We start from the raw sequence: 71,499 nt of genomic DNA, 5'->3' as shown, positions 1-71,499 counted from the left end.
GTAACTAACTATGACTTTTTGCCTAGCACTTAATATCACTTAAAATCCATCTTTTGTAGTCAATAAATTTGTTTTAATGCTTATCTTTACCAGTGAGTTTCTATGAAGTGTGTGGCAAATCTGCTCAGGTTTTGCAAAGTCTGGTGTATGTCCATTTTCCATTGATCAAGTGGTGAACCAATTAATAATTTTGCACTGCTCATCTTGAGCAGTGCAAAATGGTATATTCCTGGGGTACAGTGCTGCGAGCTGGTGGGGGATTTGGCTCTGATGCCTTTCTCTGTGTGATTCATGAGTGGCTCTGGGAGCATTCATGCAATTCTAGCTGGGTGTGGAGTTTCCACATGCTGTTGTGCTGAGTGATAACAGCACCTGGAGGGGTTTGCTGCTGGTCACTAGCAAGGTATTGTGAGAAACATCCCAGGCTGGAGAGAGTTCAGGGGGCACAGCGGTCTCACAGTCCCAGGCTGCACGCCGAAGATCCTTTCACTGTGGGTTTCCGGGCTGGACCATGGTAGGAGAAAAACACTTATTGGCTAACCCGGTGGTGCATAATCTAGGTCTGCAATGAATGCATTGCTTGCCCTACGTGGCTGTACATTGTCCTGCTGGACAGTTCTGTCCAGCCCCCATGGAGAATGCCATCCTCTGCAGCGCATGACCTCACATGCACTGTACGTGTCTGCATTTTGCAAAAATGTGACCCATTACCAAGACCAGACAGCTCCTTTCAGCGTCTCTTCTGCTTCTCAGTTTTTCACTCCCAGTACAAATCAGCAAGGCACTCAAATTACCACTATTTAGATAGTTTTTATTCATTTTATAGCCCTATTCATCTTATAGCCCAGTCATACTAGATAGGATCTGTAAAACACTGATGGGGTTTCATTTTAGATGCCCCACTGTTTTTTTCAGCCATTTTCAAAGAAGTTCTCTATTTCCCTCTGGGGAACTGGCTCCCCTAGAAGCATTGTGTTGGACACCTCTGGTAATAATTCGGTTGCTCAAGAAAAGATTTCACAAATCTTGCTCATTAGGGAACTCTTTAGGGATCTTCTCCCCCTAGGCCACTGGTCAGATGGTGGCCTGGGTGGAAACTGTTCCATGGTGATGTAGGGCCCCTGCACTCTATAAACTTTCCTGGTTTATCAAAGGAATGTTCACAATCGAGAACCAGATTATAGTCTGCACCATCCCGGGAGCTCAAGGCAAATGGCTGTCTCAAGAATCTCATCACAACAACTTCCTGTTGTGGCAAGCAGTTAAATAAAGGATTTTTCTCTCTTCTCCTAAGATTGCCTTTGGATCTGGTCACCACTGAAAGTGACAACAGAATCTCTGTGGCATAGTGGTAATGCCAGAGATGAACAAAAAAGTGCCCCAAAAAATCCTAATTGAAGCAAGGATCTCCCAGATCAAGAAATTGTGTTACTTACTTATTTATTGTGTGTCACTCTCTAAACACTCAACAAGTATGATCCCTGTTCAAAGCATCTGGCAACAAAAAGAATCTAATGACCAAAACCAACTACATTTAGGCAAAAGAGCGAGACTGGTTGACTGACTAAGCAGCTGCTGGTTGGGTACAGGAGAATGAGATCTAAATCAGTGAGTTATTGAGTAGTTATTAGAAGTGTCAAGACCCTGTCACTCATGGTTTGTCAGACTCCTACAGATGTCAATTCAGCTCTTTCCTTGGGACCTTCTACGCCACGGCCCTCTCAAGCACTCATGTGTTGAGCACCTGAAGCTCTGAGCCTGGAACCTGGGGGATGTACCCTCCTTATGTGTGGCTACTACAGAGAGCTCATGGACTGTCTGCTCATGCCTAGGAAACCATCCTCTAATCTGGGCATTTCAAGAGATTCTGAGATCTTGGTCCTTGAAAGGACCAAAAACCCCTGTTTGTTTCAGGACCAGGAATATACTGGAGTTCCTTCGAGATGGGTTTTGACTGGGTATGAGCTCTTGCTTCCTGAACATCTAAGTTTCAGTGTTAGGAGCAATGTGGCCTATTTCTTCCCATTCTGGTTGGGTTGGTTGGTTGGTGCATCTTCACATTCCTTTGTTCTTTAAAGTTGTGTCCTGCAAACCAGGAGATCACTAAAACAATTTGATGCCACAGTCCACCACCAAAATCTACTTTTTGATTATTGTGGGATAGGCTTCTACATCCTTCATCTCTCCCCTCTTCCCCCCACCCCACGGCCTTCCCACCACCACCTTTTCGTTGGTTAATAAATGTAGGATAAAGTTTCCTGTCTGGAGATTTGTGAAATATTAACTATGCGTATTAATCAGAATTTATAGTGTTGTTTTTTTCTGGGCCATGGTCATTGACTGAGAGCTAGAGATGTAACCAGTATTTTGAACAGAATCCTTGCTGGCATTTCACTGAGAAGCTGGAAAAAGAGGAAGAACCTAGTCAAAATGGATCAGAGAGCACCAGGTACCCACTTCAGAGCAGGTACTATTATGGGTAGGAAAGGAAACTTTACCTTTCAAAGTCATTTGATTCATAACTGAGCTATAATTAATCATGTTAATTTTAAATACTTTAGAAAAATATTGCAATTATGGGATGCCATCCCAAATAAGAGAGGCTAAATGCCTTCCAGATTCCAACTGCTTTGTCACTGTGTATGTCTGGATTAAGCTAATGCATTTCCTTCTCTGAGAAATGGATGTTGCTAATCTCACTGATATAGTAACTTCATATTAGATCATGTTACAGATTCTAAATCAGATTACACCAAAATCAGATTAGTCTCTGGTTTTTAAACAAAGGAGCTGAATGTCTGTATTTCTGAATTTGTTGTGTTACAGCTCTTGTCTGATTTTTCTACCCAAGAGAAAACAGAACAGGAGTACTTGTGGCACCTTAGAGACTAACAAATTTATTTGAGCATAAGCTTTCATGGGTTACAGCCCACTACATCAGATGCATAGAACGGAACATATAGTAAGGAGATATAAATACACATACAGAGAACATGAAAAGGTGGGAGTTGTCATACCAACTCTAAGAGGCTAATTAATGAAGAGAAAAAGGTTTTGCAGTGATAATCAAGATAGGCCATTACAGACAGTTTGACAAGAGGTGTGAGAATACTTAACATGGGGAAATAGATTCAATGTGTGTAATGGCTCAGCCATTTCCCAGTCTCTATTCAAGCCTAAATTGATGGTGTCTAATTACATATTAATTCAAGTTCAGCAGTTTCTCATTGGAGTCTGTTTTTGAAGCTTTTCTGTTGCAAAATTGCCACCTTTAAGTCTGTTACTGAGTGGCCAGAGAGGTTGAAGTGCTCTCTTGCTGGTTTTTGAATGTTATGATTCCTGATGTCAGATTTGTGTCCATTTATTCTTTGGCCAAACCAGACAGTCTCTATGCAAATGTACATGGCAGAGAGGCATTGCTGGCACATGATGGCATATATACATTGGTAGATGTGCAGGTGAACAAGCCCCTGATGGAATGGCTGATGTGATTAGGTCCTATGATGATGTCACTTGAATAGATATGTGGACAGAGTTGGCATCGGGCTTTGTTGCAAGGATAGGTTCCTGGGTTAGTGTTTTTTTTCTCTGGTGTGTGGTTGCTGGTGAGTATTTGCTTCAGGTTAGGGGGCTGTCTGTAAGTGAGGACAGGTCTGTCTCCCAAGATCTGTGAGAGTGAGGGATCATCTTTCAGGATAGGTTGTAGATCTTTGATGCTGCACTGGAGAGGTTTTAGTTGGGGACTGAAGGTGATGGCTAGTGGCGTTCTGTTATTTTCTTTGTTGGGCCTGTCTTGTAGGTGACTTCTGGGTACTCTTCTGGCTCTGTCAATCTGTTTATTTTTTCACTTCAGCAGGTGGGTATTATAGTTTTAAGAATGCTTGATAGACATCTTGTAGGTGCTTGTCTCTGTCTGAGGGATTGGAGCAAATGCAGTTGTATCTTAGAGCTTGGCTGTAGACAATGGATTGTGTGGTGTGTCCTGGGTGGAAGCTGGTGGCATGTAGGTAAGTATAGTGGTCTGTAGATCTCTGGTATAGGGTGGTGTTTGTGACCATCGCTTATTAGCACAGTAGTGCCCAGGAAATGGACCGCTTGTGTGGATTGGTCTAGACTGAGGTTGATGGTGGGATGGAAATTGTTGAAATCATGGTGGAATTCCTCAAGGGCTTCTTTTCCATGGGTCCAGATGATGAAGATGTCATCAGTGTAGCACAAGTAGAGTAGGGGTGTTAGGGGACGAGAGCTAAGAAAGCGTTGTTCTAAATCAGCCATAAAAATGTTGGCATACTGTGAGGCCATGCAGGTACCCATAGCAGTGCCGCTGACTTGAAGGTGTAAATTGTCCCCAAATGTGAAATAGTTGTGGGTGAGGACAAAGTCACAAAGTTCAGCATTGCATGTATCCCCGTACAAAATTTTAGTAGAGTAGCTTTTCCATATGAAGTGGATAGTGGATTAAAGTCACAGTTTGGGAGAGAGGTATTCAAAATACTCTGCCACTATAACAACATCTAATGTAGCTAAAAGTTTCATTCACCTTCTGAGCACACTGTCATAAATATTTTGTGTAATGTACTGTTTGCCCTCCAGGTCTGCTTTATACTCATCAACACTTGTGACAATCTGCCATCCTAGGCAAAACTTCAGTATGCCCCTCCCCCTCTCACTCACCCGTAGAACAGAAGTTTTCAACCAAGAAGAAATGTTCCCCCAAAAAATCTGTGGGGGGGGGGTACATCAAGCCTTCTGACGGTTCAATGGTTATGATAGAAAAGGGGGGAGGAAGCAGGGACCAGGTTGCAGTGCCATTCACTCAGGTTTGGCCCTGCCACCTCTATATCACACACTATTTCTACACTGAATATATATTATTATTTTATAGATCTGGACAGTCACATTAATTTTTTGTGCAATTAATATTTTTATCCTCTTGTCAGCATTTCAGTGCATTTTGTACTGTAGAACTATATTGGATCTGTAAAATCACAGTTGGAGTCAGGCTCCTTGCTGCCAGTAACTTACAGAAAATGAGTAACAAGGAGAAATAGCTATATTTTAAAAAACTAAACTCAATCAGGTTTATTGGTGTTTGAATTAACCATACATCATAGCAGGTATTTTATGTACAAAGAAATAATTTTACCACATGGTGGAGCTTTCTGCTTACTCTACAGGATCAGAGACTGTCAGATAGCAAAACAAGTTGTTCATTTCTCAGAATTGTTTATGTAGCTGACAGATTTGTACTCCAAGGACCTTCCCAAAATCCTCTAGTAAAAAGAGAAAAGTCAGGACCTGATAAAAATGTAGAATTGACTATGGAGACATACACATCTGTGCCTTAATGAGAAAGCTGGATGGCTTTTAAACCAGCAAATATTTACATGGATAAAATGCTCTTTAGAAAATCTATCCATGTATTTATTTATTAATTACTGCTGCCGATCACAGTAATATCTAAGTGCCAATCCTTCACAATCAATGGAGTAGAATCATAGCCAGAGCTGATTGTCATAGTCAGGGGTCCCCAACGCGGTGCCCACGGGCACCATGGTGCCTGCGGGGGCATCTAAATGCGCCCGCTTCCTGGCCGGCGGTGGAGCATCCGCCGAAATGCCGCCAAATTTCTGCAGCATTTCAGCGGTGACGCCTCTCAATGACGCCGCTTGCAGCTGACAAGCGGTGTCATCGAGAGGCGTCGCCACCTGCAGCTGACAAGCGGCATCATCAAGAGGTGTCACGCCGCAGAAATTCGTCGGTGACGCCTCTCGATGATGCCGCTTGCCGCCAACAAGTGACGTCATCGCCAGGCATTGCCGCCGAAATGCTGTAGAAATTCAGCGGCATTTCAGCGGATGCTCCACCGCCGCCACGGTCCTTCATCTGGCGCCCGCCAGATGAAAAGGTTGGGGACCACTGCTCATAGTGAAATGACTAATCAGCCCACACTTGGATGGGGCAACATTTTTAGCCAAATCTTTTTTTTAATTCCAAAAAATTCAAATTCACCAAACAGTTTAATTGTAAACAAAAAAGCCACAAAAAATTCAGAAAATGTCTTAGATGTTTGTTTTGAAATTTTGATTCAAAATAACTTTTCATTTTGAAATTTCCTTGAAAAATTTATTTTTTTAATTTAAAAGGTCAAAACATAATAAAAAAATCAGTTTACACAATATTTCAAATTTAATTTTAAAAATGTAACTTTTTTTAAAATTTCAATTTTTTCTTTTAAGTCAAACCAAAATGATTTTTTGAGTTTTCAGAACTTCAGTATTCACACTGCTCTACCTACTGTACATAGCCCTGACAGCTATGTAGAAAAATTAATAAAAATCTAAAAAAAAACAAAAATCCCAAGTGGAGACGGTTGATTTCTACCCCTGCAGATCATTGGTGTCTTTACTATGGTAGATTTAACAGAAGATTCTGCAAAAACAGATTGTTTTTTTTTTTTTTAAATGTGACCCAATTGTGGCACGTATCATGTCTTAAATAACTAACTCACTTCGTCTGAATAGGGTGCCTTAACTCTGATCAGGAGAGACCACCTCCAATAATTCCTTAGCTTTTCTGTTGATACTGGTAACAAGGCCACATTTATGATATGGACATTTGCATCCTGTGACAAAGAATCTGACTGTCAATTTATTTAATATAAATTAGCATATTCCAATGCCTTTCAAGCAGCTGGATCAAATCTGATACTGTGGCATAGAGAGGGAAGGCTCTGTAGAATATTACCTGTCCTCTCAGCCATCCAACCCATTCATACATACACATTAATTTTTAAAAATAAAAGTTACATAGATCTTTCACCATGGTAGCTCCTTAAGACATATTACACAAAATCATACCTTAAGAAAAGCCTCCTCTTCTTCACGACTCAGTTTGCACAGCACCTGATCATATCACTGCAACAGATGCAGATACATTGAAAAATAAATTGCTAATTCATCTTCATTAACAAAGAAGTCCTTCCAAAGTGGATGCGGAGGCAGAATATGTGGCATTTGCACAGATTTAGGGAATATTTGTGTTTGTAATGACAGAAGATTCATTGCATGATAAAGGAGCTAAAAGTCCAAAGGGAAATCATTTAAATGGCAAAAATAAGACTTAGAGGGCCAACTTTAACTTTTTTTTTTGTAGATTTGCTCATTGACATACGGTAATCTCATTGCCTCAGTGCAGGGGTTCTCAAACTGAGGGTCGTGACCACTTAGGGGGTCATGAGGTTATTACGTGGGGGTCACAAGCTGTCCTCCTCCACCCCCAAACCCGACTTTGCCTCCAGCATTTATAAGAGTGTTGAATATAAAAAAAAGTATTTTTAATTTATATGGGGGGGGTCGCCCTCAGGGGCTTGCTGTGTGGAAGGGGTCACCAGTATGAAGGTTTGAGAATTACTGCCTTAGTGCTACGGGTGGCATTCCTACAGGGCAATGAGTGCTAGTCACAAGGGAACAAATTACATACACACCACTACATGCTTTACAGTTGTAGTCCATCTTTTAGCTTCTTTGTTTAAGGGAACAATGTGTTCTAGTTTAGAATGCAAATTTCAGGGCTTGTCTACAGACACAAACTGCACTGATTGAATTAAATCAGTTGCTAAATTGATTCATAGTTAAATTATATGGGCACCTTAAACTGCTTACCAAATTAACCTACATCAGAATTAGCTACTCTTAAATCAATTGAAGGTTATCCACACAAGAGGGTTGCACCGATTTAACTAAATGAAGTTAGAATTTGATTGAATTAAATCAGTACAATTTGTGTGTAGATTAGACCTAGGTTTTATTTAAAAAGGAGGCTCCAGAGGGGGAGATGTCTTAGCAGTCTTAACAAGAATAGTGAAGCTGTTTTAAACAATGTACATGGAAGCTACCATAATGATGGAAGCCAAGAACGCCAGAATTGCATGAGGGCAGCAGAAGCACGAAATGATAACCATAAACAAAAAATGAAACTGACCAGTCTAGTTTTATAACTCAGCTGGTCAGAGAAACTTTGAAGGAGCCATATTGCATAAAAATATACAGTTCTGTCAAAATCAAAAAGCTTCAGAAAATCAGGTCAATTTTGCTGGAATTTTGGTTTAATTTTTTTTAACTGTTCTAAGAACATCCACACATTCACTTTCAATATTTTGGGAATTGAATATTTTGATTTCTTGTTTTGAATTTTTATTTTGCTTTATACTAATAATACAAAATAAAATAAAGTCTAAATTGATTTAATCAAAATAAAACATTTTGAATCACCCAAAATTATTATTATTTTAAATTTTCCTTTGTGGAGAATTGTAAAGTTTTAGGGTTTTGTTTTGTTTTTTTCGTTTTTGCTCCGATTTGGAATGAAGCCAGATTTTGACATTTCAAAATCCTTTGCGAAATAGAACTTTTGTCCTCTGCACAGCTCTTCTCAACATATGTGAAGAGCAAAATGTTAACTAAAGCACCTAGAGTGGGGACCATTACGAATGTTTCACTTACTAATATATCATTCTAAAATAGGGAATTATCACAAATACAGTAAATATAATCAACAGTAAAAGAGAAGTTAGTAAGTGTGCCCATTGTACTTTAGGAGGAAAAGAAGCATGTATTTAATGTGGATAATCCATAGGGCTAGACGTATGGAGATACTGAGTCCCATGGTATTTCCAACTTAGTCTCTGAATTGCGTGTGTGACCTTGGGTATGTCACTTAACTGCTCTGTGTTTCAATTTGCATGTCTGTGTAATCTGGATAATAACAGTTAAGTTAGGAGTGCATTAAGGCTTTCCTTAGTATTCATAAAGTACTTGAGATCCCCAGGTGAAAGGAGCTATTTGAAGCACAAAGTATTATTATTTTAAAATGTTTAGGTTTTTTAAGTCCACGCTTGACACGTTGTTTTTATTAGTTCTTTTTTTATAATGGTTGTACCAATGGCATAATTGCATAATAAACACACTTTACAAGAGATGGATAAGGACAAAGTGAAACATAAAAAGACTGATAATAAATTATTACACTTGGACAGCCTTCTTCACTGCTGTCTAAAGAACAGTACATACAAGTTCAAAGCAAAGTGTAGATCTGATCCTAATCCATTGAAATCAGTGGCAAACCTTGCATTGACTTCAATGAGATCAGGGACAGGCTCTAGAGTTCACATTCTAGTAGAGAAAACTATTGTGAGTGGCAAAATTGTATTGAGAACTCCATGAATTTCAATCTACTGCATTCCCAGTTATCCATTCTACCAAGAGGTTGGGTCTTCCATCCTGCAGCGGGGACATGAGATAGCCACATGGATGTCTCAAGATCCAAAATGAAATTGCATGAATCTCTGAACATTCTTGCAAAGGGCTGGACTCTGCTATTCACCTCCTCCAGTGCTTCCCCCAGTTGACTCAATATTTAACTTACTGTAGATATCTGCATATAGTGTGTATAGCACCCCCTCTTTATGCTGAAAAATCAACCAGAAGAACCCTCCAAAGTTAGGGCTGTAAAACTGTAGCTTAAGTTTTTCAGCCAGCTGGCCTCCCACCAGAAAACTCATCGTGCTAAGCATAGGGTGTTGTTTGTGGTCATCCACTTGCATACCAATCTGTCACCCTCCATGCTGCTTTCTTTACTGTGAGTGCACATGGTCTAAGAAGGCAGAAGGATTTTCCATCTGTGTCCAGGGCTTGTTGGTGATGGCCGCATAATCATTCATATTTTATGAATTCAGGTGTTTCAGAAATGACCATGCGTGGTGGGCCATTGCTAAACAGGGAAGAGTCCAGAATGGTATGGTATGAAGTACAAATATTGTGGCAGCTTAGATACGAGTAGAGATAGTGATGCTGGATTGCATGACTAGGCCAGTCTACTGCTACCAGAAGGGAGAAGGAGGCAAAGAGGCAACTCCCTTTTAATCCTTGTTGCTGTTGGAGAAAGGATAGAACTAGAGTCTCTATTTACACTGATTAATTGAGTCTACATTAGGGATTTGTACTGGCGAGCTATATCAGTATAGTATACCACTGGCTAAAAAACAGCTGTGAAGATAAGGCCTTACATAAGTTTCAGCTCTCCTTAATAGGGCGCTATATGACTTATTCAGGCTTTTACTGATGAAAGAAGTTCTATGGTAAAATAACAGAGATGCACAGGATTGTATTTATGAGACTTGCATTGATTTTAATACACAGCCTTGAAAATTTATTCCTCACGGAAGGCAATAGTCCATGCAAAATTACAAGTTTATTTTCTCCTGCCCAAATCTGACCTGTACTCTCATTTACCCCATTGCAGGGTTTTGTAGCAAATGCAATTCATCCCCATTTCAGCCATCTTGGCTTTCTGGCTAAGATCATGTATATTCTCAGTTTATCATCTGCTGTATCCTTCATTGGGAGACTTTTGCAAGGGGAATGGAGTGAATTTAGTGAGCTCTTAGATACATGGAAGCCAGGAAAAGAAAACACCTATCTTCAACACAAGACTAGAAAAAAACATTTGCATTACATATGTATCCCTTTTAAAATGTGTCCTCTGCATTTTAAAGGTCTTGCTTAGTGAATTCCATGATTATTTAATCATAAATGCAGACTTGTATATTGAAGTTGTATCACCACTAATTTTCCCTATGCAAAATCTATTTTGGATAGATGAAACTTATTGCTAACCCTTGTTACTGCTGTTATTTGTAGCACAGATCTCCCATAATAACTTCTTTTAAATAAATACGATGTTAAGTTAGGATTAAATACTGTGCTGTACCTTGAAAGGTAAAATGGGAATGAATTAATTTGAAGTTCTTCCAAGGACAAAAATGTTGTTATGCATCACTGTAATGTGCCTTCTGTTCAGATCAATCAAATCACATCCATTTGGACTACTCCGAAGTGAGATATAATTGTGTCTTTTCCTTTTGAGAATTATAAAAAAAAAAAATGAGAAAATCTGTTATGTTGAAAAGTTAAAGGTGTGCTAATGGATTATCAAATGTCTCATTCAACCTTAGTGGAAATGTTTTCATTGGGATAACTCAATTTAATGCAACATAATATTATTTGATGATACATTTTGAAGTCCATATAATGAGGTTTAAAAGCAAAGAATGAAAGTCCCTTTGGAGCAGTCTGCTAACAGTGATAGTTGGAAATAGCCATAACCTTCTAACTTTTTGGCTGCACGATGCGATAATAATATCATTCTGGAGCTGGGTGGTATAGTGATAGATGCTTCATTTTTATCCATTCTACCAAGTGACAGTTATTGAAAACTGACCATTGAACTGCTTTCCATGTCGGTTGCTATCTATCTGCGTTGGTGCTGTTGGAGATTGTAATTACATTTTGCTTCATTTCCTATATAATTTATGTGAAAAATCCTTCAATGGCAGGGAAGTACAAAGCCCAGACAATGAGAACATGACACTGTGTAAGATTTAAGGTGGTTGTTTGGAACTGAAGATAGAAATTGGCCGTGACTCAGGCAATTTCAAGGTCATCCAGTGCAGATAGAGCCCAAGCAATGCAGCAGTTTTGTGACTGGGGAAGCTAAAAATGTTTTGCTACTTCTATAAACATTGATCTTCTGTCATTTGTCTCAGAAATTTAGGTGTGTCCTACGGGGAGAGTAATTAGAGATTATTAATATTGTTGTCTAGTTACCAGGACATTTAGAGACTAGGATACATAATATATAGAGTGATTAAAATGGTTTTAGTTCCAGAGTTTAACATTTTGTTATAGTTTTGTTTAACCTCTCATAATTTTTTCCTTTTGGCTGTTTCTTGATGGTGCTAGCCATTTTTTAAAAATTAACAAATATTTTCGTACCAAATGATTATTGGCTGGCTTTCTTTTTAGGAATTGTTTCTTCCTAAATCTTCATCCTTCCAGCTTCTCTCAGCACTACTCAGGTGTAAGATGTTACAGTCTAGTGATAATAAACTGGGTTAATTTCTCTAAGAAAAAAACAAACCTCTCTTCAGCGGATGCTTTAAAAATTGTTCAGCATTTTTCTTCAGAAAATATAAATTCTGTCTACTAATGACATTGCTGTTGATTTCCATAATGGCGTGTGAATAGTAGAGGGAGGCAATCTGCAATATATATCCATAATCTGTGTTTGGAGACCACCTAGCACCATGGAGTCCTAATCCATAGCTGGACTCCTAGGCTTTACCCACAATGCACATAATGAATAATAATAATAGCACTGTATACAATAAATAATGCTGGGCTAGATTTCCCCTCCTGAATAGCTGGTGGTGGATAACACCTCATTTGTAGAGAAATCATTTAATTGTCTTAATTCATTGCTGAAGGCCTTTTTAAATGGTGGTGCACTCTCCCTATACTGAATTTTAGTGCTGTGAAAATGAACTGACTTGCTGCTAAAAACAAGGAACATTGAATGTGCGTACTGTGCAAAGGCCCCTCTGCATGTCTGCTCAAGCCCATGGCTCCTGACCTGAAGGACACTTTCTTAGCGTGTCCAGATCAGAATTTCTCAGTGAAGCCAAAATATTGTATGAGTTTGACACAATTCCTTGTTAAGATGTTGTGCTACATTAGGTGTGAATAACTTCCAACACGATATAATAGAATACTGCCCATCATGTTAGAAATTAGAGACATGATTGAATCAGCCCTCTTCCCCCAGGTCTGAATACCCCCAGATTTGTAGTGTTTGAAATCTGGAACTAGAATTTGCAAAAGCTCACTATGTATATAGTAGTTTAATCCAAAGGCATAGGTCTGAACACCTCAGACCCTTGAGATGTATGAAGCTTGAACCTAAATTTTGTGGGTTGGGCCCATCTCTATTTAAAAGTTACTAAAGGAGAAAGCTGGTAAAATCTGCAAGAATTATTTTCTTATTCTTTGAATGCATCTATTTTTCTTAGTTTCTCTTTTAAGACACCCAGTGTCTCCTTAAGTAATACTTACCAAGGAAATAGTTTTTCACTTGATTAGCCAGGCATATAGAACATTCATTTCTAAAACCTTTTTCAAAATATTCATTACAGACTCTTTAAAATTAAGCCCTTGTACTTCATATTTAACGTTTCTTATCAATATTTCAGGACACTAGGATTCCGAGTCATCTTGCAACTGGAATAATTGGAATGCAAATGATATCATTTCATTTCAGAGCTGAAGTTGATTCTGCACATATTATTGTTGAACATGATAAAGACACACTCCCCGAACACAGTGTTTCAGATTTATTGCAGAGCAGAGAGCATCCTCTATTGAATTAACCTAGATGATCATCATCATTCATGGGCCTGCCAGACTTTCTGTTGCAATTTACTACTTTCATTTTGTTGCATTTGATTGTGCTGTCATTATGTCATTTATTACATTGCAGACATGTAACTGTACTTGGTCTCAGTACTGGATGATTTCCATCATCCCTGTTACACATGTGGTGGCTTTGCAAAAATATAATATCAGAAAACATTTTGAAATCCAAAGCACTGCAGAGTAAAATGAAATAGCTCCTACTCGAATACACTGAACTTCTATATAGGGCCTCTCAGACAAGGATCTCAAAGTGGCTTACAAATATTAATTAATTAAACCCTAAACTTCATAACAGCCCTGTGTGGGATAAAGTATTATGCCCATTTTACAGATGAAGTGAAATGATTTGCCCATAGTTCAACAGTGAAGCAGTGGTACAACATGGGTTAGAAACCAAGTCCCTAATTTAGCATGATGTACCACATGAATAAACCCCCTGGGTCTGTGCAGAGGCCCATTGACATCAATGAGGCTCCACACCGTGCAGGGGTCCACCCCACTGTATTCTTGAGAAAGCACATAGCAAATGTTTACATTATGAGCAGTATAGTAGCACAGCTATGGCGCAGTAAGTGTGCTGCTGTAGCACCGTAGTGTAGATGCATCTAACACCAACAGAAGGGGTTTTCCCATCCCTGATAGGTAACCTACCTCCCTGAGCTGCAGTGGCCAGGTCGACAGAAACATTCTTCCGCTGAGCTAGTCGTGTCTACATCCGAGGTTAGGTTGGCACAACTACAGCACAGATAGGATAAAAACTGACTTGAACTGAACCACAACCAAACTTTCTGATGCTCAAACAAGTCTGGGTTACCTTCACCCCTCCCACATTATCCTTCATTTCTGCAGGTCTTTACACTTCCTGGAGCTGGTCAGAAATGGGAAAAGACAACACTGTTAATTTCACGAGAGTCTGTCCTCACAAGATTTCTAGGGCAACTCTGCAAAGTCAAGACAGTCAAAGAGTCAGAAAAGCATCTAAATGTTTGGCTGCTTTTCCCAACTACTGAATTTCTTAAGGTTTTTCCCCCTCACTAATATGCTGATTATTTTTTTTCACTGCATCCTATGTCTGCCTTGTAATGATTCATGTTAGCTAGAAAATAATTTGATTAACATGCTTTCAATGAAGTCCCTGGTGAAATTAATATGTTTGTAATATACTTAACACATTGACGTGCTCTGAAGGACAGCCAGACTGGAATCAGGCAGGGTGGAATCTTATACTAAGTACCGCTTCTCTAATGGCAACAGTAGACTGCCTGAGGCAATGATGAATCAAGCTTTCTTATAGTTCATAGTTGCTCCTCTTCCCACCACAGCAGATGGTGCTGTAAGTCACAGAGCCCAGATTCTAACCTGTGGGGCCAAAGCTAGGGCGGATTCAGAGAAAGGTACTCACTTCCACTGAAACCCAGGCCAAGTCAAAGTCTTTTCATTGTTAGCACAAGATGCAAGACTCCACTCTTTCTGCATGTCTTCTCCTCACAGCTAGGTTGTGGAATGGGCACAGCTGCATGCCCCAGAGAAATAAATTACCTGCATTACTTCTTTTTAAGTAAGTGGCTTTGTGATTGAGAGGGAGTGCTTGAAAACTGCAACTTCTTAAATGAGGGACTTGATGTCTTTATGGCATAAACTCACTTAGGGATAGACCCTGGTCTAACATCAAAGCCCTGCTCCAGTAGTCAGGCAGACTGTGCCCTCATGACAGATCAACAGTACACCCGCATGTGTAAGGAGTTGGCAGGGCACCCCTACTTAAACAGAAGAAATAATCTCACCGCACTGGTTATTTATGGTACACAGCTGTGCTGATTGCAAAGAGTTGTTTGTGGTCAGCTAACACACCTCACTGGAGGCACTGCGTTACATCATTGTAATTTGGTCCAGCTGTCCCAATCAGCACAGTTTGTTAGGGATGACGGCTCTGACTACTGCTTGCTGGTGTCACACAATCTGTAGAGGGGATTATTTGCAATAGCAGCCCCATTTGGTGCAGCCTGTGTCTCCGTTTGCAGTTCTGTTAGTGGGACAGTGCTTACCATCAGGAGGACTACTGCCCAGTTTCTCCAGTGTGTGTGACGTGTGCGTATGCTCCCTTACTACTTGTGTACACAGAGCTTAGTCTTCGATTATAGGCTCTAAAATGCTCACATAAGTGGGGTCCTGACTTAGCCTATGGTGTTTTTCTCAATCTGATACACTTCTAAATTCTCATTATGGTATGTGACACCACAGAATTGTGTACAGTGATAGTCATGCAATTCATAAAAATAATCCCCTTCTGATATGTGTTGGTGATCTTGGAAATTCATTTAACTAATCAGGAGCCTTTTAAACTGAAGTTCAGATTTTATGCATGATCTGAATGCAATGTGGTAAATTAATGGGACTATTTCCAAGACCATATCTCTCATTCATATCAGCAGGAAGTATGCGCATATGGCAATGGGAGAATAAAACCATTATTATTAAAGCTCTATTTAAATCATTTGTATGAGGATAATTCAGTGAGATTTTGGTCCAATCAATCAGTTTACCATCTCAATGCAAAGTTAGTAGATTTAGAAACCTCATTGCTGTTCTCATTTCCATCCATGAAACTCCACTGACTTCTTTGGGGTTGCACAGGTGTAAATGAGAAAAGAATTTGTCCCATAGAGCTTATTGAATATAGGATGCTGCAATATTCATTTTTCATAAAAATCAGAGCATCAGAATATTCCTAGTTTAATTCATTGTAGAACTAATTTGATGAAATACATCAAAAACAACTGAAAGAACTTAAAGAAATTCCACCAAAAGTTGTCATATTATCAGTTCAAAAGGTTAATTTTATTTCTATAAATCCTGTAACATATTTTGCTGTCTTCCTTGGTGAAATTAACCTTGCCTAAAATAAGAAAACATTGACCACTAAAGTTGATGGATACCGACTAGAGCAATCAAAAACTAGCAGGTAAAATTCATAAGAATTTTTGCAAAAACATTTTCTCATCTTTTTGTTGAAATTAAAAATTTCAATACAAAATTTTGTTGACATTTCTCTTTCTTTGAAATTTCTACCAGGTGTAAACTAGCCCCATCATATCAACCCAGACCCATCTCAGATAAGTGGACCAAGTTATAAAGAAGATGGACCAATGACAATTTACATCAGCTGAGAATCTGCTCCCAATTTCATACCAGAATTCCTGTCATATTTATAACACATAAGATCACCCTATAATGTTTGCACCTCAGAGCAAACTTTCTTTCTTTCATGATCAACTGTATTGTCTCCTAATCTTAGCCTCAACCTGCCCTGAAAGTGAGGGACCCCCAAATTGTGTCTGAGTTTTTCAGTGAGTTCTTATATTGGCCACAGTAAATAAATACATAAATAACGTTTGCTTTGAGTATAACCTGGGTGCTGCAGAGCATAAAGTACTTAGCATGTCTCAGGATGCTGCTCAATAAAAATGCACAAGGTGCTCGTTTTCCAAGCTTTTGAAATATATAGAAAAGTGTGGACATACCACAGGGACAGAGCCACATATGAACTTAGAAGGCTAGATAGACGCAAACCCTGATTTTATGGAGCTCTTGGGGGACATCTGTAACCTTTGTGAAATTGCAGGTTGAAATAACCAGGAGGTTCACAGGGTTGAAGCTCCTGGTTAAGTATAGAAACTTCACAGGGAGTTAAGGGCTTAATTTCAGTCCTATGGATCTCCCTAAAACTGAAGCTCCACAGGTCTATGCAAACTCAAGGAACATAACCTTCTGTTAACCTGGAATTTCAGCTAATAAGAGTTCAGAAAATCAAGGTGGTGTTGTATGTATTTTTAAATATATGAAAGTTGCTGCATGACAAATAAGTCTTCCTATCATGCACAGATAGCAGCAATTATGTGCATGTGTTAAAGGGTTAAAGTGCTCTTTGAACTCCGAGGATTATAAAATAGTAAAACACCAATTAGAATCAAGTATATAATCACTGTAATATTCACAAGAATGAGAATGAGTCAAAATGCATTTTTGGCTGAAATACAGTATGTGGGAATTGGTAGTTGGATTTTCTGGCTGTTAACCTGCCGGGTAAAAAAGTTAGCGAAGGATTCTGCACCCAGCTCTGAATTAATAGTTCTGTTTTTAAAAACAGAATCACAAGAATGGTGGACAACGGTTGAGTGCCACCAATTTGTCCCGTGAGTGCTTTGCGCCTGCTTTCCAGTCTCTCAGAGAGCGCACTTTTCATCCCAGGGTAAAAGACAATTTCACAATTCATGACTCTTATTGTTCATTTTTGTTTGTGCTTTTAGCATTGAGTAGTAACTTCAAATGAATGTCGGTAATCTAACTCCAGCACTAGCAGCATTAGAGTTATGCTATGCTAAATTGTCTCCTTGTTTTAAGATTAGACTTCAAAGGTTTTTTTTTTTTTGGTAATGAAAGGGAAACTAATATCCTTTCTTGACAAGTTAGGAAACATTAGCCAATTAAATCTGTTTATAAAACTCCCCTGCATCATTAGTGCTACCATTCTCTCAAGCTCTGTTTTTCATTAGCTCAGCAGCATACTGTTGCTGGCATAGAAAAGGACACAGTTTTCTTCATGGAATGAAAAAACCCTCATGAACTAATATTAAACCTTAATCTTCCTTGTGTAATTCCCTAAAGTGTAATCTAGGGCTTCTGGGAGCCCAGCTTAAGGTGAACGTTGGAAGTCTTGCCAGGAACAGCAGCACAGAATGAGGGTTTGGGCCGTTTCTCTGCTATCTGTTAGTCATCACTCGTCTGGAGTAGAAGGATGTGAGGCAGCTAGGTACCATGAATAAAACAGCTGCCCTTTCAGTCAAACATCTCCAGCGACATCTGAAGGTGTGGAGATATAAAGGGCCCCAGGCCTTCAACCAGAATTGCGGTAAGTGAAGTGTAGTAGCAGAATCCTTTTGTGGGGAAGGGTAGTTTCTGGACAGAGGAGAGATCCAGCAAAATTTTACCTCTATTGACTGAACATGCCCTGGTGGGAGTGTTAATGTTTTAGCTTAGCCTGGAGTTTGCAGCCATTGGTCTTGCTTTTCAGCTGCTAGTAGAGTCACAGCATGTAGCTTCCTGAGATTGCTGAAAACTACATCACTCAGCATCACTACTCTGTCTACTACTGAGAAACAAAGTCAATGTATCACAGTACTCCTCATCCTTCCTTCCCCGTCCCCTCCCTACTCTCTGTCAGCCTGATTTAGTGTGTCACTTTGACTAGTTAGACTGATAGCTCATTGAGGTGGAGAACATGTCCTTCTCTGAGGTGCCTACGTTAGGTTCTATTGTAGTATCTTACCAATGAGTAGGTTGGTTTCAGGATATAAACTCTTTCTTGAGAATGAAAACTACGTGCAGCAATAAGGTCACAAAACTTTCTACTACTCCAGAGGTGAGCAAGCTATGGCCTGCGGACCACATCTGGCCCGCAGGACCATCCTGCCTGGCCCCTGAGCTCCTGACCGAGGAAGCTAGCCCCTGGCCCCTCTCCCGCAGCCTCACCGCGCTGCCAGCTCTGTGGCCTGCTGCTCCTGCCGGGCAGCACGGGCAGCGGGACTGGCTGTGGTGGGGCTGTGAGCTTCTGCTGCTCTGAGCAGCATGGTAAGGGGGTGGGGGTTGGATAAGGGGCAGGAGGTCCCCGGGGGCAGTCAGGGGACAGGGAGCAGGGGGGTTGAATAGGGGGTGGGGTCCTTGGAGGGGTCAGTCAGGGGACAAAGAGCAGGGGAGGTTGAATGGGTCAGGAGTTCTGAGGGGGGCAGGACGTGGGAGGGGGTGGCTAGGGGGTGGATAGGGGGCAGGGGCCAGGCTGTTTGGGGATGCACAGCCTTCCCTACCCGGCCCTCCATACTGTTTCGCAACGCCGATGTGGCCCTTGGGCCAAAAAGTTTGTCCACCCCTGTACTATTCTCTAGCTATAGCCTGCGACTTCGCCGTCCAGGATTTTTGTGTTGGCTCCCCAGCAGCAAGTGTGTCTCAGGAAACTCAAAGACCATGTGACATTGTAAAAGCAGCGTTGCACCTGCTACTCTATAGCACACTTCCCTGTTTTAGATCCCTTTCTAAATGTCCTGCTTTCTCAGCACATTTGAGTTTAATGGTTGGGTTTATTGCAGTTCATGCATATTAGCCCCCGTGCTGGGCATTTCCTATCCTCATGCAAGTTGCCACGTCACTGGCATTGTTTCCTGCTTTCCGTGTTTCTGTCCTTGTCCATTTTAATTTCTGTGAACTTCTCCCTGGCTGCTTTAACTGTTGTACAAAACGTCATATGCTCTGTGCCTTTCTCTAGGCCAGGGATTGGCAACCTTTGGCACGCAGCCCATCAGGGTAAGCCCCTGGTGAACTAGGATGGTTTGTTTACCTGCAGCATCCACAAGCTTGGCCGATCGTGGCTCCCACTGGCCGCGGTTCGCTGCTCCCAGCCAATGGGGGCTGCAGGAAGAGGTGGCCCAGCCCACACCGCTTCTCACAGCCCCCATTGGCCTGGAACAGCGAAGTGCAGCCAGTGGGAGCCGCGATTGGCTGAACCTGCGGACGCTGCAGGTAAACAAACCGTCCTGGCCCGCCGGGGGCTTACCCTGATGGGCCACGTGCCAAAGGTCGCCAGTCCCTGCTCTGGGCTTTCTGTTTGTACACATATTCACCTTTCTAAAGTCAGATTCATCTCCCTTAGTCGTTCATGGACATTCTTATTGTTACACCCCAGATCAGTCTGGTCTTTAACAAGTGAGTCTGGTTTAATATTCTATATTCACAGGATTGATTTTTTAGTTATAAGCCTGTGAAAAACACCTCTCTAGAGGACACGGTGATCCACAAACCTTTCAATTGTTTCTGCAAAGCTTTCCTCTCTTTCCTTACCACCGTCTGTATGAGATGCATTGCATACATCTTGCACTTTCGTCCTTGCCACTAGCAGCAGAGCAATATTTTGCTCATCCTCCCATTTGGTGGCACCCGTGGCTTTCATAAACCTTGAAGCATTTCCAGACACATTCCGCATTTCTGTTGATTCTCAGGCCTGGTGGGGGAGTTACTTGCAGTTGCACAGGCTCTGTAGCAGCCACTTCAATATTACCCCTCCCACTGGGGCTTCTAATATTCTGTTGTAACTCCTGCCTGCTTAGTGTGGCGCTCTGTCCTGCTCTAGTGGCACCTAGCCCAGCTAGAGATTGATGAGTCCGCCACAGGCTTAGGTAAGGTCCATGTGGCTTTTAGTTCATGCAGTAGAGACTCAGACACTAAGCTTCAGAGGTCCCACTTTCGATCCTGCCTACCAGGGTCTGTCAGCATTACACTGTGCCTTCCACCGCTGGTGCCATGTAGTATCTTACTGACAAGCAAGCCAATTTCAAGATATGTCCTTTTCTGAGAACAGAAACTAAGTACGGCAATACGGTAACAAAACTTCCTACTATTCTCTGGCTGTAGCCTGTGACTGCCCTGTCCTGGACTCCTTTGTTTTTTGCTCCCCAGCAGGAAGTAGCTTCTCTGTTTCTTGGAGAACTTACCCTACAGCACGCTGTTAACCAACAATTTTTTACAAAATGCCGTTTGCTGCAATGGTCTAATGGACTGAGCATAGGGATGTGAATAGAGAACCTGGCATCTATTCACCATTTCTCTGCCACTAGCTTCTTTGCTCTCTCCTACAAATCTCAGGGTATGTCTACATTACCCGCCAGATTGGCGGGCAGCAATTGATCCAGTGGGGGTCGATTTATCGTGTCTAGTCTAGATGCGATAAATCGACCCTTGAGCGCTCTCCTGTTGACTCTGGTACTCCACCTCTGCGAGAGGCGCAGGCGGAGTTGACAGGAGCAGTTAACTCACCGCGGTGAAGGCACCATGGTAAGTCAATCTAAGTACGTCGACTTCAGCTATGTTATTCACATAGCTGAAGTTGCGTAACTTAGATCAATTTCCCCCCCACCCACCAGTGTAGACCAGGCCTCAGTGTTTGAGAGATGCTTTAAAAGTAGAATTAGCTTTATGAGTCTGAGACACACCCAGGGCCAGTTTTAGGAGCAGTTGAGCAGGGTAGTTATCCTGGGTACCAGTTTCCACTGGGCGCTGCCATATCGCTGTGCTGCTGAGCTTTTTTCCCCTCCTTTGCTCCACTGATTCACTGGCTGTTTTGTTATGTTTTGTTTTTCGCTGAGCCACTTGGGAGACTGGCACTTTTTGCACTGACTGGCAAAACAGCTAGGGCAGCTCCTGGCTATACCACACATCCTGCTGAAGTAAACTCCTCGGCTGTACTAAACTCCCAGACTTGAGTCAGCTCCTCAAAGCTAGAGCAAGACCCTGGCTAGTCTGAGCTGCTAAACAGCCTTGACACTCTCAGGGCGGGAGCAGGTTCCTGGTTAAACCAATGTTGCCAACTCTCACAATTTTTCACAAGTGATAGGATTTCAAACTGGGCTGGCACCTGTCTCGTGATGATGTGAGAAGCTCCAGCCCTGTTGTGAAGTTCAGCCCTGCCAGAAGCCAACAGAGTATCTCTTCACCACTTGCCATTCTCATGATGGAGGGGGCGGGGGGCTGGCTTAGGGCAGCTCCTCCCATCCTGTGAGCAATGGAGATGGGATGGCATCTCTGCTTCTCCACCTTGCAGCACCCGGCCTGGGAAGGGGTGGGTGAAGAGCCCCTGGAGCTGCCCCCTATCCTGGGAAGGAAGAGAGGGGAGCCTGCTGCAGTCCCGCAGGTCTGGGAAGTTGGGGGAGGAGTTGAAGAATCCCAGGAGGACCAGAAGTGAAACTGGGGCAGGTGCTGTGTGGGGACAAAACTGATGGGAGGACTCAGGGACATGATAAATTGTTGGGCAGGGGACAAGCAGATGTGGGGGTGAGAGTTCCTGCAGCAAGGGCCAAAATCACGTTACCCAGTAGATGTTAGAGAGTGGGTTACACTAATTTTCTCTCTCTCTCTCACACACACACACACTCACACACCTGGGCAGGAGAAGTTCAAAAATCAAAAGACAGATCAAAAACACAATATTATTTAAATATATATAATGATTTTAGGGGGGCCAATCACATGATTTGGTGAAGGGACTCATGTCTCTTTGATCTCTTGAGGGTGGCAATACCGTTAAGCCGTGGTTCCAAGCGGCAGTGAATTTCTCTAGGCTGAAACAAGCTTTTCTAATCTTAGTCTTACCCACTAATGGGTTCTGGCCATCAGCTCCTTCTACCTAACCCAAAAAGGAGTCTCCCAAGCAGCTAGCAGCAAAAGTCACAGTTTTACCCAACTCCAAGAAAATGCCGCTAGCACACTACTCCACTGTAAAGGTGTCTAAATTGCTATTATTTCTGAATAAGGGCAATCGGAAAGAGGAAAGGAGCTACCCTGCAGCACAAATCCTGTAGTTGGTTTCTATTTTCCTATTCCTGTTTGGGCCATACTGAAGATTTAAAATGTAAAAACCATCCATTTACCAGCAGTCTGGGCCTCCACTCGCCTTGTGCGGCTGTTCTATCCCACTGACTGTCAAAGTTAAAAACCCATCTTAACTACATCACCATCAGCAAAATCACCCGAGGATATGTTCTTCTGTGGGCTCTGGATCAAGTGCCAAGTAAATGGGAGGACTCCCATTAAGTGGATGGCCTTTAGATTGCACCTGAAAGGGGCTGACTGGCTAAAGCAGTGTACAAATGGCAACATATGCAAAGACAAAATAAACCTAATATCAGTATTTCTTGATAGTTGTATGAAGTAAAGTTCCTACAAATGTTTAACAGAGTTTGTTCGTTTGAAATTTTTGCTTGTGTGGTTTGATGTTAAACCTGATAGGTGTTTTTGGACATTTTAGTCATTAATGTAACTGTATGTGGAAATTTCTCTCATTTCAGAAGGTAGTTTTATTGTATTGTTCAAATTGTGCTCTGTCTTTTGCATACCTTTTTGAATGCACCTCTACTTTAAGTTAATGTGAAACAAACAGCATTTGGGTCATACATTTCAAAACCCTAATCATCAGTAGTAGTGCGGCAGCAGTTGGCTATATCAGCATACTTCACAGAGAACTGAATCACATGTGACATGAAATCAAGCATTTTAATTTCTTTTTGATGTTGTTATCTAAGGTGATCAGCTTGAAATCTATAATATCCTGCATGGAGTTTTGTGGCGGTTTAATTAAATTATGTTGGTAATGTGCTTTGCGAGAAATATAATTTCGAATATTTTAATTTTCCAAATGAGAGCAATAGATAAATATCAGAATATAGCTGGAATAAATTACACTAATGGTTTTCAAAGGCTCAGCTTGTGGAGGAAGGGGGGCTATTCAGCATAAATGAAAATGGCAGAATCTGGCTCCTAATAACTAGTCACTGACCAAGATGGGCAGGCAAATGACTAAACATAACATAGGAAATATAGTTGAACTGACTTCTTATTGCCCTTAAATCAGAAAATTAGAGGCTTATCTAGCAGCACTACAAACAAGTAGTGGCTCAGGCTCATTTGCAATAATGTTTATGAGCATAAAGGATTTCATGGGCTTTTCTGGCATTCAAAACAGTCCTCTTGTTTGTTCATTCCAGCTGGGAGGAGGTGATAACCCTTCTAATGGCAGAAAAAGGAAGTGTGTGTTTCTGTCCTGATATACCCGTGACTCTTGGCTGCTTGCTTTAACCTGATTTATGTTCTGATACATAGCTATGTAGTCAGGAGATTTTGTTGTGTTGTGAATTAGTAGCCAAACAAGCATGCCGTCCCCATGCTGGTGGATGTATGTGCAGTACACATGGCTTGATGTGTCAAAGTTCTAGCAGTCTCTGTTTTATAGATTTCATTATAGAGAATATTAAAATGTAGCATAAAGAAAGTCAATATAGACCTCTTTTTGGGGGTGTGGTGGGAGGGAAGATTATGGGAAACTAGCAAGCAAAATCCTAGTCATCCAGAGGGCTTACAGGAGGTGTGTATCAAAGACACTCAGGGCAGAGCTGGCCCCAATAAATTCACCTTATACAAAAAGTAGAAAACTGCTACTCTCTTTTATAGCTTACTCTGGTTTTTACTGCGATTTGGTGCACCCAGGTGTTGTGGACACCTAACATGCGTCATAAAAGGCAGATTAAAGGGGATGGAGTGGAGTGATTTTACAAGACTTGGCCCTGAATGTGGGCATTTAGTTACCCCATGGTGGGGATCCAGGGTGTGTGTGTGTGTTTGTGTTTGTCGCTGATTTTCATGGGAGATCTGCACAAGAAGCAACTGTGGAATTGGGCCTCATTGTGGAAGTTTTTAGAGCACAGGCACTTCTTTATCAAACCTGGTCCTTCCTTGTCAGCTACAGAGTGTGCAGTGAATTAAACCAAATTTCATTTAAATTAAACCACAAAACCTGCTGAGTAACCCAGTTACAGACAATACATTATGAAGCCTGTGACAATTTAGCATTTTGCTTACTTTGCTGTGCGCTGTGTTCCGTTTATAACAATGACCATCAAAAAGTGACATTTCTCAGCAAGCCTCAACACTGTAGATTAGTGGAGGGCAGGAACGAAAGCAGGCTCCATGCTGTACTCTGCAGCAAATCTAGTGGAGAGAACTTAATGTTCTATCTTGTCAGAGGATGCAAATAAAACTTAAGTACCATGGAACGTTGATTTATGCAACTTGAAGCCTTACACCCCATCTCGTACAGAGCTTTTATGGAGAGAAAATATCGAGTTAGGAACCAGATGTATCTTTTCCTGCGTTTTTTTTTTTTGGGGGGGGGGGGGGGTTAAGTGGAAGGGCCAAATAGTGTCAGTAAAATCTATTGATGTCAGGGCCTGTAGGTTATAGTTTTGTTCTCTTTTTATAATTTGACCCAGATCCTCTGCCAAGACTCAGCTGAGTGCAGTTCAAGGGAAAGACCATCAAGTTGCTATTTACAGCTCTCAGATCCTGTGGCTCGTTTTTCCCCCAGTCCTGATCCCAGCAGAGTTTGGCCTGGGGGCCTGTTCTACATTCCACCACTGGTAGCAATTCCTGAAGATGCTAAAGGAAAGGCCACAAAGGCGTCAGCTATGAAAGCTCTACTCAAGCTGGTGACTCTTCTGTGTCAGGGGAGTTCCCATCAGGGGAAATGCAACCAGCTTCTGCTCCTATTGCACTGCTGGAACAGCACAATGGGATTGGCGCAAAATGCCAGCATTTGGTCCTCCGTTCCCACCAATATTAGGCAAAATTGTATCAGGCTATAAATAATGGGCCCCATCCTGTTCGTGTTAAAGTCACTTTTAAATCATTTTAAATAATTTTGTAAAAATTGTAACTCTGTCAGTATAATGAATAGCACTGCTCTTCCAAGTGTATGATTGTCTGTGACAATAAATGAACTGATCATCACTGTTATGAAAATTATGCCAATACAAAAAAATTGTAAATCAGGTAACGCACAATGTCTTTGTACATGAAAAGTGCACTGTAAGAACTGAGTGCTATATAGATGAGCTGCTTTTTAAATACAGTGTAAAATGGGTAAAGGCTGTGGCTATGGATGTTTGGTTTTCAGATCTGCCTTTGCTAAAGCCTGGTTTATAAGGTCTTGATGTTCTTAAGGCAACAAGTGGGGTCCCACAGTGATCAGTTCTGGATCTGGTTCTGTTCAATATCTTCATCAATGATTTAGATAATGGTATAGAGCAGGGGTCAGTAACCTTTCAGAAGTGGTGTGCTGAGTCTTCGTTTATTAACTCTAATTTAAGGTTTCACCTGCCAGTAATACATTTTAACGTTTTTAGAAGGTCTCTTTCTATAAGTCTATAATATATAACTAAACTATTGTAGTATGTAAAGTAAATAAGGCTTTTAAAATGTTTAAGAAGCTTCATTTAAAATTAAATTAAAATGCAGAGCCCCCCCCCCCATTCCCTCCACACACACACACCCCCGGGACTGGTGGCCAGGACCAGGGCAGTGAGAGTGCCACTGAAAATCAGCTTGCGTGCTGCCTTCGGCACCCGTGCCATAGGTTGCCTACCCCTGGTATAGAGAGTGCACTTATAAAGTTTGCAGATGATACCAAGCTGGGAGGGGTTGCAAGTGCTTTGGAGGAGAGGATTAAAGTTCAAAATAATCTGGACAAACTGGAGAAATGGTCTGAAATAGGATGAAATTCAATAAGGACAAATGCAAAGTACTCCACTTAGGAAGGAACAATCTATTGCACACATACAAAATGGGAAATGGCTGCCTAGGAAGGAATACTGCAAAAAGGGATCGGGGGGTCATAGTGGACCATAAGCTAAATATGAATCAACAGTGTGACACTGTTGCAAAAAACCAAACATCATTCTGGGATGTATTAGCAGGAGTGTTTTAAGAAAGGCACAAGAAGTGATTCTTCCTCTCTACTCTGCACTGATTAGGCCTCAGCTGGAGTATTGTGTCCAGTTCTGGGTGCCACATTTCAGGAAAGATGTGGACAAATTGGAGAAAGTCCAGAGAAGAGCAACAAAAATTATTAAAGGTCTGGAAAACATGACCTATGAGGAAAGATTGAACAAATTGAGTTTATTTAGTCTAGAAAAGAGAAGGCTGACAGGGGACATAACAGTTTTCAGGTACATAAAAGGTTGTTACAAGAAGGAGGGAGAAAAATCATTATTCTTAACCTCTGAGGATAGGACAAGAAGCAATGGGCTTAAATTGCAGCAAGGGAGCTTTAAGTTGGACATTAGGAAAAACTTCCTAACTGTCAGGGTGGTTAAGCACTGGAATAAATTGCCTAGGGAAGTTGTGGAATCTCCATCCTTGGAGATTTGTAGGAGCAGGATAGACAAACACCTGTCAGGAATGGTGTAGATAATATAGTCCTGCCATGAGTACAGGGGACTGGACTAGATGACCTGTCGAGGTCCCTTCCAGTCCTATGATTCTATAAGATTGGTGGAGCTGTAAATAGTGACAGCTCAGTTACCCAGAACAAGCTGAATTACTTGGTAAATTGTGCTCATTCAAATAACACGTGCTTTAATACATCCAGATGCAAAGTCATATATCTAGGAGCAAAGAATGTAGGTCACCTTTACAGGAATGGGGGGGGGGGGCTGTATCTTGTTCAACAGTGACTCTGAAAAAGACTTAGAGGTCATAGGGACATCTAGGTCAGCTGAAGATCTGGAGGAGTGCTACGCTGTGGCACTGCAAAGCAGCTGGATCTGAGGCTGAAAATCTAACCCGCATATTCTCAGAGTATCACAGTTATAAGAAATCAGTCTAAATGTGCTACATTTGTTGCAATGCATCACTTACAATGCCTTCCATCTCTTTAAGTGCTCCTCTTCACACTCTTGATTTGTGCTGACAGAAAAAATTATTTCTAAGTCTGCAAAGCAAAGACACTGTAGACAGTCCCTCTATATTTGTTCTTCATGGTGCCTTGACACAATGGAATTAAGGTAAGGAGGAGCTGAGATTTATCTTCAGTACAATCTTCAAGCACTGAATTCTTCCCAGATACGTGTAGACAGCTTTCACGGATGGTACTCGAGGACTATACCCCTATAATCTCAGGCACTTTTCTAGAGACCTGTGTCCTTGGCTGTTAATGCTGTAACCCTGGGATCTCTTGTTGCCACATGGCAGAGGGCACCAGAGGGCATCAGGGATTCCCCTGTGTCTGGTATCCACATAGTAGTTCACCAAAGAGTATCATGAAAGGTGTCTAATGAAAGCCTGTGTCACACTGGTCTTCCTACTCCAGGGTAAAATATATGTATAGATAATATATAAGAAGTTATGTTTGTATACTGAAAATGATGTTCTTAAGGTCTGCGACTTGGGGCTAGTCACCAAAAGGTGAGAAACGGATTTCTTTCAGGCAAGAAACATTTATGTATCTGTCTATCAACATATAAATTGAGTATTATATGGTTCACAAGGGGCACCCATTTACAGTCTGAGCAAAATGCTAATCAAGTAATTGCACAGTCTCCAGGGTTGATTCTAGACAGAAAAACACAAGTGAGGGTGGGGATCCTGGTTGCAGATGCAGACAGTGGATTTTTGGACTATAACAGGACTGACAGAGCAGAACTCTGGATCTTTCCACCAGGGAGGCAAGAGGACAGTATGCTTGTTTCATGAACGGAAGACCACAGCCAAACCTGGTTGTAATAAACTGGCAGAATTTAGGGTGAACTTTTGTTCTCTATGATATGACAACGTCTTATTAGTTAAGTTTAGAGTCTAGAATGCATGCTATGATTTTGTTTTATTTGTCACCCTTTGTTGCTAATATTTCTGCTTGCTACCATTTGAATTTCTGTTCTTTGTTTAAAAAAAACCTTATACTTGCTTCCTTTACCAACAAATCTAAATACTGTGTCTTAAGCGGAGCTGTGTTCTGTGGTGAGCTGGTCCTCTTTGGGAACAGAAGATCTAGGAATTCCGTGTGTGTCCAGTGGGTCAGGACTGGGCACTCTAGAGGGATGGCTGGAGGACCTGGGGTTGCTGTGTTCCTATCGTTAACCTGCAAAGCAAAAGCAGGGCCAGTGGTGAAGGCCTGGGAGGCAGGGGTTGTGTTGCCACAGACTGGTGGTGTTGGAGATCTGACACGCAGCAAGCACAGGTAGTAGCGAGGCGCCCTGTAACTGTGGCTACCGCCAGGAAGCATCACAAATGCCGTGTCATGTTTGTATGCTATATTTACATATATGTATTGCACAAGGTGCTTGTATTAATGTATGGATTTTGTTAGGCTTGCTACTGTATCCTAGGTCTGCGCTGATATGAAATTGAATCCATTGGGTCCATGACTGATGTGATATGTGATTCCAGAGGTTAAATATAGCGCTTACTTTGAACAAATGGGCTAAATAAAAGGTGTGATCCTAGATTCCTGAGTAAAGCCCTAGTCATGACTCTGTAAGGGGAGGGGGAGACAGAATCCTCCCTCCTTCACTAGCTGGGAATTTCAGGGCATCCTTCTGCAGTCACTGCTACAGCACACAGGCCATTGTAACCGCCATGCCCACTGCACATCCACCAACCCATGTGGACCATGTTTTGGCCAATGGATCCACATACCTGTCTAGGTCTATCCCACAACCACCACTACTGTGATGGCATTAGCCATGGGCCATGTTTGGTAGTTTTCTCCCAAACCTTTTCTGAAATTGTAAGGGGGAGGGAAAAGTGCCTGCTGTTTACAGGGGCCTTGATCGGCTGGGATCCCTGGCTTTAGAAGTCAGATTAGTTATTGCTTAAGGCTTGTCAGGCTGGTGAACCATGTAATCCTCTCTCAGCTGTTTCTAACAAATGCCCTACAGACTTCTGTGCTTTGGCAGCTCTGCTCCACAACTCCCACACCCAATGGCTGCGTTAGCATGATGGGTTTTTGCAGCCTGGAGCCCAGAGGAGAGGGAGGATTCTTCAGTAGATCAGAGTCTATTTCCATTTTGCCCAAGTCTGCCCCAATGTGGAAAATTCAAGATCCATAAGTTATGTGGGAAAACGAGATCATATTTTCAGCTGTTAGTAAAGACAAAGAAAAAATGTTGACAGCTCTACTTTGCCCCAGGTCTTCTTGCAAGATGGTGAGGCAGGGACTCTGGCAGCCTGGCCAGTGCATTTGATTGTATTACTCAGATGTTAATATGAACTTGTGCTTTCATCTCAATGCAGTGATGTGGGTTCTGGCCCTTTAAGGGTATGTCTACTCTGCAATGTAAGGCCAGGGTTAGTAGAAGCCATTTGGTTAATGAAAACCAGGGCTTCAGGTGAGGCTTGAAGTCACAATTTCAGCATGTCTCTACTCAGCACTGTTCTCTGAGTACTAGGGGGTAGCCAGTTGAGCCACTGGAGCACCCTCAAGTTAGCAGATCCTGGATTTGTTAACCTAGGACTTGCGCGTCTACACGCATTTGTAACCCCAGGTTAGGAATTGCTGAATCCTGGGTCCCAATCTGAGGCTTCAGCATCTGCACTGCATTATGCAGGCCCGAGTGCAACTACCTGTACCCCAGACTTCCTGGTGGCCTCCCAAAATGTGGCTACTTTAGCCCTTTGTTCATGATGCGAAGTGGAAAAACTTGACTGTCCTCCAGACTTGACTGTCCAGAGGACACAGAAAGTCGGCCCAGGGGATTGTAGAATACTTTTAGTGGACCCCCAGAGCATGAATCCAGTGGAGCTGCATCTGCACTGCAAAGCAACAGGGCTTGAACCCTGGGTCCCAGCTTGACTCAAGCTCGGACCCTCCACTGAGACCCTGGGGTCTGAGCTGAGGGTTAGCACAATTTGTGTGTAAACAGATGGGGTGGAAGTGGTTAGACTTGAGCCTGAGTTTGAACCCTGGGCTTATTGCAGTGCAGACATACCCTAGAGATTAGTCACTATCATACTTGGCAATGGCATCTGTGCTCTGGATTTTGGACTGCAGGATGCCCAGACACACCGTGGGATGCTAGGTAGAATGCCCCAAGGATACCAGACTGAGCATCTTGTGTACTGCCACTTTAAGACTATCTATGTGTTGCCAGGTTTCAGGTCTTTCCCACTCTTAGGAGCACCAGCTGCAGGCGAGTAGTGTTCTGCTTCAGCAGGGCTCGGGAGTCATTCTGTGCTCTCTAGTTCCAGATAATGTTTGCTGTTTAAGGTGCTTCACCTGAGATCCTAAGTCTTCCTTCTAGCCTTCCAGAATGCCATCTGCTGCAGCTGGGTCTAACACAGCTTCAGGTATTGCCAGAATGACAACAGTAAGTGGGTCTGCTGCAGTGAAAACTACAAAGTCCTGCAAAAGGCACAAAAGTGTGAGGCAGCATGCCAGCATGTATGCGTACAAGGAGCCACCCCACAGGTGAGAGATTTGCTTCTGTTCCACTTCTAATGGAAATTAGAGAAAACTATTATTGATCTGGGTGAAAAGAGGCATCACCCCTCTACATTTTCTGTTACAATCTATCCAAATGATGAATAAGAACATGAAGAGAGAGAGGAAACCTTCTGCTATATTTTTCCTTAAATCCTTTTTTTTTTTTAATGTTTCTTACAGGACCAAAATCATCTCCAGAGAGGATTTATCTGAGTAATTCCAAAGGTGTCCCATTTTTCAGCAAAGCTGCAGGGAAGTTTTAGTGGGTGGCATTCCCAGCAAATGTGGGAAGCTGATATTAAATTGTGGCTTTGTTTCATGTAGCATTGCAATTCTGTTTATATTGTTTCTAAAGGAAAATCTTAATTGCTGGGGCTTTTAGACGCGCTCCCCTGTAAGCATGAGCACTGCCTGTTCTTCACTTACCGTACACAGTATGTGTTACAGACGGGGGCTGAGATCCTTAGCTCCACTGCTTAATTTGTAATGAAAGGGATGTCGGGGCTCAAGTAATTGTTTTACATTCATAACGGATGCAGCAAGCCCAGAGGTGCCAGGGCTATGAACTGTCAAGCCTAGAGGTGCCCAGGGCTCAGTCCTGGCAAGCCCTAGCACAAATGAAGCACCTCTTAGCTCAACAAATACACTAACAACATCAGAAAAAGAGAATTGCGGAAACCAGTATCTGGGTACGTGTCTCATTTTCAGGGATGTGCTACTCTTAATGCCCCTGTGACGGGGTCCCACAGTTAATCCCCAGTACTCGCAGTGTGGAGGATTGAAGGGCTAGGGCATTCTAGGCATTTGTCGTCCCCATTTTAACAAAGAGACACTGTATCCTAATCACAATCAAAGTAGAAGGTAGTGCTGCATATGGCACATACATTTGTATTAAGTGCACTTGCTGGAAATGTTTACATAGCACTTAGTTCCTGAAAAATATACTGAGTGTATGGATGGGAGAGCATGGTGTTTGAGCTGTATGATTTGAAATGTGGGGAGCTGGAGGGTTTGAATTCCTGCTGAGGGATACAGGGGTACCTCAAAATGCCTGACATAGAGTGCAAGCTGGTGCATTCCAAAGGCAAAAAAAACCTGCTCTTCAGAAGTATTTTTCTGAGAGATAAATGTCATCTCTGGCAGTGATAGTCTAGGAGTAGCCAAGGAAAGCAGTGACTCCACCTACAGCAGAGAAATCAGCCCAATCCTCCCTCCAGTTTGCTGGGCTCCTGTTATGCTGTTGTTATAAACCAGATTGCATGTGTGTCTATTCTTTGCTATAGTTCTGAATGGGAATAACTTGTTTTATGTTTGTCCCCCATGGGTGTGGGTCTCTTCAGTAACTCAGGTGATGATAATGGTGATTTAAATGCGGACAGCAACGACCCAGAGCAGATCTTCCAGAATATACAATTTCAAAAAGAGATCATGGCAAACATCCGTTGCAGACCATGGCCCATGAGACAGAAGCTGAGGGCACTCAGGTAATAAGAGTTTTCATGGACACTTTCAACCCCCCATTTATTACTGCTTTTCCAAGTCTCACAAATTTGTTAACCTAAATTAGGTGTGAGCATAGGAATGGTTTACAATTGCTAGAAAACCATGCAGCAGCTATCTTCCTACTACTCCATCATAGAGTAGTACAAGGTTGGGAATCATAGGATTTTGAAAAATAAAAAGCTTCTAAAAGTTGATTACAGCGCATTTTTGTACGTGTTCGTTGAACTTGGGATCAGGCCAGAATAGCTTTGTCTTTCTCTTTGCCCAGCATCTAAGGGGTGCTGTAGGTATCACACAGCTCTTCATTCTTTACACTTCAGCCTTGTTTTGGGCTCCAAATTCAGAATCTTTGTATTGTTGGTTAGTGGTGATCAGAGCTTTTCCTGAGCCATTTGGAATGTTAAAACTATTAAATGATTCTGCATTAGAATGCTCAGGAAAGACCACTGTGATGTCACCATATGTATTGTACATTCTGTCAAAGATACTCAGCAATATGTGATCAGCTAAATTCTGTCCTTGTGCTCTGTGAAACACTGTCAAAAACAGCACAACTTCGCACTATTCAGGAAGGCTGTGTTTGAAAGTAATGAGGCTTTATTGGATAAGGAGACAGAATTTGGCACTTCAGCTTTTAAATTATGTTTCAGATACCAAAGACTAGTACCCATGTTTGCAGATTAACGAGGTACATGTAGACTGTTGACAGCATGGAATGTAGTATCATCGTGACCATAGAGTCTAAAGCCATAAGCATTAATGGTTCCAAATTTGAAACACAGTCGAAAAGTTCATAACTTTCTCCAATATCTTATCTAAACTGCATCAGTCTTTTCACTGTGCATTTGATTTTACTTTTTTTTCCCTTTCTATGAAATCTCTCCCTTGTCACCTCACTGTGTGCTGGAATGGCACTTTACTAACAAGAAAGGTTCATCGCTCAGGCCACCTTTGCCTTGTCTTGGGAAGCAAAGGGAGACTTTTCTCACATCCCTGGAGTGGGAACCCACAATTTGCAGCTAAACACAAGCTGCCTTCATGGATGTGCAAAAATGCCCCGTTCCTGTCCTATCTGACTGCCTATGGCCCCTATTCAGCTCCCACAAAAGTAAAAATTTCCCATAACTTTAGTGTAAGTATAGAATCATAGAATATTAGGATTGGAAGAGACCTCAGGAGGTCATCTAGTCCAATCCCCTGCTCAAAGCAGGACCAACACCAATTAAATCATCCCAGACAGGGCTTTGTCAAGCTGGGCCTTAAAAACCTCTAAGGATGGAGATTCCACCACCTCCCTAGGTAACCCATTCCAGTGCTTCACCGTCCTCCTAGTGAAATAGTGTTTCCTAATATCCTAAACCTCCCCCACTGCAACTTGAGACCATTGCTCCTTGTTCTGTCATCTGCTACCACTGAGAACAACCTAGCTCCATCCTCTTTGGAATCCCACTTCAGGTAGTTGAAGGCGGCTATCAAATCCCCCTTCATTCTTCTCTTCTGCAGACTAAATAAGCCAAGTTCCCTCAGCCTCTCCTCATAAGTTATGTGCCTCAGCCCCCTAATCAGGCCCGGCTCCAAGCACCAGCGCAGCAAGCAGGTGCTTGGGGCGGCCAACAGAAAGGGGCGTCACGTCCGGCTCTTCGGCGGCAATTTGGTGGCAGGTCCCTCAGTCCCTGCCACCGAATTGCCGCTGACGAATGAAGCGGTGGCAGTAGAGCTGCCGCCGATCATGGCTTTTTTCTTTTTTTTTTGCTGCTTGGGGCGGCAAAAACACTGGAGCTGGCCCTGCCCCTAATCATTTTCACTGCCTACTGCTGGACTCTCTCCAATTTGTCCACATCCCTTCTGTAGTGGCGGGACCAAAAATGGACACAATACTCCAGGTGTGATCTGGAGTAGGATTAGGCCTGTATGCATATCTTGTCCAATACATCTGATTAAAATGGAACCAGTAGTTTAATATTAATCAATTGCTATATTGATCAACCCCATGCCTTAGACTATACTTTCAAAAGAAGTGTTGGTATCCACATAAACTGAACTAAATGAGATATTATGTTGTTTTTACTTTGAGACAATTTAGGTTACATTATTACAGAAAAATTCTAGAAACCAGAGAGCAGGCCACAGGAAAAAATGTTACTGAAGCTCTCCCTAAAGTGAAAATCTTACATTCGTTTTGCAAACTGTTGGGATCTGATCCTGTGGTTCTTTCTCAGACAAAACTCCCATTAATTTTAAATTGTTAGCAATACTCTTATTTTAAATAAATGAAGTTTTGCCTGAGTAAGGACTTCAGGATTGGGCAGGTAGTCTGTTGTGACAATATTTCCCATTACTTGGCAACTTTCATTTATGTGTGGTATGGCCCAAGTTCAGAGTGTGGTAAGATTTTTGGTTACATGAAATAAAGATTTTGTCTTCCTCTGCAGACAAGCTAAGGAGATTGTGTTGAAATATGAAGGCAGGCTCACTAGAACAAGAGGTTACCAAGCAGCTGGTGCAGAGGTACGTCTGCTTTTCATTAAAACTACAGCTCTTTCCTATAACAATTATCTGGAATTCTCATTTACAGAAGTACCTATTTTCTGTGAAACACTGCTCCCCAGTTCAAGAATTGTGTGGAAGAAAAATCCAGTTATAAGCTTCTTTTTTCTATTAAGAATTTAGTAATTACATTTTTGCAAACTAATTTGATGTATGAGGGATGGGCCTCTTTCCGGTAACATGAGTATTTTTTCTTTTCAAATACACCAGCAAATAATGAGTGTCTGCCAGAAGGTTGGTGATGGGAACAGGAGCCAGACAATGTGTATTCTATAAAGAGTGGTTTTGCTGAAGTAGGGGCCCAAGTACAGTCATTTAGAATGAGAAGTGTTTCTGCCTTTTTGTTTTCAAGGTAATGTTATGAACACTTATGGTAGAGATCCTGTGGGAAAATAGTATGTGATCTAGGGTTGCCACCTTTCTAATGGCTGGTAACCAGACTCCTGAGGCCCAGCGTTTGCCCTGCCTCTTTCCCCAGGCCCCACCCCTGCTCTGCCTCTTCCCCCAAGGTCCCACCCCTATCACTCACAGGGTCTTCACCAGCACGGCCGAGGCCACCTTGCCTGCCCCCTGTGGGCTGCCGGCTGGCTCTGGAGCTGGCGGCGGCTGCTGCTGCTGCATTGCCTCCTTCCTTCCACTTAGGGTTGCCACCTTTTCCACAGATTAAAAAAAACAGACATCAGGGCTTGTCAGATGGCATCTGGGGACACAAGCAGAAACTCTGACTGTCCGGCTGAAAACCAGACAGGTGCCAGGCAACCCTAATGTGATCATGTAATTAAAGATTGTATCATAATGCATACACAGAAGGGGGCTGAATTAAGGCTGCACAGGCAACCTCAATTCTGATATTTCCTAACTTTTGAGGGCTTGCATTTACAAACTTAATGATGTGCTTGTACTGTACTGTGGGGTGTGTGTGTAACGGAATATAAAATGCAGGATAACCAAACTAAAAAATGTAAGGCTAAATATTTATCTGTTGTTCTATTGACACATAAACAACAGTATTTTAGCTTTGTTCTTATGTCATCAGAAACAGTTGATAAAAATACAACCTTCCTGGATAGTGGAAAGTTGTGTTTTATTGGTCTGTCTGTGGGGGCGAGCCCATGCACGCACATACATTAGGCATTATGAGTGAAGTTTTGCCATTGACTTCACTGGGGTCAAGATTTCACCCGGTTTGAAAGATTTGAGCACCTAAGGACTTTGAGCACACAAACACCTGCTAAATTGCCCAGGTTGGACTTGTTTTTAGTTAATACTTGCTATATTGTAACAAAATTTTGGCTTTCACTTTATACTTCACAATGCCCTCAAAATCTGTGGGTATCTCATTTAATTATCCATGTTGTGTGTTTTCATTTGTCTCTGTTCTGAATACATCTATATATTTCAGAAGTTCGTTACCAGTAATTATTGTGTTTGGCATAATAGCATTAGCTTGCTGGCTATGAATTAGGGAAACTAGAAAGTCCTTTTTTTTTGGTAAAGGGTTAAATTCAACAGCAGAAGTGAGAGAGATGAATTGTTCTTTAAACTAGGGAGACAGGTTTAGACAGTTTTTTCCAGAAGAATATTGACTGATGACCCATTTGGCAAATCATGAAATACACAATAGGAGCATTACACCACCAGAATAAGCATTCACTGGTTGAATATCCTGAGAGTAGGATACTTAATTAGCAACTTGTAAGGGTTTACTAACCCTTCCATAGGTTTTGCACCCATCAGCGTAGCCATATTTAAAAAAAAAAAAAAGCTGGCAAATGGTATGTAGTATTATTTTCTAGCAATTAGATTAAATCACTTCTAAAGTATTGTTCATTATGATTAAAACTAATAGATCAATGTTTGTTCATATAAAAATTATCCAGAGTCTTGACTATGAAGATGAAAATTATTATTCCTTTTTATTCAGGTGATCAGTATGCAGGACTAGAAGTTATTTTTTTATCAATGCTACTCGAAGCTTTTTCAGATTGACATCCAGATATATATAATTTATATACCTGCAGTGCAACCTGTACAAGTTGCTTGATCCCTTTTCCAGCCTTATGAATGCTGCCTTCCAAATAAAGTAGCAACTTTGGTGCAGTTCATAGCATCTGTTAATTCTTGCAATAACACCTTAATGGCATCATAAAAATTAATTAACTTTGACCATGTAGATTGATGCATTTATTAATTAAAATGTAAATCTGCTTCTGCTTTGGCTTTAGCAGATTAGACATTTGTAATATGTTGATATTGCCATTTGCTAATATATATATATATTCAAAATAACTAGATCTACTGTAAATTTGTGTTTAAAAATGGCTAATGTACATAAATGTTGTTGCCATCCTGAAATTCAGTAATGAACAGAATATACAATATTTCTCTACTTTTGATGAAACAGAAGCAGATAGCATAAGAAAATGTCTATGAAATTATCTTGAATTACCTGATAAAATACTGTACTTGCATATAGTCAATTTACAATAGTTAGTAAAGTTTCTATTCATGAATTAAATAAGAAAAGTTAATATAATGTTTTGTGAGTAGAGGTTACTGGCATGAAATAATCTGAGTGCATATTTAAGGTAATATTTTTATTTCAAGGACTTTCAAAATTTGTCCTCAGTTGCGCACACAGTCACCTGTGCATTCTCATTTGCACATGCAAATGTCATTGTGTGTGAAAAATCTGTCTGTCTATGAAAATAATTAGGCGCACACAAATTAGAGGCTAAGTTGAGGTCCCTTTGAAAAGGTGTCCAAAGCGCTCAAAGTAAATCCTCAAGCATAGAGTTGGGACCACGTGATTATGCTGCAGTTCAGTATTAATGATCACTGTCTCTAAGAAGAATTAGGACTTGACTCAGAGTTACTTGCTCTTATACATTTGAAATTAGGTGTTATGTATTAATTCAATAAGAAATCTGGTTTCTTATTCAGTAGGATTCCTTAATAAAATACATAAACACTGTGATAAACGCTGGCTTAATCTGGTAACAATTTCTGATTCTGTTTAAAATTCTTTGCGCTCATAAATTCATCTACTCTTGCCTTCTCTCTCTGATGCATTCTTTACTTCGCTTAAATATTCATTTTCCTTGTCACAGGTTTAGTTTACTCTTATCTTTCTTATTTCTTGTCTAAGGGTCATAGGGTGCCCTCAGTCACTTCTGTGCAACTGCCCTTGAGTTTATCCCTGAGGTTGTTCTGTAGATGGAACTTGAGCTTGAGAGAGAGAGCAATGTTTGCATCTCCCCAAAAGGAGGGTCTCCACAGAGTAGGCAGAGGGGGAAAATAAGGCATGATCCCCTACATCAAAGCAAAATAAATCTTTCTTGTCAGGGCCAGCTCCAGCTTTTTTGCCGCCCCAAGCAGCAGATGTAAGTGTAACAATTCTTACCAGCAGTGAACTTTGAATCTTGAGCACTGAAGCCCAGACCTCTACCATTTGAGCTAAAGGATTAACTGCATTAGCTGAAAGCAGAGGTCGGGGGTTATCCTCAGTGTGGACATAGACTTTAGAGGTATGTTACATGAGGAATTCCTTTCAACTAAGAATGTAACTCTTATGCAAAGCATTAAAGGTTCTGTGCTGCTGTTAATATATACAGCTTCAGACAAATAATGTGCTGATATATTCAAATATATTTTAGGTATATTTCAAATGGGTCTAAATATAAAATATATTGTATTTTTGTGTGGGTACCCTCATTGGTTGTTCCAGATATAAAAAGAGTGGAGGAAAATGCTCTTCTTTGTATGTATTCTCTTGAGATCTTTAAAACTTCTCTCTTATATATGCATGTGTGGTTTAGTGGTTAGAGCGTTCACTTGGGCGTTGGGATTCCTGGGTTCTATACCTGGCTTTCTGACTTCTGGAAAGTTTCACAACTGTCTGTCCCCCCACCTTGACTCAGTTTATGCATCTTACGTACCTCAGAAGGCGTGCTGTGAAACGTCTTAGTTTTTTATAACATGCTTTCTGATACTAGATGAAAGATGCTACACATGGACAAAATACTTTGGCACCTTTTTGACAATTATTGCTTTATGTGCAAAAGTTACAAATCTCTTATTTCTGTGCCCTTTTCTTAGCTCTGGAAGAAGTTTGTTCGGCTTGCATATAACTTTATGGTAATCTTCATTCCTTGGGAAATGCGAATAAAGAAAATAGAAAGTAAGTATGGAGATTTAATGGGATTGTGCAATGCAAACCATGCTAAAATACTAGGCTTAAGGGTGATGTATGAACTCACTGAATTAGTGAAATATATAATAATATTATAAAAACATTCAAAGTTTCATCAAAGTAGTGTGGTTGTCATAAAAAAGTCAACAAATTTTTATTGTTGGTGTGTTAAATATCACATTTCTTTGTCAATGATACTAGTATAATGTCACTACAGTGTGGCAGCTGTAGTTTAAAAGGCCCTGTAGCGCTATAAACTGCTGAAGTATTTTTGCAATACAGACATAGGCCCAGCTGTCTGTATTGGGTCTGGCCCAAGATGTGCTCAGCACAGGACATGGAGTGGGAAAGTTGGATCAAAGCCATCTATCCAGCCGTTTGGCCGCTGATATAATACTCTGAAACCTGATATAATTTAGACAGTGGCAGTTCAGGCCATATTTCCTTTTGACTCTTGTCCATTCCTGACCTGCCTCTTACATCAGCAAGCTGGGAGCAGATGTCACAGAGGGAAATTCTCCTAAAGCAGAGAATCTCCACTTGCCCTGTTAGAAGCAAAGGGAATGGAGCCGGGAGCCAAGACCTCACATAGAGTCTATATTTAAAAACTAAACTTTCCCTCCAGTGTAAAGTGCTTTGAGATCTGTGGATGAAACGCACCATTAAGAGCTAAGTATTGTGATTGACCACCTTTAATCAGGGGCGGCTCCAGGCCCCAGCATGCCAAGCGCGTGCTTGGGGCGGCATGCCGCGCGGGGCGCTCTGCCGGTCGCTGGGAGGGCGGCAGGCAGGCAGGCAGCCTTCGGTGGCATGCCTGCGGAGGGTCCGCTGGTCCCGCGGCTTCAGTGGACCTCCCGCAGGTGTGCCTGTGGAGGGTCCGCTGGTCCCGCAGCTTCGGTGGAGCCGCGTGACCCGCGGACCCTCCGCAGGCACGCCTGCGGGAGGTCCACCGAAGCCGTGGGACCAGCGACCAGGAGAGCGCCCCCCCGCGGCATGCTGCCATGCTTGGGGCGGCGAAATGTCTAGAGCCGCCCCTGCCTTTAATAGCTATATTAAAGGTGGTCAAAAATGGAAAATATATTTTCCTGACAATGTTCACATCTAGCTCTAATCTTGTTCTAAGTGGAAGGGATTTTTCTGTATTGCAGATATTTTCACGTGGATAAAACTGCTTCATAATTTTGACAATTTATTGGCAACTACTGTATTTATTTAGCTGTAAAATGAATGTTCAGACCAGACCATTCAGACTTTTTACACTGCTCCTTGTTTGTATCAACTAAGGGAGCCAGCAAAGTACGTACCAGTGGGCTCTTCCTGCTCCTCCCAGATGACAGGTGAACATTCTCCCTGTCTACATGGTGTAGTATTCCTTCCCGACATGCAGTGAGGGCCTAATACAATCTGCCTCCACCCCACACACCTCGTTGTTAAAACCCTTCTGACCTTCTTGAAATTACAAGCACCCAGACTGCCCATTTATCCGCTTCTGCAGCACCTTAATGACCAACATTGCTGACCCAACCAATCGTGTGCCGGGGTCCCTACTCCCACTTGTGTAATGGAGATTGTGGATGTCAGTCTGAGGCCCCATGTGACTTGCTTTGCACAAATACTTAGGGGACTGCAATACTTAGGACCAACTGTGATCATGTGGACAGTGATGGAAATCAGAATTTTGGGGTAATAAAATTGTAAACAAAGAGGGCCTGATTCTCTACTCCTTGATGGTGTTATGAATTGTGAGTAGTTCTGCTGTAGCCAATGAAGATGCACTATGAAAATCAGAATTGGAACTACTATTTTCAGTCCAGACAAAATCAGGAGATACTGGAAATATCACATTAAAGAAACGACTGATCTTATTAAATTTCCAGTCTGGTTCTTAGATGCCGAACTAAACAGGTGAGATTAACTACTACTAATAGCTACACATGCATTTTGATGTAAGTTTCTGCTTAAACAGCAAAGAAGAAGCTATATATAACCTGAACCAAGAAGATTCCTGTGATCATAACTACTTCACTTGTAAATATTGTTGTGATTTTTAAATCTGTGAATAGCAGTTTATATTACAGTTCTGTATTATTGATGTTATAGCATTTTCTCTGTCTTGATCTGTGCATTGCAGAGAAGGAAAAGTTTTTTTTTTAATGATCAAATAATACTTCATTAATAAGTGATACAGCTTCTGACAGGCTTCACAGCTGATATAAGTATTTCCTGTGGTTTCAGGTCATTTTGGATCCGGAGTTGCCTCTTATTTCATCTTTTTGAGATGGCTATTTGGAATCAATATTGTGCTTACCATAATGACAGGAGCATTTGTGGTCTTACCAGAGGTTAGGACATATCTCCAATATCTATGGAAAAACATTGACTGTAGCATTTCCCTTCCTGAATTAAATAAATGTTCTGCTCAAAGGCATACATGATTTTTTTCGAGTGTACAATTTAAATGATTTAAAATACTTTCCTCTGTTGAGCATAATTTCTGCCAGAGGAGGAGAGAAACCTGCCATTAATGTCTCAGATGACATTTTACCAACATACCAATGTAATGTAGATGTTTCTGATTGCTGATATTAGGACCCAATCCTGCAAGGTGCAGAGCATGTGTTGAGCAGCTGAAGCTTCTCTTCACTTTATCTGGAGAAATCGGTGCTCAGCATCTCTCAGTTTTGGCCCTTATGTCTTGTCTTATATATAAAGAGAAAAAGTCTAGCACACCAATCTAATATAGCAGGAAGCAGGTTTTAATGTACATCAGTATGATAAATGATCTAAAAATTTATCTTCCCCATACATGATACTGTGCTTTAATAGCTCTAATGTCTATACAGTAATAGAAGCAGCAAAGAATCCTGTGGCACCTTATAGACTAACAGATGTTTTGCAGCATGAGCTTTCGTGGGTGAATACAGCTCATGCTGCAAAACATCTGTTAGTCTATAAGGTGCCACAGGATTCTTTGCTGCTTCTACAGAACCAGACTAACACGGCTACCCCTCTGATACTATACAGTAATAACTTACCTAAAAATTAGACTTTAGGGGCTAAATTCTGCCATCAGATATACATGGCCAACACCCATTGACCTCAGCAGGAGCTGAATGCAGAATTTGTCACTACGCTACTACTTTAGGCGAATGAATGACGTAATAGTACTTCTGATACTTCCCCTCAGGTAGGCAGTTTGTTGCAGCTTGTTTCAGGCTGTGCTCAACAGACATTGTGGTAGCACTGTCTGCTTTACACAGTTTTTAAGACCTTTTCTCTCTTATCAGCTCCTGGCAGGAGCGCCATTTGGAAGCACTATCAGCAAGACCATCCCAAAGGAGCAGTTTGCATCAGCACAGGACCTGGACACCATCTGGTCACTGGGGGCAAGGCTTAAAAACACACTTCATTGCTTTGTTGCATGAATTCTTCGGGTGTTAATTTAGTCAGGTGTGGGTGCTGATGTTGACTGTATGTTGTCTTTGCAGGGTTATCTCCAGTACTCTGTTTTGTTCTATGGCTACTATGGCCGAGATCGGAAGATTGGGAAAGCTGGGTATCGGCTGCCCCTGGCTTACTTCCTTGTTGGAATGGCAGTGTTTGCTTATAGCTTCATCATCCTCTTAAAAAAGTAATGTTTCCCTTTTATTGGTGTTTGCCCAGAGATGTATAGTCAGGCCGTCTGAGTGATATATTCTTTCCCCTTCCCTCAAAGAGCTCCTCCTGGATTTAATTCTGTAATTTCTGTATCGTATTCAAGCCTGCTAATATCAGAGAGGCACCTTTACTGGTAGATTAAGGACAGGACCGGGATCCAGGAACTCGTGAGCTCTAATCGTAGCTTGTTCTTTTGCTGTCACTTACCCTCTCTCCTTCAGCTTCCCTGTCTATAAAATGAGGGTAATGTTTAGCAGCCTCTAGGGTGTTGTGAGCGTCTGTATAGTGCACTGAAGATGTAGGGCCTGATTTTCACTGAGGACTTTATCAGGCCTCCATTCTTCCAGAACAAGTATTATGACAAGAAACTTAAATTGCTACTTGTACATTTGCCGTACTACGATTCCTATGCAGTTAAATACAAATATAAGAAAGCTGACATAAAACTCTTTGTATTGCTTGAACTGGTACACTGCACTGTACTCAAATGTGGGCCTATTTATTTCCTTTGCTATTTAGGTAGAAGGACTGGAAGTAACATAGGGCAAGAGAGCCTGCCAGTGCTGACCATAAATCTAGAAATGTGCAGTACTTAGTGGGGCAAGGTCACTTTATCCTCTCTCCATTCAGTTTCCCTTCCTCTCAGGGTAACTAATTGTCTGATAAGTTGCAGTCCAGGAGGATCTTTAATATGAGCTGTAATAGCTGTGTCAGCCACAAAAACTATCATTCCTTTTTCATTAGATCTGTTATTTTAGGTCAGGGTGGTCATTGTTTTGGACACTGGTTCACACACTGATTACACATTCAGGTTCTGGATGAGGTCTGCTTTTCTCTACCTACAAAGGATGCCACCTTAGGTCATTGACTCTTTGTTTGCCCATCTGTTGCGACCCTTCTACCGTTTCCTATCTGAGGTGAAACAGTTTTTATTAGCCTCTGGTAAGCCACACCAGATGCACATTGTATTGTGTTATGTGAAACATCTGTGGAATAATATATAGTCATATGGCAATGGCATACGCTGGTAGGCCCATATGGCTACTACATACACAGATGGGCCAAATGTCCAGAGAAAAGGAGGAGGTGACTGAATTTCTGACTGCGACACTGATTCAATGAAGATAATTGAACCAACTATTTGCTGTACAGTAAAATTCTACCTATTTAATTATTTTCTAAGATACTTAGAGAGAAACATAGTCTCATTTAATGTATTGTAGAGCACAAACTCATATTTAATATTCTGAAAAAAACAGAGCACAGATATCTTTGATTAAAACAAGATAATTTATTTTCATATTGTCGAGGTAATTTTTTTGTAATGATCACCTAACTCCTTTAAAGACCTGAAATTGATTTATTACATCCTTACGAAGGTCTACTCACCAGAGATGGGAGGGCTATTTTTTAAAACAATAGCTGAATAAAGTATCACTAGATTTTTCATCTGACTATCAGTTGTCTTTTTACTGTGCCATCGTTATTGTTATCTGCATTCATAATAAAGGATAGCCATTGAGCCTGTGTAAGATCATCACATTTTTGCCAAGCTATCTCTTGATCATAGTGACAATGCTCTTACCTTGCCATGACACCTTTCCTCCAATCAGATCCTACACAGAGGTTTTAAAAGTGAATTTATTATTCTTTTCCAGAATGGCAAAGAACTCAAGAATGAGTCTAGCAAGTGCCTCTGATGAAAATTATACTTTCTGCTGGAGAGTGTTCTGTGCTTGGGACTATTTAATAGGAAATCCAGAGGCTGCAGAAAGCAAAGCTGCTGCAATAGTTAATAGTATCAGGGTAAGCAACGAGACTCTGAGCAAAAGCGTGGTTTAGGTCAGAGGAGGGCAAACTACAGCCCGCGGGCCACATCCGGCCTGCAGGACCATCCTGCCCGGCCCTTGAGCTCCCAGCCGGGGAGGTTAGTCCCCAGCCCCTCCCCTGCTGTTCCCCCCTCCCCCGCAGCCTCAGCTCGCTGTGCCACCAGCGCTCTGGGCGGCAGGGCAGCGTGGCTGCCAGTCCTGGTGCTCTGAGCAGCATGGTAAGGGGGTGGGGAGCAGGGGATCCTGGGGGGCAGTCAGGGAACAGGGAGCAGGGGGCATTTGAATAGGTGTGGGAGTCTCGGGGGGGCCTGTTGGGGCTGGGGTTGGGGCAGTCAGGGGACAGGTAGCGGGGGTTGGATGGGGTGAGGTCCCAGGGGCAGTTAGGGGCAGGGGGTCTCGGGATGGGGGTCAGGGGACAAGGAGCGGGGGGGTGGATGGGTTGGGGGTTCTGAAGGGGCAGGAAGTGGGAGGGAGTGGATAGGGGGCGGGGGCGAGGCTGTTTGGGGAGGCACAGCCTTCCCTACCCGGCCCTCCATACAGTTTCGGAACCCCGATGTGGTCCTCAGGCCAAAAAGTTTGCTCACACCTGGTTTAGGTCTGTTGCTTTGTAAATAGAGAGATTTTTCATCCATTCCATTCCATACTGTTTCTTTCCTGTAGTGTGGTGTTTGTTTCTGACTCTGATTACCTAGCAGAGGGCTAGTATCAAATATCTTACTGCTGCTTCATGCACTTGATCTTTGCACCCACCTTCCACTGATGACATGAGTTATGGTTAACAGGCATGATATGTAAATTAGAGGGTTCTCGTCACTTTGTCACATGACACTTTTTTCAACAGTGTCATTCCATTTCATTTATTGTGCGATGTTCTAACAGCAGCATCTTAATCCCCATTATTACATGTTTTGTTTGGAGTTTAAAACCTTGAGACAAATTCATCCTTGGTGCAACTCTATCGAATCTTTGAATCAGGATCCTTTTAATAACCTGATAATATGCATTTATATTGTACTTTCGCCAAAATAGTTCAGAGGCATTTTATAACTACATCAACATTAAAAGCTGCATTAAACATGAACCTTTTCCATTTAGATTTTTAAAAATAGACACAGCTTTCCTAATATCCAGAAGTAATTGATTCCATAACCTTGGCACATCATCACTAAAAGCCCTTTGTCCAAATGACTCCAGATTGTCTAGGACAAACCTATAAACAGTTTGATTTGTATTTCAAACACTGGGATGACTTATGCTGATAGTATTTTGTAACATCTACATGTGGGTGTTACGTGCCTCAGGGGAAACAGGCAAGTGATATATGCAATGTTGTTGTAGCTGTGTTGGTCCCGGGATATTAAGAGACCAGGGTGGGTAAGGTAGTATCTTTTAATGGGCCAATTTCTGTTGGTGTGAGAGACAAGCTCTTGAATTACACTGCGCTGTTCTGAAATGCGACCTCAAAAGCTTGTCACTCTCACCAACAAAAGTTGGTCCAATAAAAGATAATACCTCACCCACCTTGTCTCACACAGGTGATGTGTCCTTTCTCTGAACAACTCATAATCTAAGGGTCCTATCCTGCATTAATATCTGCTAGTGGGGACCTCGGGTGCAGTCCTATTGAAGCAAATGAGACAACACAACCCACAGGTCCACATTAATGAATCCTAGAACAGGGCTGGGATCTAAACAATGAACGTATTAGAAAGGAGTGAATATAGCATACGCCGGGAAAGAGAGGGTGGTAAAGTTCTTAATGTCTTTGCTCCCCCAAAATCCCCTTCACGGCTTAAACCCACAGCATGCAGTTTGCTTATTAAGAAGCACAGAGCCGTATGTCAGCTGTTCCCCAATGCAGTGCAGGATCTGGCCATTTTAACTTTTATTGTTTGTAACCGGTAGAGGAAACGTTTATTGATTTTACTGAATGCTGCTAAAATGGTAATTCTGCGTTTCTTTCAAGGAAGCTATTTTGGAAGAGCAGGAAAAGAAGAAAAGCAAAAACCTGTAGGTATCCATGGCTGAGGCTATTTTCAAAACTACTGTTTAAATGCAGATAGCACAATGTTGATTTGTTTGTTTTATGACCTAAAAAAAAAATATGCAGGAAACACCTACTTATGCAAGATGGCCCATCTGTAGCATTTGCTGTGTGACTCTTTTCCAGGGCTGTGACAATATGCTTAAGGATTATTGCAAACATCCTTGTGCTTCTCTCACTTGCTGGAAGTATTTACATCATTTACTTTGTTGTGGATCGATCCCAAAAATTAGAGCGTACCAAAAAGGAACTGACGCTTTGGGAGAAAAATGAGGTACAGTATGTTAGCTGTATTTGACCTCTTTGTTAGTCTGCAATTGTGCATTCTGGTTAGAGTTCTGTGTTCTGCAAAGTCTTCACAAGCCTCCTGGCTGGTTACAAATTACTGTTGATTTTGCTGATATCTGTCCATAGTATGGGGCCAAACTCTCTCCAGCAGCCCCTCAATGGGTTTAGAGAAGCCATTGGATTACTCCTGGTAGTAAAGTTAAACACATGCATAATTGTTTTCAAAGTCAGGGCCTTAGAGGAGACCCATGAAGGAAGTGTGTGCTTCCTATGCGTCATGGAGCACACTTCTGCAAGGGTCGATTGCACTGAAATTTTAGGGCTGCGGGAATAGATAAGGGGAAAGATGGGGATGGAGCTTCAGCTACATGGATGCCATACACAATTACCACCTCCACTGCATAGCGAGGGGTTCTTGGTGGCCACTTAGTGGGAGTGCAGCAGTTCCTTAGGGCACAGGGCCTGCAATTCTCCTTGGCCCTTACATGGGCAGCAGAAGGAGGCAGCTCTCTGTGCACCCACGTAAGAGCCAAGCAAACACTGGTCCATGGGCAATAACTACTATTTGAAAAGCATTAGCTTGAGGATAGCAACTGACAAGTGAGCTCAGAGAAGAACATTATCTTCAGATTTCTTATTGTTAATATAAAAGTAATACTTCTATAATAACATAAACTATAACGTAGTTACTAAGGCGGGAGGATTCTTAGCAATATTCCAGGTCAAGAATTCTAGGTCACAAATGTCCTTACTCTTGTCAATGATGCATTTAAAAGTAGAATTTGCTGAGTTATCGCAATCACCACTAAGTATTTCTAGTGCATCGTCAAGAGTTCAATCAGCAAGCAAAGAATTCTTCAAGTACCAAAGAAGGCTACGAAAAAGCATCATAAAGACTGTCTTTCTATTCTGTAGGTGAGTGTTGTTGTTTCACTAATTACTATGATTGCACCCTCTGCATTTGAACTTGTGGCAGCACTAGAGATGTATCACCCTAGAACCACTCTTCGCTTTCAGCTTGCCAGGTACAGGGCATATTCAGTATCAAAGCAGTTTTTGGTTTGTTTGTTTGGTGGGAGGAAAGAAATGTACTGATGACACATTTTACTTCAGCCAATGTAGAACATGAATAGAAGTCTTCAGAATAACCCTGCTGGATGACTGTGTCCCATAGACTATGCTTGTTGTTTTCAGGGTTCTGGTTTTATATCTGGGAAACCTCTACAGTTTAATTATTGCTCTGTTGGATAAAGTGGACAGCATGAGTATCACTGTAAGTATTGCAGGTATTATTATGAGTCTTAAAATAGCTACTTTTACACATAGAACTCTTATTGTAGCATATTTAAAGTCCAAAATAAATTTGTTTTGAAACCAAAATATACCTATTAAAATATAGTGGAACTCTGATTAGAAGATCAGTTGTGGTATTCATTTATAAATCTTTTCAGTCAGCTAGAAATTCAGATCCATAGGGATGCTGATAAATAACACAAATAGATAGCCATTCTGTGCATCGTTTAACTACTTCAGTAAAATAGGTCACCGTTTTAGGCCAAATGTTTCAACCTGGTCTAAAATCAACTTCCTGTTTTTTGTCTACAAAACTAGTAGATCATTTGCACATACAAATCAGGAAATTGGGTGCCTAGCCACCTAACTCATCTGTGAAATTATATGGCTGAGCACATAAATGGGTACCTTTGCAATTTTGGACGCATGAACATCTGCACAGTTTTGCAGGCAGATGGAGACCACAGCTGAAAATGTAACACTTAGACATTTAGATTAAACTTCTGTTCCATTCTTTCAGGAAGCTGAAACTAACAGCAGTGCAAGTAACTGGATAGATTCCACCACCTTCTTATCCACCAGAACCCTTCCCGAAGAAGACAACTTATCTACAACTGTCCCTGATATAAGAATTAAGGGAAACAGCACATTGACTCTGGAAAAGAGTCATACTCAGAACTATACAATACCTGTTGTGCTGGTTAACAAGACAACTTCCTATCCCTACAACATGCAAAGTCAGAAGGATCAGTGCTGGGAAACATACGTTGGTCAAGTAAGTCCCTTTTTTCCTATTAAGAAAAATAAACCAGATACACTGCTTTGCTTTACTAACAAATTAAAAATGACATGGTGGTGTTATATTCCTTTCCAGAGACCTTATCAAGGCCAGAACTAAGAATATACAGAGTGACATGGATCTAAAATAAGTAGTACCTCTTGTCTCTCTCTGACCAACCCTCCCATTCAGTTCACCTGGTAGAACTTCTGCCCTTATACAGTGACAGCCCACCTGATTTACTATTTATATGCCAGATTCAAAGATAGCAAATCCAGCTGTTGAATCAGACTTGACTTAACCAGTTAGTGTGCACAAGTGTGGAGGCAAAGAATAGGGGCTCCCTGATCCAAGCAGGGCATCTCTGAGAATGCAGAGGAGCATGAATCCCCCTGCACTCAGAGTCACCACCACAGCAGTGCCAGGGTGGCTGGTGGAGTCCCTGCAGGGGATTCCCCTCTGGCACTTGCAGCCCTGATGGGTGCCTGACAGAGAGACATTAGTAGGAGCTGGAATGAGTAAGAAAATCTCATAGAAAACCCCAGGTAACCATTGCCACTTACTTTTTAATTTAAAATCTTGAAAGTAAGACGAGTGTCAGACTCCACCAGTCCTTGTTCAGGGCTCATAGTTCGTAAGTGCCTACCCTACTTGGGCTACTGGCATTCCCCTGGGGCAAAAGGAATCCTTGGGTGGCATAGAGGGCATTTTTGGACAGTTCAGGACTGGGAAGAGGCAGAGCACAGCACAGCACACTGATCTGGTGATGGCCAGCCAGAGGAACAGTCCCTAGGGAACCTCTGTAGCTGTTTCAGACATTAGGAGACTCTAAATTTGACAGGGGTTGGTCTCTAGTCAGACTGAGGGTCAAATCAATGGAAAGATGGCTTGGAGCCCTTCTTCCTGCTCCAGTCCCAGATCCTGCATTGAACACAGCTCAGCTAACCCTGGTGCATCAAGCCCATAGAGGTATACTACTGTTCACATTTTGTCTCTTAGGGCTTGTCTACACTTACTGGGGGATCGACGAGAGGTGATCGATTCATTGGCAGTCGATTTAGAGGGTCTAGTGAAGATCTGCTAAATCTACCGCAGATCGCTTTCCCATCGACTCCTGTACTCCACCAGATCAAGAAGTGTAGGGGGAGGTGAGGGGAGAGCATCTCCTGTTGACATCGCGTAGTGCAGACCCTGTGGTAAGTAGATCTAAGCTACGTCAATTTGAGTTACGCTATTAACGTAACTCAAATTGTGTAGCTTAGATCGAATTTCCCCTGTAGCGTAGACTAGGCCTTAGACTGAGCAATCAACCAGCACACACTCAGGATACTGAGAACACATTGCAACTAGAACTGTGTGAAAATTTTGCAATACATTGCCCTATGGGCAAAATTTGCATATTTTCAAATTTGGGAGGGTGTGGTGTGGTGTGGGAGGAGTTCCACATATCAGTGGCAGTGCTATGAAAGTCTGTCCCTGGTTGGTTAGGGGATCTGTCCTGGGATAATGGTTGTTGGTAGATTACCCCATGAGACGTTGGGATTTGAGCATTGTTTGTAGCCCTTATTTTGGATTGCTCATGATGGAACAAAAATATTAAGGGGAAATTTGAACTAACTCCACTCCACCCACCCACCAACCCCAAGAAAGGTAATTTAACTCCATTATGTCTCAATGTGTTTTGGTCTCAAAGGGCTTCATTTATCAGTGCCACACTTCCAGTCTGGTGGCCTGTACCTCATTGGGTTAATGGACCTCTGCGTTGTTTAACCTCTTGTTCAAAAACAACATAAGAAAGGCCATACTGCGTCAGAGCAATGGTTCATCTAGACCAGTATCCTGTCTTCCGGCAGTGGCCAGTGCCAGATGCTTCAAAGGGAATGAACGGAACAGGGCAATTATCAAGTGATCCATCCCCTGTCATCCAGTCCCAGCTTCTGGCAGTTAGAGGCTTAGGGACACCCAGAGCACCAGGTTGCATCCCTGACCATCTTGGCTAATAGCCATTGATGATCCTCCATGAACTTATCAAATTATTTTTTGAACCCAGGTACAGTTTTGTCCTTCACAACATCCCCTGGCAACGAGTTCCACAGGTTGACTGTGTGTTGTGTGAAGAAGTACTTCCTTATGTTTGTTTTAAACCTGCTGCTATTAATTTCATTGGGTGACCCCTGGTTCTTGTGTTATCTGAGGGGGTAAATAACACCTCCCTATTCACTTTCTCCACACCAGTCATGATTTTATAGACCTCTATCATATCTCCCTTAGCCATCTCTTTTCTAAACTGACCAATCCCAGTCTTTTTAATTTCTCTGCATATGAAAGCTGTTCCATACCCTTAATCATTTTTGTTGTCCTTCTCTGTACTTTTTCCTATTCTAATGTATCTTTTTTTGAGATGGGGTGACCAGAACTGCATAGAGTATTCCGGGTGTGAGCATACTATGGATTTATATAGTGACATTATGATATTTTCTGTCTTATTATCTCTCGCTTACCTAATGGTTCTTAACATTCTGTTAGTTTTTTGACTGCTGCTGCACATTGAGCAGATGTTTACAGAGAATTATCCACAATGACTCCAAGATCTCTTTCTTGAGTGGTAACTGCTAATTAGACCCCATCATTTTGTATGTATAGTTGGGAATATGTTTTCCAGTGTGCATTACTTTGCATTTAACAATACTGAATTTCATCTGCCATTTTCTTGTCCAGTCACCCAGTTTTGTGAGATCCCTTTGTTACTCTTCACAGTCTGCTTGGACTTAATTATCTTGCGTAAATTTGCAATCTTTGCCACCTCACTGTTCAACCCTTTTTCCAGATCATTTATGAATATGTTGAATAGCAGTGGTCCCAGTACAGTTCCCCTGGGGGACGCGGCTATTTACCTCTCTCCATTCTGAAAACTGACCATTTATTCCTACCCTTTGTTTCCTATTCTTTAACCAGTTACTGATCCATGTGAGGACCTTCCCTCTTATCCCATGACTGCTTTGTTTGCATAAGGGCCTTTTGGTGAGGGACCTTGTCAAAGGCTTTCTGAAAGTCCAAGTACACTATATTCACTGGATCACCCTTATCCACGTGTTTGTTGACCCCCTCAAAGGATTCTAATATATCAGTGAGGCATGATTTCCCTTTACAAAAGCCATGTTGATTCTTCCCCAACAAATGATGTTCATCAAGCAAGAACTCTTTATTTAAAAAACAACAACAACAATTATTGGGTTCTTTAGCCTGGTTTAATCCTCTGGGACAAAATTCTCCTTCTGGATTTGTCTGGCAGATCTCTATTCTGATATTCTGCTTGTCCTATATGTATGCAGCTCCCATTGAAATCATTAGGACCTGCACTCTTGTAGGGTGAGGAGAATATTCATGTCCTAGTGCGTCACCCAGCCAGTTTAGTGTAACTATATCCTACAGGTTCTGTTTATTATCTTGTGTTTGGGAGCAGTTGAAAGATTTGGATGATTGGAGTTCTTAGAGGAATGAGGTAGTTATTTATAATTGGTTGACTTTTTTAAAAAAAAAATATGTATGGGCTAGAATTGTTTGGGGCTGGAGTTTTCTTGTTTAATTATGCGTTTGAATTGTGTATTTTTTAAGACTCTGTTAAAGTCCCATGAACCTTGGATAGCCACTCGCAAATACAAGTTATAATAAGAAATAGATCCAGAGTGTCTCTTTCAGAGCACTGTGATCTTATCCTTAAGTGGTTATGCTCTTGGTGTTAAGAGGCAGTATTTCTCAGCACTAATCAAAAATGCATTAAAAACAACCTTGTACAGTAAATCCAGAAGCATGACTGCCATAGCAGAAGTGAAAAACTTTGTTAGATAATAAAGATAACTTTTCAAAACAAACAGATTGAGTCGTTAAAAAGAACACTAATCCACTTTGACTGGTACTTTATCTGATGCAAGCAATAAGCAGCATAATGAACGCTGGCACCAGACGTTTGCCCTTCCTGGAACAGAAACATGCAAAGAAACATTAAAGTAGGAAAAACTAATGGAAGGGTACATTATACATTCAGGGTATGGTACATCAGGATTGTAAGCATGAGTCAAGTGCAAATACATCTAGAACTTTATGCAAATCCTTTGCTTTGAACATGACTCAATAGCTTGGTACAAACTGTGTTTCAGGAAATGTTGAAGCTGTCCATTATCGACATGATTTTCACAGTGGCAAGCATTCTGCTAATAGACTTTTTCCGTGGACTATTTGTCCGATACTTAAGTGATTGCTGGTGCTGGGATCTGGAAAGCAAGTTTGTAAGTATAGACTTTTATTTTAGTAAAATCATTCTAATGAAAATTGGACAGACTTAGGCCCTTGTGTTGATCAGTAGCTTCTTTGGCAACAATTAGGTTATCCATATGGGCACAGCAAGCCTACAGATATATTTACACTTCAAGCTGGGGGTGTGATACTTGCACTAGCACTGCTCAAGCTAGTGCACTAAAAATAGAACAGTGCTGTGGCAGCACGAGCAGCGGGAGGAGCTAGCCACCCTGATCGTGTGCCTATCAGAGATGCTAGGTTAGGTACTCAGGGAGGCTAGCCACTTCCGCTGCCATGGCTACACCCTGAGCTAGCTCGAGTATGTCTCCTTGAGCTGGGAATCACACCCTGAGCTCGAAGTGTAGACCTACCCTAAGGGCGTAGGGAGGCTGAATTTAAATTGGAGGGCACAGAGCAAACAGTGAGATTACTTCAAGCTCACTGCCAGCTGTGGCCAAGGCACAGACTCCCACATCTTTCTCATGGATTAGTCCCACAGTCAAAGATGACTAATCAAGGGACCTTTTGAAAATGGAGAGAGTGGGTGGCTTCTAACTTCCTCTCCAGCTCTGACAATGCCTCATGAGATATCAAGTGATGCAAGACACAATAATTATAAGCACACAATCCTGAAAAATAAAGATAACAGTAAGTAATGCTTGGCTAGGGAGCAGCTGTTGCTATGAAATCCTGATATACAGTCTCGTCTTTAGCAGCTAATTTAAAGAGTGGAGTGGAGTGCAATTAGCTTGAGTGTCCCCACCCGGAGGTGCAGGTTTGATTATGTTCTTACTGCATGTTGAAGAGCGATACTTGCCCTGAGATTTCAGAGTGCCATTTATTCCATTAATTTATACAGGCTCATATTTTAGATAGTAGATATTAAATATTGAAACAAGTTGTTCACCATTCATTGTATTTCTTGTAGCCGGAATATGGAGAATTCAAAATTGCAGAGAATGTGCTACATTTGGTCTACAACCAAGGAATGATTTGGTATGTAATATATATAAGCATTTTTCTTGTCCCTGGTTGGTTACCAAGATAATTTATTACCTAAACCTCAAACTCACCATATATCCAAATAGGAGTTTAGTAAAGGAGCATTGCATGATTATTAACATTATCACACTGATACAACATGACAGGTTATTTAGAATACTCATATACCTTATTGTAACATAACTAAAATTAATCGGAGGTGTGTTGACTACTTTGAAGTTACATATTTCTTTCTAGGATGGGAGCCTTCTTTTCACCCTGCCTCCCAGCATTCAATGTTCTGAAGTTGATTGGGCTTATGTACTTGAGGAGCTGGGCTGTGTTAACATGTAACGTACCACATCAGCAGGTTTTCAGAGCTTCAAGGTTAGTTAAAATAAAGATAATATTCAATGTAAGGAGAAGAAATGTATTATCCGACTGTAAATGAGATGAGTAGCCTTGAATGCTGGAAATAAAAAGTAAAATTAGATTTACTATATTAACTTTGAGGCCTTCAGCAAAAATCTGTAAAGGAAAATATAGTTAGTGAAGAGAGGGAGGTAGAAAGCAGCGTTGTACTGGAGAGAATTAGCATATGAAAGTGCATCACAAGGGCATAAAGGGAACTGTGTGGCTTGGGATTTGGGATTCTACACAGAACCTTTCACTTCTACATCACAGGGTCAAAGTCAGTAGTGACCATAAGTTATTACTGGATGGATGCCAGTTGGGGTTTGAATCAGGCCCTGTAAGAGTAAATCATATGGAGTATCCAGTTTATAGAATAGAGTAGATTCAGCTTATACTATCAGAAATAATGCTTTTGCTGAATAGCCTATACTGGTTTCCAGAGTAAAATAAGCTATATAAACAAAAGCTTTTTTACACCAATATAACTCCGTCTACACACGAGAGTTGTGATACAGACTGGCCAGAGGGCAGTTTATGAGTTGTGATACAGACTGGCCAGAGGGCAGCAGGAGAGGGTTAGAAGGGAGCCTCATTCTCTGTAGAGGGAAGAAAGTTTGCTATAGATTAATTTAAGCACCTGAAGCCAGTCACCTGATAAAACCCCCCTGCTTCAATCAGACAGAGGAAGGAGTTGAAGTAGAGTGGATTGGTGTTGGAGCAGAGAGCAGTTTGGAGGAGGTAAAGCAGAGTAGATTGGTGTTGGAGCAGAGAGCAGTTTGGAGGAGGTAAAGCAGAGTAGATTGGTGTTGGAGCAGAGAGCAGTTTGGAGGGAAGCAGAGGAAAGTTTGGAGAAGTGTTGCGGTGGGCTAAGAAGACCAAGACCCTAGGTAAAGGGACACCTGGGTTGTGCAGAGGGAGGGCAGGAAGCCCCAGAAGCTGAAGGGCAGGAGAGGGAAGTAGCCCAGGGGAAGGAACTGCTAGTTCAAGTGGTTTACCGCTATCCCTAGGGCCCCTGGGCTGGGAGACAGAGTAGAGGGCAGGCCCGGGTCCCTCCCTCTCCACTCCCCTCCTCTAGGACACTAGTGGGGCAGTTAATATCCCAGTTCAGGGGCAAGAAATGGCACCCTGAACACCCCCCCCCCCCCGCAAAAAAAAAAAAGAGAGAGAAAGCAAGAGACCCATGATATTAGTGCCAGCAATTTGCCACAGGGAATAGAAACATTGCAAAAAAAAAATCACACTCCAAACTGTCATTGAATTCAATCATCCAAGTAAGTGTTTGCAAGATTGGTGCCTTGGTGTTTCTTTATGTACAGGGCCCTACCAAATTCAGGGTTCATTTTGGTCAATTTCATGATCATAGGATTTTAAAAATAGTAAATTTCATGATTTCAGCTATTTAAATCTGAAATTTCACAGTGTTGTAATTGTAGGGGTCTTGACCCAAAAGGGACTTGGGGCGGGGGGATCACAAGGTTATTGTTGGGGGGTTGTGGTACTACTACCCTTACTTCTGTGCTGCTGCTGGCAGCAGCGCTGCCTTCAGAGCTGGGCAGCTGGAGAGCAACTGAAAGCAGAGCTGCCACTAGCAGCAGCGCAGAAGTAAGGATGGCATGGTATGGTACTGCCACCCTTACTTCTGCGCTGCTGCTGGCAAGGCACTGCCTTTAGAGCTGGGCATCCGGCCAATAGCCGCCGCTCTCCGGCCACCCAGCTCTGAAGGCAGTGCAGAAGTAAGAGTGGAAATATTGCAACATCACTCCAACTCCCTTTTGGGTCAGGACCCACAATTTGAGAAATGCTGGTCTCCCCCGTGAAATCTGGTCTTCTGTGTGCTTTTACCCTATACTATACAGATTTCATGGTCCGTGGCACCATTTTTCATGGCTATGAATTTGTTAGGGCCCTATTTATATACTATGAAGTATCAACTACTGTAATTTGTTATACAACAGTGTTACACTGTTACATTTTTTTCTCAATAATACCTCAATTTCTTGCCAAAAGGTAAATAAGGATTTTTTTCAAATCTTTAAAACATGTCAAAAATAGCATGTTCTTAAGATTGAAAAATAAATGAATACCCAAACCTTCATAATTCTTTTTTAAACAGAACTTTGAAGCAACCTCAGTTTTTGCAGTGTGGATACTATAAATAGTTATCTGGAGAGCAGAGCAAATAGAATTTTGATCATTAACAATCTGCACAAGGCCAGTGTGTACAGACTGCCCAGATTTATTTCCTGATCATAACAGAAAACAATATTGATGATTCAGAAGTGTGGCTCTTGCACTTGTCAGGTTGATGTGGATTTGTGGTCTTGCACATTGGCTCTGATTGTTTGTATTGTTAATACAACATGAAAAATGTTGCTTTCTTGCAGATCTAATAACTTCTACTTGGCTATGTTGCTGTTTATGTTGTTCTTGTGCATGTTACCAACAATTTTTGCTATTGCCCGATATAAACCATCTTTAAGCTGTGGTCCATTTAGGTAAGTTGTACTGAAATAATAACTGTAGAGAGTTGTTAGTTCCCTTGTCTCAATAAATTAAACAGTTTTCAATGGAAATATTGCTGGATTACTGATAAATAAAAATTAATTTGGGACTACGGTATATATGGTCTCCTACTTATGCCAAAAATGTCTAGTTCAGATTAAAATGGTATTAAACTACCTGAATATATACAGTAGTATCTGACCCAAGTCTTTTCATCTGTTTTATCAACTGCAGACATTTTGTCATTATCTGCATTGTTCAGTTGTCATGTTTGCGTGATATAATGCAATATACTACAAGTCACAGTATTTCTGAACATCAAGAACAAAGTATCTCAGGTCAGACACACTCAAATTGAGGCATTCAAAATTGGTGGACACATGAAAATTCTGGCCATATTTTAAAAATAGATTGATCCCGTTCAGTTTTTCCATTGATTTCAATGGGAGCTGGATTAGTCATAATGGTCTTGCACAAAAATATGCTTTATTCAATCAAATAATAAGAAAATTGTCAGCATTTATCATTTGAAAGTAGAGTTCAATTTAACTTTTTCCCCCTTAGTGGACAAGAGAAAATATATGATATTGTGTCTGAAACAATTAAAGCAGATTTTCCTGTATGGTTCAACACGGTGATTAATTATATCAGCAGCCCTGTAGTTGTCCTCCCTGCCTTATTACTTCTATTGTAAGTATTTTACATTTCATAGTGATATTACTCTGTATCAGTACTGTATCTATCTGTAAATAGTTAAATCTTAATAGAGGGAGAAAAATATTGAGTGACAGTAATTTTATACAACCAATTGGAGAAGCCTTGTTGAATTTATGGATTAGGGATCAGTCGGGAGTGGCAACACACTTAAAGAATAACATCAAATGTTTAAGATAAACACTTCCTCCTTCCATTAGTTTCACTGGAGTGAGTCCTGTTAAATATCTGATGGCATGATATGGCCATTTGATTTTCAGATTTATATGAGCCAATCTATGGTAGTCTTTAATTTAAGCAACAAGACCTGGCACAACAGCCCTTTATGGGTCCAGCAAAGGCCACTAGGGATAATTAAGTGTTGAGATGCAGCTGACAACCCTTGCCAGCCACCTGGAATATTGGGTTTGCTCTCCCAGTGTTCACTAAGGTTATTGCTTGCTGTCAAGTCTTGGCCTAATAGTAGTTCTATGAGCTTTCCAGACCTGTTTCTCTTTCAGGAGTGTCTCAGAAACCAATCTTCTGTTTATTATTGGTCAGTAGTTCAGTATATGACTGCACACAGGGCTCAATCTGTCATCTATAGAAGCTACTCAATCATCCTGATTACTGACAGGATAAATTAATTATCAAGGCCTGCTCTCAAATGTTAATTTAATATAGCTTTCTGCAGTCTCTCCAGTCCTTTCCACCCCACTCCTAAAATAATCACATCTGGGAGTTGATATTTATTTTGAGCTGTTTGAAAGATACATCACTTTCACAAAATATCATTCAGTCCATATTTTATCCTTAATATTCATTGGATATGTTCATTTCCTATGATCAGGCCTGGAAAAAATTAACCTGTTCACTTCATTTGAGCCAGGCAGATGGGCATTTCCTAATTAACTCCTCCACTGTTCCCTTAACAATCCTTTGTACCTTATCTCTGTTATCGTTTTGTTTTTTATTAGTTTCCACCTAACATCCTTGTTTGATTTAACTCTATGCAGTCAGGCAGGATAACAAGAAGTAGGTAAACTGAGGTGTATATGATATTAATAAAAAAAAAACCCTCATACACACATTCTCCACAGAGGGTGAGATAGATGTTGAGAAGAGAAATGGCCATTGCATAGCAAACACTTCACAATGTGCAGAAGCATTATATTATACTTAGTTGCATTGTGGATCGAATATGCAAACCTCCTATGTTTTGTATGTTGTCCTCAAAGCTGCTGCTATAGTCTGCCCATCTCCACAAAAAGAACTTAGTTTTGAAAGCTAAAAGAGGAGGAGGGAGGGAGTGAATGCCACAATGTGTATATTATTTTGTTTCTGTGTGCAGTACTCAGAATGAAGGTCCAGATTCTCAGCTGGTGTGAATAAGAGCAGATCCATCTGGCCCTAAAAATGTTAAACAAGAGGGTGGGATTTTTGCACGTGCAAATAATGCATGCACAATTGGGAATGTCTGAAAATTTAGTTTTTAATGTCACCTAGCTCTCAAAGAATTAACCGTTCGACCTTCAAAAAGCTTGTTTGTCTTTTGCATGCCTGTCCCAATGCAAAGGAAAAAGCTGGAGAGGAACTGAAATCATATTCCATTTCTGTGACATGTGAGCCTTTCTGAAAGAAAATTGCTAGGAATGTTTCAGATGTGATTCACAGATAGCCCTGTGTTCCTCTCTTCTAGCATGCTAATTTATTACCTGCAGAGTATTGCAAGGTCATTAAAATTCACCAACAGGCAACTGAGAATGCAGATCCAAACAGTAAGTACTGATTGAAAGCATTTACTGCACACTTCTTGGTGGCTTTTCACAAAGCATTAACCTTAAATAAAATTCTAAAGTTGATTTAAGTGTTTTGCAAAATAAAACTAATCCTGTATTCATACCTATTATTTGCTAACTTATTTGCTTTCTAACATACAAACATACAAACTACTAGTTAATCATCCCTATATCTATATATATATTAGGAAAGAACCGAAGACAAGAAAAAGGTGGTTCACATAGCAGTAGGTAAGTTGGGAGCTTTTGTAAATACATCTATAAATAAAGCATTTGGCCATTTTGATCTCTCATATGCACAGTAGGTACAAATAAAAAAAGATATTGTGTGCTGTATAAACCTACTACTTCTAGTGTCAGTTTTAGCATTAGCCTAGCATTCACTGTAATTGTTTTTATCCTATAAGGTGATTATGCTATGAGGAAATTATTATACATTTTACAACTGATAATAATTGAAATGTGGATCTCTCTAAAGATCTTCTAAAGGCTTTAGGTTGCCTAATCAAATTAAAATCATGGGGCCAGATTCTGCTCTCATTTACAATAGTGTCAATCTGTAGTAACTCATTGATTTAACTCTAGCTTGCTTCTTGCTTGCTTATATATACCTGCCCCAGGAAATTTCCACCACTTGCATCCAAAGAAGTGGGTATTCACCCACGAAAGCTCATGCTGCAAAACGTCTGTTAGTCTATAAGGTGCCACAGGATTCTTTGCTGCATTGATTTAAATGGAATTTCTGTGGATTGACATTGATGTAATGAGAGCAGACTCTGGATCTAGATGGAATGTTCAGTTTCCCCTTTACCTACTAATTACTGTGTAACAGTGCTGATAGTGTTCAAACCTATACATTCATAAAATTCCTCATTAAAAAAAATAATTTTTACTGGGCCAAATCCAACAGCGACATAAATGGTGGTATATGCTATTTGTTGGGTCAGAAGTAGGAATTTAATATGCAGCAATAGTATACTATTTGTAATAGAGAATGTGTAGTATACAGTAATAGTTTACAATTGGTAGTATACAGTAAATTACACCAATATGGTGAGGGGACAGATTCAGCTCCTGGCATTGGTGGGTGCAACTGCCACTGAAGTCCATGGAAGCTTTGGCCACTTACATTAGAGCTGAATTTGGCCCAGCTGCTGTTAGTAATGGTACAATATAAGCGCAACTGATGCTCTTGGGAAGAGACTGCCTTATCTTACATCCTCCAGTTGGTTTCTTTTCCTGTAATCCTCATTTCATGGATCTGGTGTGTACATTACACTAATTTTGCATATCTACTAAATGACAAATCAGTGCAATTTACAATACATTTGCCACGATCAACAAGCACCTGACATGCATTGGGCACCATCTATCCACCCAGGTTCTTATAGTGACTCTGATCACCACACCATCTTGGTGCTCAGTGCTTGTCTCCACTGAATTTGGCCAGAGGATTCCATGGGAGTGCCATCCATTTACTGCAGGCTGAAGTTGAGCTAATGTGTTTTCCTTCTTAAAGGTCTGACAGCTCAAGTTACAATCACTCTCTGCTTTTTCTAGCCAGTATCCAGAATCTAGAGGGAAATGACAAAAGACCAGAGCAGGAGAATGACCTCACCAATCAGGAGTCCTCAGCTCGGTCATCGACACCCCGAAAGAATGGCAGCGTCTTGAATTTTGAATCTCCAGTGACCAAAGGCAGCAGAATACAAACAATCTCACAATCTGTACCCCAAGCTGATGTTGCTAGGCCAGCAAATATAACTCCAACGACTCCAACCCCTTTAACTCCAACTCCTTCAGTTCCTAGCATACAGAAGCGTAGAACTGAGCAGGTTGCAAACAGGTGAGGCTGTCTCCTAGTTCTGAAATGAAATGTATTTCAATATTTCCATGAAATACTTGTTTTTATTTACAAAATTTGTGTATCCAAATTAACTCTGTCATGAACAAAACATTGACAGAATAGTTTTTAAAAGCAGCTTTGCTCACAGGCACTTGGCTACTATGGAATGGTAGCAATCACCTTTGATTGCTAGAGTGGATTATAGTATTTTTGTGCGGATAGAGTTTAGAAAGTTCCTACACTTGTTTAAAGTAAAGATAAAACCCACCAACTTACACTACATTAAAAAGCAATTCAAATAGGATTGTCTTTTCACGAAATTGACAAATATAGTAAAGGTGAAGCAACATGTCAGAGGATTTTCGAAGCCTTAACGAACATTCATTGAGTTATGTATTTTGGATGGCTTTGTGGTTAAGGCACTCGCTTGTTGCTTAGGATGTCTGAGCTGGGTTTCTTGCTCTGCCACAAACGTCTTCTGTGACCTTGGACAAGTCGGTTAGGGCAGATTATGAATGAAACTCGCATTGTAGATCACTTGCTCACATGAGTAGCCTCTTTGACTCCAGAAGGACTTCTTTGTGTAAGTAAGGGATTCACAATCTGTCCCTAAACCTCCGTGCCTCAGTTTCCCCCGCTGTTTTAAAAAATGGGTTGACTATTTACCTTCATTGCAGGATTATTTTGGGGATAAATATGTTACTTCCTTTTATTTTATTTTTTAAAGGTACTCAAGTGTTGTACATGGAAGTGCAAGTGAGCTCTGTAAAACAAAGCCCTACACTCCTCTGACTTTCAAAAAGCGTGTTGAAGATGTTCATTCTGAACCTCTCTTTAGGAAACGTATCCAACAAATAAATCCAGACACTCTTGGGGCAGGAGCTCCAGCTTTTGTGGGACGCAAAGTGCCCACCACAAGGTATTTTATTGTTAACGAACATGAATCCCGCAAAAAGCTTCTCCGTTCCACTTCCCGGCTCCCAAGGCATTTCAGAATGGAGGAGTCAGGAGACATAGTTGAATTATATCCAAGGAACGTCAGAAGATATGTGGTTCGAACACCACACAGGACATACTCCCCTCACTTCAGTGAAGAGGAAGAGGAGGAGGAGGAATTAAGGAGAGACTTGATAAACAGATCCTACCGACCACGCTCACTCTCAGATCTTCGCCCAGGTCCCCGATTTTACATTGGTGAACGTGTGGACAGTCAAATCCTTACGGGCAAGGATCCAGCCAAAATGCACTACAAATCCTGGGATGATGGCTTTGAGCTAAAACGAGATAGGCCTCCACATTCCCACAAAAAGTCACACATGAAACATGTGGCTCTTGATCAGCCCTATCCAGAGCATCATGTGAAACCTAAATCCAAGCATAACCTCGAACAATCTCTAACAGAGTCCGATTCCATTTCCATTGGATCGAGCAGCGATCAGCAAACCAGCAGCAATGATCAATACATCCAAGTCATTCATAGTAAGGAGAAATATCTGAAATCTGGGGCAAAGTTTACCAGAAAGAAACCAAAGACTACTGTTGACCGAAACATGTCTGAATCTAATGAACTGATATGTTCAAATGTCTAGGAAAACGCTCCCTCTGTTTTGTGTTATGAACAGATGTATTTGTAGAGACCTTTCAGCTGCCATTTGAACCACAGAGGACCATTGAAATATAGTCTTCTGAACTACAGTATATGCAACTGTTTTTGAAGTGGATAAAGCATTATTTATCTTTGTGTTTAATTTTAATTGTACCCAAGTTTAGTATCACATCACAAATGCATTACAAATATCTGGAGAGAAGTATTTCTGCATTATTGCTCATTACTATATAGTAAAAATATATTGTAAAAATAAAATGTGTATGGAGCACCAGGAATAATTAAACCCAGGCAAAAGTACAGCAGGGAGGTTTATTTTACCTTCCTCTAGCTTTTAAATATGTGCATAATCTTCCTGTCCCAACTGAAGATGCCATAGTTTGAAGAGGTCTATGTTATTCCTAGTAAAAGGCTATCCAGCCCATCTTCCTGAAAATAAAGGGTTCTTGCAACTGTACATTTTACAGTTCTGTGCAGTCTAGCAGAAGAAACCTATACTGTAGCTGGAACAGAAGTTAGGAGCTTGATTCGGAGGTTACTGGGTGAGATTCCATGGCCTGTTTTATGCTCACTCTCACACACCCACACCCCTCCCTCTCTCACACACACACAACCACCCCCCTACACACCCCCCTCTCTCTCTCTCTCTCACACACACACACACACACTTATCCCTCCTTCTCTCTCTCTCTCTCTCTCTCACACACACACACCCCACACACCCCTCCCTCTCGCTCGCTCTCACTCACACACACACACCCCTTCCTCCTCCGCCCCCACTGGCCAGCTCGGGAAGAGCGGGCAGGGCGCTGTGTTGGGGGCGGGCAGAGCAGCCGGGCTCCGCGCGGTGGGCGGATGGAGCAGCCCGCAGGCACCGCGCCGCCCAGCTGGGGCGCTGCTAACGGAGGCTGGCGCCGGCGGCCTGGGCAGCGCAGCCCGCCCCGCCCCGGAGCGCTGCGTCCCTCCCAAGGCCCGGGCAGCTCCATCAGGTGAGTGGGAGGCGCCGGGCTCGGGCAGCTCCCAAGGCCCGGGCAGCTCCATCAGGTGAGTGGGAGGCGCCGGGCTCGGCCTAGGCCGGGAGCTCCTATCGGCGCCAGCCCGGCCCCCTGTGGGCGGCGGCTCCTCCTCCTCCTCCTCCAGCCGGCCCGGGGCCCGCCGCCAGCCATGGCTTACGAGGAGCGGGTCCGCTCGCTGGCGGACACCGTGCAGCTCTACCGGAAGGACCCGAGCGGCTGGCGGAGCTGCAAGCGCACGGTGAGCAGGCTGGGCCCGGGCTCCGCAGCGAGGCCAGGGGGGACAGGAGCTAGGCTGCCCCGGTTCCTGTTCCTCCCCCGGGGGAGGGCAAAACCGGTCACTGGTGCATCTGGGCGCTGCAGCAGGAGGGTGTTGGCTCCCCTGCCAGCCCTGGGTGCCCGTTCAAGCCATGGCCGGTCCTGCGGGGTGCTCTCTCTGCGGTCTTCCTGCAGTGCCCATCACCCTCGTGTCTAGGCGCCAGTGATAAACAAGGGTCGATGGGGAGTTAGCAGGAGGCGCTCAGCCCCTTGCAGAGTAAGGCCTGGAGTAATTGTCCAGATTTCTGACTCTACTGGCAAAGTGTTAGCAGCTAACAATGATCACAGCTTTGTCGTGACAGTTCAGGCCTTTATACAGTTCTGCTGTTAACTGTTAGCTCTCTGGTTAGAGACACTGAGGTAGGATTTGTAATTAAAATCTTTGGAAGTTATTGTATTTGCCAGTCCGTTAGATGACTCACTAACCACTGGCAAAGAAAACTAGCTAGCACAGTTGCCAACTTTCACGCGGTAACTTTCACAAGCCAAAAATCAAGCTAGTCCCATTTCAAAACAAGTTCTCAGTGGTACCCGATGACAGATCAAGGAGTAATGGTCTCAAGTTCCAGTGGGGGAGGTTTAGGTTGGATATTAGGAAAAACTTTTTCACTCAGAGAGTGGTGAAGCACTGGAATGGGTCACCTAGGGAGGTGGTGGAATCTCCTTCCTTAGAGGTGTTTAAGGTCAGGCTTGACAAAGCCCTGGCTGGGATGATTTAGTTGGGTTTGGTCCTGCTTTGAGCAGGGGGTTGGACTAGATGACGACCTGAGGTCCCTTCCAACCCTGATATTCTATGATTCTAAGCCAATCCCTAAGAACCCCAACACTCTAGGTGACTAGATCCCCCTGGCGTGCAGTCTGGGATAGTGGTGGGGGTCCACTGTGCACCACTACTTCCCATCCCCCCCTTGCCCCTGCTTGCCAGGAACCGATCAAAAAAGAGAAGGAACAAGCTGCAAGCCGAACAAGCTGCAAGCCAAACAAGCTGTAAGCCAAAAACTAGCCAACAAACAACTCACAAGCCAATTAAGCCAAAAACAAGCCCAATTTCTGCAGTTTTTTCGTGGGTTTGGAATGTCTGCTAGCTAGCTGTGGCAAAGAGATTAGCCTGTTAATTGCTACATCAGGTCTAAAGGCTGTCTTCACTTATTTCACTTTTGATAGAATGAAGTTTCAATTTATTGGAGACCATCAACTGAGTTTTCTGGCAACATGTAAGTAAGGTATTCCAAAATTACGAGGAGGAGAGGGGGTGTCTGTGTGTGAGTGAATAACTCTTGTCTGTGTTGTTCAGGAGAAAAATTCAAAGGTAATTTTAGTTTCATGTTTGTTTTCCTACAGATACAAAGGAGATGGAATAGTCTCTGCGAGTCCTGAGGCTGTCTGGGAGTGCTTAAAACCAGAAGCTGGTGGACTTAGAACAAAGTGGGACCAGAATGTGAAGGACTTTGAGCTGATTGAAACTATTAGTGATGTAAGTTCAATGAAAATGATAAGGAGCATTGTGGTTAAATTCTCATCACATTACAGACCTGTTACAAAAATCTGAAGAGAAAATTATTTCTGCATTATTGCTCATTACTATAAAATATATTGTAAAAATCAAATATGTACTTGGGGCACCAGGAATAATTAAACCCATGCAAAAATATATCAGGTGAGGTTTCAGTGAGAACGGAAACAGACCCTTATATTTTCAGTCACATTTTTAGTGCCTTATACTGTATCTTACAGTGTATACATAAACAGATATTTACAAGATCCTAAAGAAAGTATTGCTGCCTGGTATGTGTATCTCACCCACAGTCTTAAATCATTGTTAGAAATTGGTCACCAGGAATTCTTTTGTTCTGAACAAGCTGTCCAAAATTGTTTTATTTTGACAATGTGAATCTCATATGTTTTAAAATGTTTGCATGTATTTACACAATACACTGTAACTCCTTTGAATGAGTAGCTATAGCCTGTTGGCTAAACAATACACATTTTATAACCATTCTAATTTCAGAACTGACTCCAAAGTTGTATTGTTTTATCATGCTAACTCTTATAAGCGTTCATAATATTTTAAACAATTCTTATTGGTAAAAAGAGGTAATTTTAAAAAAAAATACACAAATCTGTGTTTAACTAATGAAGAGGTTTATCATGACCCAACAAATGCAAAGCCATTTATATATTTAACTCTCAGCCTTTAGTTCAGGAATTTTGCCATCCCAGCACATACCGTATTTTCCGGCGTATAGGGCGACGGGGCGTATAAGACGACCCCCTAATTTTAGAGTTAAAATATAGGTTTTGGGGCTATACTCGCCCTATAAGATGACCCCCCCTTCCGAGGTCGTCTTTTAAATCCCAGCCGCAGCGGGGAGTCAGAGGGTCTGGGCTGCCCGCTGCGGTGGGGAGCCCAGAGCCTTTTAAATCCCAGCCGCGGCAGGGAGTCAGAGGGCTCTGGGCTGCCCGCTGCGGCGGGGAGCCCAGAGCCTTTTAAATCCCAGCCGTGGCTGGGAATCAGAGAGCTCTGGGCTGCCCGCTTTGGCGGGGAGCCCAGAGCCTTTTAAATCCCAGCCGCGGCTGGGAGTCAGAGGGCTCTGGGCTGCCCGCTTTGGCGGGGAGCCCAGAGCCTTTTAAATCCCAGCCGCGGCTGGGAGTCAGAGGGCTCTGGACTGCCCGCTGTGGCGGGGAGCCCAGAGCCTTTTAAATCCCAGCCGCCCGCTGTTATACCCAGCGTATAAGACGACTTCCGATTTTGGGGGGTTGTTTTTTAATATAGAAAGTCGTCTTATACGCCGGAATATACGGTACTGCTCATCCTGACTTTCTTCAGTACCTGAAGCACACCAGCGTGAGTGCAGGGAACATTCAATTGAATTTCAGAGCCCTTTATTTTTATCAGCTTGTGAAAATCTGCAAGTTATTTAGAATTAAATACAAAAAGATATATTTGTAAATCACATATGATAGAGTCTTCCATTCTGTATTTACAGACTTGTCCGGCTTATAAAACATTCACCAATGTGGTGGAGCAGATGTTTAGATACAAGGGAACTGTGTTAAATTTCCTGTGGGATAACAAGTTATGCACCAAGTTTCATGTAACAAAGTTATTACCTGAAATTGGAGCTTGTAAATAACTACATCTGTGTGTGACTTTCTTCTTAAAGAGCATTGTTTTGCTTGTTCTTATGGCATTGGACTGTATGACAAATCATCACTGTATTTTCCCCATCAAAAATGCTCTTGAGTCAAGACTCTAGCTGGTACATTTATTCACCCTGAATAGCAAGTTATTCGACAAATTTGTGTAACTGAAATAAATGGCACTGCTTGCCAAGTAAGCATGATAAAAGATATCAGAATCTCTCACTTACTATGTTAGAAGCACATCACTGCATCTATATGTACATATACAGTGATTTAATGCTGTTTTGTATTTTGTAGACTATCTCTATATGCAGAACCATTACCCCATCAGCCTTCATGAAGATTATTTCTCCAAGAGATTTTGTAGATGTGGTGCTAATTAAGCAGTATGAAGACGGGACTATAGCATCTGCTGGTAAAATATTTAAATTTCCAATCCATTTATATTATATTGTATTATATTTTATATTAACAGTAAGTTAGTGAATATAACTGAAAATCTTTCAGGATATATTCTTTTTTGTTTTTCAAAATATATATATGTTGGATATACAGTAAAAATCTTGGTCAGAAGATGCTTAATCAATAGTTATTAGCAAGTATTAGTGCTTAATTACATCATCATCATCATATAGAATATCAGGCAAACAGTATAATCATTCACTGTAGAGTGTAAATATTGCTATCATTCCTTTTCATAGTGTTCTTCTGAGAAGGAATAGATATTTCAGTTAGTATTCAGCTGGGTACATTTTTTTTTAGAACTTGTAGAAGTGTCTAAGAAAGTCCCTTCGGAAGCATTGCCTCTGAACACTTCATAGGATGTACGGAAAGCTGTTAAATTTTGCTTAACTAAAGACAGTGAAGAGATGTGCCCATAGAGCACCCCAACAGTGATTAGTTTTCCTGCAGAGAGCAACTATTTCAAGCTGCTGGTACTATGTGCACATATTCATCTTTCTTTCTTAACATTCATTTACATGTTTCATTAAGTCTAAAGTCAAGAGTTTCAATGTCCCACAGTGCCCTCTTTGGATCACCAGGCAGGAATCTCGCTATATAGATAGATAGATAGATAGATATGTGCAGTGAGCCTATGCCTTCTCAAAAGGCTAAGAGAGGAACATCTTTGTGAAATGCATTTATCTTACTTTTAGATTAGAGTGCAAGCAACTTAAGTTACTATTAAAACACTGTGGTGCCATAATACTGTACAAGCCCAATACATGTCTTTTGAAGTGCCTTGGTGTACAGTCCATACCAGCAGAAATCATTCCTATAATGCATGCAGTACTTTGATTCATAGATTTGATGGCCAGAAGGGAATATTATGATCACCATGCATAACACAGGCCAAAGAACATCAACCTCAAGAATCTTTGACTAGCTTTCATCATAAATGCTTCTCAGCTGGTGGTGTTTACTGTGGTAGAAAACGTTTACTTTTAATTCATTTTTTTCTTGTAGCAACCAATGTGGAACATGCACTCTGTCCTCCCCAACCCACATACGTAAGAGGGTTTAATTATCCCTGTGGCTGTTTCTGTATACCTGTTCCAGGGTAAGAAGTCTATTTGAATATTACATATGCTGTACTTGAAAGTCCTATCCATAGCTATCGTGTGTATGTATTAATGTTCACCATTCAACAGGGAACCCTCTGGCAGTTACTGGTTTATATCTGGTTGTGGCTGGTAGACATTGTCATTAAAACTGAGCGATGTTCAGTGCCCTAGGTGAAATGAGTTAGTCTCTTTTTTTCCATTTCCTAGCGGACATGTGTTAACATTACAGAAACTATCATCACAGTGCGTCTCCTCGTTGGCATTCTTAGCTGAGAAGCCAAGGATTAAGAATCTGATTCAGTAGAGCACATAAACATGTGCTTAACTTTAAGTATATGAGTAGTCCCACTGACTTCAGAGGCAATTCACATACTTACTTAAGTGCTCTGCATAATCAGGGCCTAAATTAATTGGGAAATTCACTATCCTTTCCTTGTAGGGATAGGTAAAGGCACATTGATAGGAGAGGAAGTTTGCTTTGTGCCCATTCTGTGGAAAAGGCATAGAAATATTTATCCATAGATAACACATCCCAAATATAAGAAATTTTATAAAGTCCTTAATATTTTACATTTCTGGTTGTAAGATAACTTTCACTGATGTGTTGTTTTCTCAGGGAACCAGGCAAGACCCAAGTCCTCACTTTCTTTCAGACTGATCTTGGTGGCTTTCTTCCCCGGACTGTAGTGGACTCATTCTTTCCAAGCAGCATGGCTGGATTTTACAGCAATCTGACCAAAGCGGTAAAGACAGTGAAAACTTGAGAGGCATTTTCTCAAAGGAAATCCGAGTCTCATTGCTGAGACTTAGAAGGGAGGGTAAGAAAAGCTATTATTGGTGGCATAACAGATTAGAGTAAGATAAAAATGGAATAAATGATGGGATCAGCGACCGACCTACAATGCCTTTCTAACAATCTAGATATGTAGGAAAGTTGAAGTGGGAACAAAGTCTCAAAGTCCATTTTTAATATAGGATTTATTATTTTTGTACCTGCCTTTCTGTTTAAAAATGCACTACCTTGTGATACTGTATTTTTGTAACTATTAAAATAAGTGACATTATTTCAGCAACTAGCAGGATTCTAGAGGAAGTTCTGCTGCCCCCTCCTGGAGGAGAAGTCCCACTTCAGGCCTGTTTATGATCATACTTTATCAGTGTAAACCAGGTTACTCCTGAGGGAATTCTGCGCCAAAAAATAAAAAATTCTAAAAATTTCTGCACGCAATATTTTAAAATTCTGCAAAATTCTTCAAGTTTTATTTGTCAAACAAATGTGGAGGCTCCAGCATGGCAGTGGGGAGCACAGACCACTGGCTGCACAGCCTTCCCCTCCCCCTCTCCCCCCGAAGACACTGACTCGGTGGTGAGGTTGCACCCAACCCTGACACAGCACCAGGCTGGGCCTGCCTCAGAAACACCCCAGGGCTCTGATCCTCTGTGTCAGATGCACCAGGTGTGGGGCAGGCAGGCTCAACCAGGCAGGATCCAAGTGTGGAGGGGCTTGGTGTGTGGTGAGAGGGTTCTGTATTGAGCAATCTGGGTGCAGACTGATCAGTGGGAGGTCTGGGGAACGGAATCTGGATGCACAGAGGCTCTTTGGGGTGGGGGGGGGTGCAGGGGCAATGGGACATTGCAGGGGGTTCCAGGTGAAGTTTGTTGGGGCTCAGTGGGGGGTCTGGGTGTGGGGGGCTCATTGGGGGCGGGGGGTCTGGGTGCTGCGGGATTGGGGATCCAGGTACAGGTAGCTCAGGTTCAGTGGAGTTGGGGGTTCGTCAGGGTGATTCAGTTGCAGGGTGGTCTGGATACAGGGGGGCTCTAGATGCAGGGGTTTAGGTTCAACAGGGTGAGGTTCAAGTATGGAGGGCTGGAGGGGGTCTGAGTATATGGGGTGAGGGTTGGCGGGGGGGTCTGAGTATGCGGGGTCTGATGCAGGGGGTTGGGCGGATGGTGGAGCAGCTCCCCGTATAGCAATCCCTCCCCCGTGGCTGAGTAGCGATGGGGGCAGGAAGCTGGGTAGGATGCTGAGC

General features: G+C 41.8%; 2 protein-coding genes and 1 long non-coding RNA gene across 4 annotated transcripts; 2 read left to right on the top strand and 1 right to left on the bottom strand.

Annotated features, from left to right (window-relative positions):
- Window positions 1–10,874: 10,874 nt before the first annotated feature.
- LOC120372850 lies at window positions 10,875–15,025 on the bottom strand. Its single transcript, XR_005585218.1, has 3 exons — window positions 14,713–15,025; window positions 13,962–14,045; window positions 10,875–11,620 (listed from the first exon to the last, which is right to left on the bottom strand). It is a non-coding gene; the product is annotated as an uncharacterized LOC120372850 (long non-coding RNA).
- A 15,130-nt stretch (window positions 15,026–30,155) lies between these two features.
- TMC3 (transmembrane channel like 3) lies at window positions 30,156–63,862 on the top strand. 2 transcript variants are annotated; one of them, XM_039490244.1, is made up of 23 exons: window positions 30,156–30,223; window positions 30,980–31,146; window positions 32,502–32,645; window positions 35,097–35,172; window positions 39,310–39,391; window positions 41,639–41,745; window positions 42,691–42,789; window positions 42,892–43,034; window positions 44,719–44,866; window positions 46,856–46,899; window positions 47,060–47,207; window positions 48,137–48,246; window positions 48,416–48,494; window positions 49,035–49,289; window positions 53,450–53,578; window positions 54,517–54,584; window positions 54,828–54,956; window positions 57,368–57,478; window positions 58,050–58,175; window positions 59,878–59,956; window positions 60,166–60,208; window positions 61,538–61,823; window positions 62,551–63,862. In XM_039490244.1, the coding sequence occupies exons 2-23, from the start codon at window positions 30,989–30,991 to the stop codon at window positions 63,410–63,412; spliced, it is 3,426 nt and encodes a 1,141-aa protein (XP_039346178.1). In that variant the 5' UTR covers window positions 30,156–30,223; window positions 30,980–30,988; the 3' UTR covers window positions 63,413–63,862. The 2 variants fall into 2 exon arrangements, with proteins under 2 accessions (XP_039346178.1, XP_039346179.1); XM_039490245.1 differs by lacking the exon at window positions 30,156–30,223 and adding an exon at window positions 31,342–31,386 and having other exon boundaries at window positions 31,132–31,146.
- A 574-nt stretch (window positions 63,863–64,436) lies between these two features.
- On the top strand, window positions 64,437–71,073 carry STARD5 (StAR related lipid transfer domain containing 5). Its single transcript, XM_039492207.1, has 6 exons — window positions 64,437–64,683; window positions 65,925–65,974; window positions 66,102–66,234; window positions 68,202–68,319; window positions 69,372–69,465; window positions 70,086–71,073. The coding sequence occupies exons 1-6, from the start codon at window positions 64,594–64,596 to the stop codon at window positions 70,231–70,233; spliced, it is 633 nt and encodes a 210-aa protein (XP_039348141.1). The 5' UTR covers window positions 64,437–64,593; the 3' UTR covers window positions 70,234–71,073.
- Window positions 71,074–71,499: the final 426 nt, after the last annotated feature.

Source organism: Mauremys reevesii, linkage group 10 (genome assembly GCF_016161935.1).
Source record: "Mauremys reevesii isolate NIE-2019 linkage group 10, ASM1616193v1, whole genome shotgun sequence".
NCBI lineage: Eukaryota > Metazoa > Chordata > Testudines > Geoemydidae > Mauremys > Mauremys reevesii.
This window is presented reverse-complemented; position numbering and strand designations above follow the sequence as displayed.

What these genes read in the sequence shown, in the direction of transcription:
- TMC3 (XM_039490244.1), top strand. Translation starts at nt 30,989, where the DNA reads ATGCCATCTGCTGCAGCTGGGTCTAACACAGCTTCAGGTATTGCCAGA. An exon ending in ACACCATCTGGTCACTGGGG is followed by an intron (nt 42,790 to 42,891) that starts GCAAGGCTTAAA and finishes TTGTCTTTGCAG; the next exon opens with GGTTATCTCCAGTACTCTGT. An exon ending in CAATAGTTAATAGTATCAGG is followed by an intron (nt 44,867 to 46,855) that starts GTAAGCAACGAG and finishes GTTTCTTTCAAG; the next exon opens with GAAGCTATTTTGGAAGAGCA.
- STARD5 (XM_039492207.1), top strand. Translation starts at nt 64,594, where the DNA reads ATGGCTTACGAGGAGCGGGTCCGCTCGCTGGCGGACACCGTGCAGCTC. An exon ending in GGCGGAGCTGCAAGCGCACG is followed by an intron (nt 64,684 to 65,924) that starts GTGAGCAGGCTG and finishes CACTTTTGATAG; the next exon opens with AATGAAGTTTCAATTTATTG. An exon ending in CGGGACTATAGCATCTGCTG is followed by an intron (nt 68,320 to 69,371) that starts GTAAAATATTTA and finishes TTTTTCTTGTAG; the next exon opens with CAACCAATGTGGAACATGCA.